General features: G+C 37.9%; 2 protein-coding genes across 2 annotated transcripts; one reads left to right on the top strand and one right to left on the bottom strand.

Moving 5' to 3' along the window:
• Window positions 1-27,814: 27,814 nt before the first annotated feature.
• Window positions 27,815-28,858, top strand: LOC147364862 (olfactory receptor 4F3/4F16/4F29-like). Its single transcript, XM_086318986.1, has one exon. It carries the CDS (start codon window positions 27,920-27,922, stop codon window positions 28,856-28,858), a length of 939 nt encoding a protein of 312 aa, XP_086175112.1. The 5' UTR covers window positions 27,815-27,919.
• Window positions 28,859-34,250: 5,392 nt separating this feature from the next.
• Window positions 34,251-35,198, bottom strand: LOC147364861 (olfactory receptor 4F3/4F16/4F29-like). The gene has a single exon (XM_086318987.1). It carries the CDS (start codon window positions 35,184-35,186, stop codon window positions 34,251-34,253), a length of 936 nt encoding a protein of 311 aa, XP_086175113.1. The 5' UTR covers window positions 35,187-35,198.
• Window positions 35,199-56,853: the final 21,655 nt, after the last annotated feature.

The following is a 56,853-nucleotide window of genomic DNA, read 5'->3' as shown; positions in this document are numbered from 1 at the left end:
TCATCTAACATCCTTTTATGATAAAAACCTCTCAACAAAGTTTGTATAGAGGAAATATACCTCAAGATAATAAAGGATATATACAACAAACACACCACTAACATAAATACTCAATGATGAAAAACTGAAAGCTTTTGCTCTAAAATTAGGAAGAAGATGATGACTGCCCACCAATGCCACATTAATTCAACATATTATTGGAAATCTAAGCCATAGAAATCAGACAAGATTAAAAAATAATAATAAAATAATAACAAAAGAATAAATAAAACTGCCACTGTTTGCAGGTGGCACGATACTATATACAGAAAACCCTATAGATTTCACACACAAAAAAAAAATAGAACTAATAAATAAATTCAGTAAGTTTTCAGGATATAGAAATCAATATACATAAATCTGTTGTATTTATATATAGGAAAAACAATCAGGGAGAGAAATTGAGAAAACAATCCCAATTATAATTACATCAAAAAGAACAAAATACCTAGAAATACACATAACCAGTGAAGTGAAAAACCTTTTTATTGAAAACTACATGACATTGATAAAAAATAATTGAAGAAGACACAAATAAATGAAAACATATACTATGCTCATGGATTGGACATATTATTAAAATATTGTTAAAATTGTGCATACTACCCAGCAATCTACAGATTCAATACAATCTTTATCAAAATACTAATAGTATTTTTCACAGACCTAGAACAAACAATTCTAAAATTTATATGGAAACACAAATGACCCCAAATAGCCAAAACATTCTTGTGCAAGAAGAATAAAGCAGGCTGTGTCATGCTCACTGATTTCAAAATATACTCAGTTCAGTTCAGCCACTCAGTCTTGTCCAACTCTTTGCAACCCCATGAACTGTGGCACCTCAGGCCTTCCTGTCTATCACCAACTCCTGGAGTTTACCCAAACTCAGGTCCATTGAGTCGGTGATGCCATCCAACCATCTCATTCTCTGTTGTCCCCTTCTCCTCCTGCCTTCAATTTTTCCCAACATCAGGGTCTTTTCAAATGAGTCAGCTCTTCACATCAGGTGGCCAAAGTACTGGAGTTTCATCTTTAACATCACTCCTTCCAAAAAACACCCAGGACTGATTTCCCTTAGGATGGACTGGTTGGATCTCCTGCAGTCCAAGGAATTCTCAAGAGTCTTCTCCAACATCACAGTTCAAAAGCATCAGTTTTTCTGCACTCAGCCCTCTTTATAGTCCAACTCTCACATCCATACATGACCACTGGAAAAACCATAGCCTTGACTAGATGGACCTTTGTTGACAAAGTAATGTCTCAGCTTTTTAATATGCTGTCTATGTTGGTCATAACTTTCCTTCCAAGGAGTAAGCATCTTTTAATTTCATGGCTGCAGTCACCATCTGCAGTGATTTTGGAGCCCCAAAAAATAAAGTCAGCCACTGTTTCCACTGTTTCCCCATCTATTTGCCATGAAGTGATGGGACCAGATACTATACTGCTACTGCTGCTGCTGCTGCTGCTGCTGCTCAGTCGCTCCAGTCGTGTCCAACTCTGTGCAACCCCACAGACGGCAGCCAACCAGGCTCCCCTATCCCTGGGATTCTCCAGGCAAGAACACTGGAGTGGGTTACCATTTCCTTCTCCAATGCATGAAAGTGAAAAGTGAAAGTCAAGCCGCTCAGTCGTGTCCAACTCTTCGCGACCCCATGGACTGAAGCCTACCAGCCTCTTCCACCCATGGGATTTTCCAGGCAAGAGTACTGGAGTGGGGTGCCATTGCCTTCTCCGATACTTTATTACAAAGCTATAAAAACAAAAAATCTATGGTACTGGCACAAAAAAACAGACACATGAATCTTTGAAACAGAATAGAAAGCCATCCCCCCCCCCCAAATAAAACTTACATGGTCAACTAATTTACAATGAAGGAGCCAAGACTATGTAGTGGGGAAAAGACACTCTCTTCAATAAATGGTCCTGGAAAACTGGACAGCTATATGCAAAAGAATAAAACTGGGCCACTTTCTAACACTATATACAAAAATAACCTCAAATGGATAAAATGCTTAATTTAATATCTGAAACCATAAAAACTCCCAGAAGAAAACAGGCAGCACATTCTAAGAATTTGTCTTAGCAATATTTTGGGGTTAGGGAGGTAGATCTGTCTCCTTAAGCAAAGAAAACAAAAGCAAAATAAAAAATTGGAAAAACATCAAACCAGAAAGTTTTTGCACATTGAAGGAAACTATCAGCAAAACAAAAAGGCTGGCTACTGCATGGGAGAAGATATTTGCAGATGATATACTCAATAAGGAGTCTATATCAAACATATACAAGGAATTCATTCAAGATCAAAGAAGGAAACTGATTTTAAAATGGACAGAAGACATGAATAAATATTTTTCTAAAGAATACATACAGATGGCTACAGACATATGAAAAGATGCTCAGCATCACTTAATCATCAGAGAAATACAAATCAAACCACATTATACCACCTCACAACTGCAGAATGCTGATTATCAACAAGACAACATATAACAAGTGTTCAAGAGGATGTGGAGAAAAAGAACCCTCATTGATGGTGGGAATGTAAATTGGTTCAGCAATTATGGAAAATAGTATGGAAGTTCCTTAAAAAATTAAAAATAAACATACATTGTCCCTCTCTCTTTTATGATCATTTTCAATTTCTTCTCTCCATATAATTTATCCTCATAGCGCAATGTTGGAGGGAAACTGCTTAATTGATGGATCATCACCTAGGAGTGAGAGTTTTCTGAAACCTGAGATGGAAATGAATTAAGAAGAAACAAACTATAGAATAGTGGGTTGACTGAGATTAACATAAATAAAGCTGAGGAATATCAAACATCAGATATGGGCAAGAATATTAAAAGAAAGAGTAAATGGGTCTTATTGAAGATATAACTTCATTCTTTTTATCCTGTCAGTCAGACTCACTGCTCTTATGAATCTTGCCATTTTTTTTATTGTGGTTAAGAAACACATAATATAAAATTTACCATATTAATCCTTTTTTTCCTTTTTTTAAATTAATTTCTTTATTTCAATTGGAGGCTAATTTATTTACAATATTGTAATGGTTTTTGCCATACATTGACATGAATCAGCCATGGGTGTACATGTGTCCCCATTCTGAAACCCCCTCCTTACCTCCCTCCCCATTCCATCCCTCAGGGTCATCCCAGTGCACCAGCCTTGAGGCCCTGTTTATCACTGAACCTGGACTGGTGATCTATTTCACATATGGTAATAAACATGTTTCAGTGCTATTCTCTCAAATCATCCCACCCTCGCCTTCTCCCACAGAGTCCAAAAGTCTGTTATTTACATCTGTGTCTCTTTTGCTGTCTCATATATAGGGTCATCATTATCATCTTTCTAAATTCCATATATATGTGTTAATATACTGTATTAGTGTTTTTCTTTCTGACTTACTTCCCTCTGTATAATAGGCTCCAGTTTCATCCACCTCATTAGAATGGATTCAAATCCCCATACACTAATGATGAGAAAACAGAAAGAGAAATTAAGGAAACAATTCCATTCACCATTGCAACGAAAAGAATAAAATACTTAGGAATAAATCCACCTAAAGAAACAAAAGACCTATATAAAGAAAACTATAAAACACTGATGAAAGAAATCAAAGATGACACAAATAGACGGAGAAATATACCATGTTCATGGATTGGAAGAATCAACATAGTGAAAATGAGTATACTACCCAAAGCGATCTATAGACTCAATGCAATCCCTATCAAGCTACCAACATTATTTTTCAGAGTACTAGAACAAATAATTTCACAATTTGTATGAAAATACAAAAACTTCGAATAGCCAAAGCAATCTTGAGAAAGAAGACTGGAACTGGAAGAATCAACCTGCCTGACTTCAGACTATACTACAAAGCTACAGTCATCAAGACAGTGTGGTACTGGCACAAAGACAGAAATATAGATTAATGGAAGAAAATAGATAGCCCAGAGATAAACCCATGCACCTATGGACACCTTATCTTGACAAAGGAGGCAAGAATATACAATGGAGAAAATCTCTTTAACAAGTGGTGCGGGAAAACTGGTCAACCACTTGTAAAAGAATGAAACTAGAACACTTTCTAACACCGTACATAGAAATAAACTCAAAATGGATTAAAGATCTAAACGTAAGACCAGAAACTATAAAACTCCTAGAGGAAAACATAGGCAAAACCCTCTCTGACATAAATCACAGCAGGATACTCTATGGCCCACCTCCCAGAGTAATGGAAATAAAAGCAAAAATAAATAAATGGGACCTAATTAAACTTAAAAGCTTTTGCACAACAAAGGAAACTATAAGCAAGGTGAAAAGACAGCCTTCAGAATGGGAGAAAATAATAGCAAACGAAGCAACCAACAAAGAATTGATCTCAAAAATATGCAAGCAGCTCCTGCAGCTCAATTCCAGAAAAATAAGTGACCCAATCAAAAAATGGGCCAAAGAACTAAACAGACATTTCTCCAAAGAAGACATACAGATGACTAACAAACACATGAAAAGATGCTCAGCATCACTCATTATCAGAGAAATGCAAATCAAAACAACAATGAGGTACCATTTCACGCCAGTCAGAATGCTTGCTATCCAAAAGTCTACAAGCAATAAATGCTGGAGAGGGTGTGGAGAAAAGGGAACCCTCTTACACTGTTGGTGGGAATGCAAACCAGTACAGCCACTTTGGAGAACAGTGTGGAGATTCCTTTAAAAACTGGAAATAGAAATGCCTTATGACCCAGCAATTCCACTGCTGGGCATACACACCAAGGAAACCAGAACTGAAAGAGACATATGTACCCCAATGTTCATCACAGCACTGTTTACAATAGCTAGGACATGGAAGCAACCTAGATGTCCATCAGCAGATGAATGGATAAGAAAGCTGTGGTACATATACACAATGGACTATTACTCAACTATTAAAAAGAATGAACATTAATCCTTTTTAAGAGAATAGCTCCCTGGTGGCTCAGAGGTTAAAGTGTCTGCCTGTAATGCAGGAGACCTGAGTTCAATCCCTGAGTTGGGAAGATCCCCTGGAGAAGGAAATGGCAACCCACTCCAGTATTTATGCCTGGAGAATCCCATAGACGGAGGAGCCTGGTGGGCTACAGTCCATGGGGTCGCAAAGAGTCAGACATGCCTGAGTGACTTCACTTTCACTTTCAGTAATATTAAGCATACTCACACTGTTGTGTAACTGGTCTTCAGAACTTTTTCATCTTGAAAATCTGAAACTCTAAACCAATGAAACAACAACTCCTTTTCCCCCTTCCTCCAGCCCCTCTGGTAACCACATTCTACTTTGTTTATATAAATTTGACTACTTTACATACCTCGTGCAAGAGGAACAATACAGTATTTATCTTTTTCTGACTGGTTTATCTCATTTAGCATAATATCTTCAAGGTAAATCTCCCCATCTTTTAAAAGTTTTATCAAAATCACACAGAGCTCTCTACTGGCCACACTACTCAATAAAGTTTCCTCTAGAGCCTACACCTGGCCCTGCAAGACTTTAATTCAGGCCTAAGACATGTACAAATATTTGGGATTTCACCCTCATTTCTGCTAAACCGTATGCCTATATCACGGCAGGTGATGTGAAATACTCCTGCACATAGTCTCTATTAGTCCACACATATTAAGGTGTTCATTGCCAGCAATTGGAAATATTGAAATATTACATTTTTCCTCATCAGTATCTCAGCTTCACCTACCCACTCTCTTTCCCTGCTCTGTGGTATCTCTATCCTCTTAAAGTATTCGATATTTTCCTTTATTGTACCTGCTTTGATATTTGATATCATCATGATTACTGTGTCTGAAATCCATGCAGGTGTGTTATATCTCCAAGATCATTTACACTTTTACATTTTTAGCTTATTTCTGAAATGAGAAGAATGTCAAAACCTTAGTAACATTATAGGAGGGCACCAGAGTCATCTCTTTGGCTTGAGCACATACACCCAAGTGTGATACTAAAGAGTTAGTGCTTTTTAAGCTTTAAGTATGTTTGTGTGTTTGGGGGAGAGGACATGGAGGGGGGAGAGAAGAGTCCATTGCTCTGTGTCCAAATACCCACCATAATGAATTTCTGGTAGAAGGTGAGCCTTGAAAACAGTTCGTGAGCTTTTGCTCCTTTAGAAGATGCTGGGATGCAGAAGAAAAGATTTAATAACATTCTTATTTTGTATACACAGCTCCAGAAATTTAAAGAATATTCTCAAAAAAAAAAAAATGTGCATGTCAAGTTGATGTTCTCATGATCTTAAAATATCCCTCTCCCCCAAAACTTGCAGAAGCTCTCACTGTGATATGACCCCAATTCTGACTCACCACTACAGAACTCAGTCTCTCTACAGTCAATTAAACCAAATGACTTTGCCATCACTTCCTGATCCTACAGTCTATAATCTCAAGGTACCCACTTTCTATAGTATCAATCTTTTCAGGCATCAGAAATCTGAGTCTGGGCCAGGGAACTGACAACAACATAGCCTGTTCATTATGGGAAAGAAATGGAATGAAAAGGGCCAGTGAGGTAAAAATTTGTGAAAGAATGACTGAAATACTGGGGAAAGAGCCAGAAATATTCAGCAACTGATGAAAAACCATGAAGACTTTTGTGTGGTGAGGCTTAAGAAAACCAGTGGATTCTTCCCAATATTTTGATCTAAGACATGGTCCAGTCAAGATTTACCATTATTCAGATGAAAAACCTAAGACTCAAAAATAAAAACTGTGTATATGTTTGGCAGAAACCAACACAGTACTGTAAAGCAACTATCCTTCAATAAAAATAAGTAAATTTTTTAAAATGAAAAATGAATTGTTCAGTTCACAGAACTGCAGACAAGAACCCAGGCATCTGGATTTCTGATCCAGAAATTATTGATCCTGTAGAAGACAGCCTAAGAAAAAAGGCAAAAAATCAAAATTAAAAATGTAATTTCTTTGACTTAAAACTGACAACACCAGTATTTACAAAACACCCTATGATAGGCAATAAATTATTTTGCATAACCATAATAACTAAATACCAAAAAGGTGACCCATTGAATGTTAGAAATAAACTGTATACAAAAATAGGATTATTCATTACTGCCAGACTGTGTGCTCACTCTTCTTATTTTGTGGCTTATTTGAAATGACACGACAATAACAAAATATTTAAAAGAATATTTACTATCACACTATCATATCTGCCTCTCTATGTTTATTCTCCTCAAAAGTTAATAAAAGTTTTAATTATTTCATAAAGTTTTTTTGACAGTTACAGGCCATAAATGGTCTGGGTGTTTTTTCCTAGCTTCTGTAAGTCACAAACTCTATAAATCCATTGGAAAGACATAAATTGCACACATAATAGCTACAATATAAGTAAATATACAATATGTGCCATACAAACAGTAGAGAAAAATGTTTTTTGAATGTGTGAAGGGAAAAGAAGAATAGAAATTCAAAGGAGGGACTAGTATCATCTACAGGGAAAGGATTTCAGGAAGAGGATGGATGTGATGTCTTTTTAAATATGAATGCTAACACCTTGGTGTGTAACCTGTGGATCTATTGCTATTAACCATAATTCTTTAAAATTTTCAATTGCATATCACCCAAAGTTTATAACTAGGTGTGAAAGTGAGTGTATTGTTTCAGAATGAGAGGTTGGTTAGTAACCCCTACACACTCCAGAAGCCATTACTCTGCTGTTCTCCTCTCTCCATCATCTTTTCAAATAAATTCCAAATGCAAAGAATGTTTCTCATCTCAAAATAGAGAGCACGTGTATACCTGTGGCGGATTCATTCTGGTGTATGGCAAAACCAATACAATATTGTAAAGTTAAAAAATAAAATAAAATTTTAAAAAATTAAAAAAAAAAATAGAGAGCAACCACAACTAACAGTCTCCATCTAGAGGCACCCACACTCTATAACATATCTTGCTTTGGAATAGGAGGAAACTTTTCTCTGAATTTACAACACTCAATTTCATGAAGTTTGGCAATAATCTGAGAGGTGGAGAGGAATAGAGAACAGAGAAAATAGAAAAAAATGAAAGAGAGAAAGACACAGAAAGGGAGAAATTAGGAGAGATATGCAATATGATGATAAAAGGAAGAGTTAAAAAACAGGAGAGTATAAAAGGAGAGAGTGAGTGAGTGAAAGTCACTCAGTCATGTCCAACTCTTTTGAGCCCATGGACTGTAGCCAATCAGGCTCTTCTGTCCACGGAATTCTTCAGGCAAGAATACTGGAGTGGATTGTCATTTCCCTCTCCAGGGGATCTTCACAACCCAGAAATCGAACCTGCATCTCTCATGTCTACTGCATTGGCAAGCAGGTTCTTCACCGCGAGTACCAGAGTTGAGATAAAAGTAAATATCTGTCTCCCACCACTAAGCAAGCGATTCAGTTTGAAAAGGCAAACTCCTTCAGTGCTTGCCTAGCCAGGCTCACACAATTTCTGTGAATATCACATGTGATAATGAATAGAAAGATCATGTTTTACAATGCAACACAAATGTGAATTACAACTGCTATCCTGATTTGAGATGACTACAGTACAGCTGTGAGTAGCTTGGGTTTCTATCAGGACTGTTTTTAAATCCAGATTACACTACTCACTTGCTATGTGAGCATGGAAAAGTTACTTAACCTCTCCGACCCTGTTTCCTCACAATATCTACCTTGTAGGGCATGGTGGGAACTAGTTGGTATGGTATGCATAAAATATATGTAATGCAGTACCTACCATAAGTGGGAGCACAATAAGGGGTAGTAAAACATGATGCTGTGAAACTGCTGCACTCAATATGCCAGCAAATCTGGAAACTCAGCAGTGGCCACAGGACTGGAAAAGGTCAGTTTCCAGTCCAATCCCAAAGAAAGGCAATGTCAAAGAATGTTCAAACTGCCACACAATTGCACTCATCTCACATGCTAGTGAAGTAATGCTCAAAATTCTCCAAGAGAGGCTTCAACAGTAGGTGAACCATGAACTTCCAGATGTTCAAGCTGGATTTAGAAAAGGCAGAGGAACCAGAGGTCAAATTACCAACATCCACTGGACCATCAAAAAAGCAAGAGAGTTCCAGAAAAACATCTATTTCTGCTTTATTGACTATATCAAAGCCTTTGACTGTGTGGATCACACTGAACTGTGGAAAATTCTTAAAGAGATGGTAAAACCAGACCACATGACCACCTCCTGAGAAATCTGTATGCAGGTCAGGAAGCAACAGTTAGAATTGAACATGGAACAATAGACTGGTTCCAAATAGGAAAAGGAGTAAGGCTATATATTGTCACCCTGCTTATTTAACTTATATGCCAAGTACATCATGAGAAATGCTGGACTGGATTAAGCACAAGCTGGAATCAAGATTGCTGGGAGAAATATCAATACCTTAGATATGCAGATGACACTACCCTTATGGCAGAAAGTGAAGAAAAACTAAAGAGTCTCTTGATGAAAGTGAAAGAGGAGAGTGAAAAACTTGGCTTAAAACTCAACATTCAGAAAACTAAGATCGTGGCATCTGGTCCCATCACTTCATGGGAAATAGATGGGGTAACAGTGGAAACAGTGGCTGACTTTATTTTTCTGGGCTCCAAAAGCACTGCAGATGGTGACTGAAGCCAAGAAATTAAAAGACACTTGCTCCTTGGAATAAAAGTTATGACCAACCTAGACAACATACTAAAAAGCAGAGACATTACTTTGCCAGCAAAGGTCCATGTAGTCAAAGCTATGGTTTTTCCAGCAGTCATGTATGGATGTGAGAGTTGGACTATGAAGAAAGCTGAGTGCCAAAGAATTAATGGTTTGAACTGTGGTGTTGGAGAAGACTCTTGAGAGTCCCTTGGACTGCAAGGAGATCCAACCAGTCCATCCTAAAGGAAATCAGTCCTGGGTGTTTATTGGAAGGACGGATGTTGAAGCTGAAACTCCAGTACTTTGGCCACCTGATGTGAAGAACTGACTCATTTGGAAAAAACCCTGATGCTGGGAAAGATTGAAGGTGGAAGGAAAAAGAGACGACAGAGGATGAGATGGTAGGATGGCATCACCGACTCAATGGACATGAGTATGAGTAAACTCTGGGAGTTGGTGATGGACAGGGAGGCCTGGGACACTTCAGTCCATGGGGTCACAAAGAGTTGGACACAACTGAGCGACTGAACTGAACTGAACCGAATACAATATAAGGACCATCTAGCTATATGTCCCAATTCTAAGTTCCAAGTATTCAAGTGAAAGTCACTCAGTCATGTCTGACTCTTTGGACCCCAGAGACTGTACAATCCATGGAATTCTCCAGGCCAGAATACTGGAGTGGGTAGCCATTCCCTTCTCCAGGGGATCTTCCCAACCCAGGGATTAAATTCAGGTCTCCCACATTGCAGGCAGATTCTTTACCAGCTAACTTTTCCAAATATTTAAAAAAAAAAAAAAAAAACCTTTACTTCTGAGTTTGTTAGTTTAAGATGATTAAGTGGAGCCAGTGTCAAGTCAGGTTTTCATGTCTATACTGGTCTCCTGTAGCTTTAAAGGTTCTATGAGGATTATTTCCCAAGAACTCCTAAGTGAAAACAAAGGGCTTGTTTTGTAGGAAGTTTATGCTCTGAGACATAATGTCAGACTGTACATTTCCCCAACACTCCTCTCCTTACAGCCAAAACTATTAATAAATTCTCATAAAAACTATTTTGAAGCCTTTTCTGACCACCTCAGATAACACTGGTTCATTTGCATCTATAGGGGGGAGGGGATGCTTCTTGGAATTTTTCAAAGGTTGTGCTCGATCATATAAAAATTCACATAGATTTGCTTAGAAGGAAGAAGCAAACCCACAAATAAGTGCCCCTCAGGAAATAAGAATTTTGCTGCTAAACTACCATCTTTTTCAACATTCACTTGACATCATTTAGCCATAGCTGTTGGCAACCCTGTACAAGTGGAAAATACAAAGACAGTTTATATGCATATCAAGCAATGTTATGGATCCAGATGGCAACTCAAACGAATGTAATCCTAGATCTCTTAATTCCTGTTCTACCATCCCTTCTTATTTATATGTTTACTGACCATCCTGTGTTATTTGTTTAGAAAGACAATGCCTATCTAACATTTTACATAAATCTATTAGGCCCAGTAAGAGACTGTTACAGACTTAGAAATACCTGAGTAAAGTGGAAGGAGAAAACCACAGTAATGGTGATCAGAGAAGACAAAGTGGGAAATAGGGCACTGAAGAGTTTTTATGACTAGTAAATATTATGATACATGAAGATAGAGTTTGAACAATCATTTCAAGCAGATACTACACTATGAGAAATGACAAGTTCAAGGTGCTCTGGGATACCGGTGAAGAATGCAAGTTGTTTGGTGAATGGAAATTAAGAGAACAGTGGAAAATAAGAAAGTTGAGACTAGTTTTACCTGACCTTGAGTTTGAACTTAAGATCGTGGAGTATAGTTAATGGAGATGAGCAAAGACTTAGAAGCAAGGAATTAATGATGAGACCAGAAATCAAAAAAAAATGATTGATTTGTCATATGACAGATAAACTGGAATGAAGGGACAAAAAGAGAAGAAGCCTAATCTAGAGGCTGCTGTAATAAAGCAGATCTGACTTGAGAACATTTTAATCACATCACCAAAATCATCTAAATTTAGAACATAGGAAACTTTGCTCTCTGACTTTCATACTATTTAAATAACCCTCACCTACCTGTTTTGCCAAAGGAACCAAGAGATCTGCTAAAGATTCAGATATCTCTATGCAAAAATCAACCAGATCATACTCAGGATAATTATAGACACAAATACTTCTGTGTATAAAATGATGTCACAGTAAGAGTGGAAGCTAATTACAGCCCCAGAGGGCAGTGACCAAGTGATGCTACTGAGACTGAAATCACTTGACCTGGGGAGTTATCACCTATGATGTTTTTCCTAGTATAGTTCAAGCAAAGAAGCTGTTAATGAGAGGAAATAAGAGGTTTATCATTTTCTTATGACAAAGAGAATTTCTGTCATACTCTAGAACTATTTTGAATCTTTATTTTATGGTGACTGAATATGCATTGCACAGCAAAATTTAAAGTGATCTTTCCATTTTTAATTATTTTATGATAATTTCAGTAGTACATATTCATCTTAAGAATTTGAAAAACACAGAAAAATATTCTTAAAGACTTGAGAACAAAATTTTTGAGCATTCTCTTAAAAAGTAACATTTTGATATATGGCAAAACCAATACAATATTGTAAAGTTAAATAAAATAAAATTTAACAAATAAATAAAATATGAAAATAAAGTGACTTTGGAAACCAGTCCTTTTGTATATTATTTTATTGAGTCCTCATAACAGCACAGCAGAGTAAGGTTTTCATAGCATAATTTCAATCTATGTATTAAGCCAAATTATACAGTCAATAAAGCTTAGCTTCATCTTTAAAATGATAACCAAAAACATTCTTTCTTATTCTTCTCTATAGCATACCTTCTCCAACAGAATAAAGGTACAATGATGCACGTTGTTTTATAAAGCAAAATCAAATTATCAGGCAAAAGCAACAACTATAACAAAGAAAATTAGCTGCCACACCACTTCTGAAAATAGATACAGGATTGCAGCTTAGGACGGCAAATGATAAGTTTCTTCTCTTCTTTCTAAGCCAAGGGAATTAGGATCTAACCAAACTCTACTTCACTCAATACAACCCTTCCCTCTTGTACATACAAGAACTACTCCAGCTTTTCCGTCTCTCTTCACCATCGCCCATGTTTCCCTCTTTACTGTATCCCCATGGCTTTTACCATGTGCTACAGCTGCTGTCTTACTAAAATTTTTGATATGACTTTCCTTTCTGCTACTTCCATTTCTCTAAAAACCTTTACAGTAAAATTCTTCAAAAGAGTTGTCTCTGCTGTCTTTGTCTAATTCTTCTTTTGCATTCTCTCAAATAATCCATTTCAATGAAAAATTTCCCCTAACACTTGTTTTTCTGCTATCTCATTATCTCCATATTTAAATCTAATGATTTACTCTTAGTCCCATTTTTAAACCTAGGTATTTATTCCAATCTTCATATTTTCTTTATTTGGTTTCCCAGGCACTGCACAATCCTGGTTTTTCTTCTATGAATCCAGTAGCTCAACAAAAACAAGACCAGGAGCTGACTATGGCTCAGATCATGAACTCCTTATTACCAAATTCAGACTTAAATTGAAGAAAGTAGGGGAAACCACTAGACCATTCAGGTATGACCTAAATCAAATCCCTTATGGATTATACAGTGGAAGTGTGAAATAGATTTAAGGGCCTAGATCTGATAGATAGAGTGCCTGATGAACTATGGAATGAGGTTCGTGACATTCTACAGGAGACAGGGATCAAGACCATCCCCATGGAAAAGAAATGCAAAAAAATCAAATGGCTGTCTGGGGAGGCCTTACAAATAGCTGTGAAAAGAAGAGAAGCGAAAAGCAAAGGAGAAAAGGAAAGATACAAACATCTGAATGCAGAGTTCCAAAGAATAGCAAGAAGAGATAAGAAAGCCTTCCTTAGCAATCAATGCAAAGATAGAGGAAAACAACAGAATGGGAATGACTAGAGATCTCTTCAAGAAAATCAGAGATACCAAGGGAACATTTCCTGCAAAGATGGGCTCGATAAAGGACAGAAATGGTATGGACCTAACAGAAGAAGAAGATATCAAGAAGAGGTGGCAAGAATACACAGAAGAACTGTACAAAAATGATCTTCATGTCCGAGATAATCACAATGGTGTGATCACTGACCTAGAGCCAGACATCCTGGAATGTGAAGTCAAGTGGGCCTTAGAAAGCACCACTATGAACAAAGCTAGTGGAGGTGATGGAATTCCAGTGGAGCTATTTCAAATCCTGAAAGATGATGCTGTGATAGTGCTGCACTCAATATGCCAGCAAATTTGGAAAACTCAGCAGTGGACACAGGACTGGAAAAGGTCCGTTTTCATTCCAATCCCAAAGAAAGGCAATGCCAAAGAATGCTCAAACTACCGCACAACTGCACTCATCTCACATGCTAGTAAAGTAATGCTCAAAATTCTCCAAGCCAGGCTTCAGCAATATGTGAACGGTGAACTTCCTGATGTGCAAGCTGGTTTTAGAAAAGGCAGAGGAACCAGAGATCAATTGCCAACATCTGCTGGATCATGGAAAAAGCAAGACAGTTCCAGAAAAACATCTATGTGCTTTATTGACTATGCCAAAGCCTTTGACTGTGTGGATCACAATAAACTGTGGAAAATTCTGAAAGACATGGGAATACCAGACCACCTGACCTGCCTCTTGAGAAATCTGTCTGCAGGTCAGGAAGCAAAAGTTAGAACTGGACATGGAACAACAGAATGCTTCCAATTAGGAAAAGGAGTATGTCAAGGCTGTATATTGTCACCCTGCTTATTTAACTTATATGCAGAGTACATCATGAGAAATGCTGGACTGGAAGAAGCTCAAGCTGGAATCAAGATTGCTGGGAGAAATATCAATAACCTCAGATATGCAGATGACACCATCCTTATGGCAGAAAGTGAAGAGAAACTAAAAAGTCTCTTGATGAAAGTGAAAGAGGAGAGTGAAAAAGTTGGCTTAAAGCTCAACATTCAGAAAATGAAGATCATGGCATCTGGTCCTATCACTTCATGGGAAATAGATGGGGAAACAGTGTCAGACTTTATTCTTTGGGGCTTCAAAATCACTGCAGATGGTGACTGCAGCCATGAAATTAAAAGACGCTTACTCCTTGGAAAGAAAGTTATGTCCAACCTAGATAGCATATTCAAAAGCAGAGACATTACTTTGCCAACAAAGGTCTGTCTAGTCAAGGCTATGGTTTTTCCTGTGGTCATGTATGGATGTGAGAGTTGGACTGTGAAGAAAGCTGAGCGCCAAAGAATTGATGCTTTTGAACTGTGGTGTTGGAGAAGACTCTTGAGAGTCCCTTGGACTGCAAGGAGATCCAACCGTTCCATTCTGAAGATCAGCCCTGGGATTTCTTTGGAAGGAATGATGCTAAAGCTGAAACTCCAGTACTTTGGCCACCTCATGCGAAGGGTTGACTCATTGGAAAAGACTCTGATGCTGGGAGGGATTGGGGGCAGGAGGAGAAGGGGACGACAGAGGATGAGATGGCTGGATGGCATCACTGACTCGATGGACGTGAGTGTCAGTGAACTGTGGGAGTTGGTGATGGCCAAGGAGGCCTGGTGTGCTGCGATTCATGGGGTCGCAAAGAGTCGGACATGACTGAGAGACTGAACTGAACTGAACTGAACCCAATAGCTCCTTCTTTGTCTTATTAATTATTACTCATGTTTTCTCTGAACTCTTAATGCTAGAGGATATCAGGGCTCATGTCTTTAACTTCATGTCTTTTCTAACTATATTCATGCTCTAGGTTATCTCACCTAGTATCACATCTTTTAATAACATTTGTGTGTTAGTCTCTTGCTCTCTACTAGGTAATTGAGATTTGTTTATTCAGATGCCTACTTTACATTTGCACTTGCACATACCATAAACATATTAGATGCAAAGAGTACTAAATTGAGCTTCTGCTCTTACCTACCCCTTCATCTTAAATGATGACAAATTCATCCTTGCAGTTGCTTAAGTCAAAAAACTTGGAATCATTTCTCTTACATCCACTATTCCTTCAGTTAAAAAATCCTATTTGTTAACTCTTCAAAGGGACTTACCTGGTGGCTCAGTAGCAAATAATCCACCTGCCAATGTAGCAGATCCTGGGGTTCAATCCTGGGGTGGGGAAGATCCCCTGGAGAAGGAAATGACAACCTTCTCCACTCTTCTTGCCTAAGAAATCCTTGGACAGATGACTATGGTGGGCTACAGCCCATGGGGTCACAAATGAGTTGGACACGACTTATTGACTAAACACCAATCCTTCAAAATATCACCACTAGCATCTTAGCATCTGTACTGCTACCCAAGCCACTATCTCTCTCGTCCCTTAAATTCTGCAATAGACTCCTAACATCACTGCTGACACCACTGCACCACCTTTCCCTAAGCTATTCTCAGCAGGACAACCAGACATAAAAATAATTGTAAATGTAAGTGATATCATATCACCTCTCTTCTCAAAACCCTCCAGAGGCCCCCCTCTTCCTTACAGTAAAAGCCAAATTCTTTACAGTGGTCTACAGAACCCCCCCTAAATTTGCTTCCCTTTGCCTCCTTGAATAGTTTACTATTCTCCTACTTTTTTATACTAACAAAGACACAGTAAACATCTTGATCTTTCCTAAGAACACCAGCCTTTTACTGGCTATATCTCTGATGGGGTGGGTGCCTTTTCCTGTATTACTAACTCACTCATCTGTATCAAGCCTTTGCTCAATGACACCTCCCAATGATCCCTACCTAATCCACCCTTCTAAGAAATGCAACTCTCTCCCCTCAGTCTGATGTCTCAGATTCATCTTAGCCTACACTATTATATTACTACTGTACTTATTTCTTCTCAACTTACTACAAAATTTGTTTTGCTTATTACTTATTGTCTGGATAGCTCCACTAGAATATAAGCTTCACAAGAAAACAAATTGTTAAATTATTTACTGATTCATCCCAAAAGCCTACATAACACCTAGCACTTAGTAGGCACAAGATGTTTGCTTTATGAGTAACAAATTAAGAGAAAAAGAGAGAAAGAATGGAAGAGGGAGAGGAAGAAGGTGAGAGTGAAAGAATCACTCCTGGGTTTCTTATTTTTAAGACTGAATAGATGATATTGGAGGACATGGTCTTCAGTGATGATAATGAATACTGTTTTGAGTTTGTTCAGTCAAAAGACATATGAAGCATCCAAGAGAAAATGTCCAAAGACATGTTACATGTGGGTCTGAGAGACAAAGACTATATTTTATGTAATAATGTAGTATAAATTGCTACAAACCAGAAAGGAAATGATTATTCACTGAATGGTGCTTAAAAAATTAATAAGCAAATCTGAAAAATTTAGATCCTCTCCTATTATATTTCAGGTGGATAAATATTTCAGAAATACATGTTCATAAATATTCATTATGTATTGGAATGGAAAAGGACTTCCTGAAAATAAAACTATGAAGTCACAATTTAAAAGCTCAATGGAGTTAGAATCATGAAAAGTACAACTTTAATGTTGCAAAATATAATAAGCAAAATTAAAAAGAAAATAACAAATTAGGGAAGCATTTTGAACACAAATATGATATAGGAGTTGATGTCTTTAATATGTGTGAGGGACTGGTAAATCAATATTTTAGAACTAGTAATTTACCTGTGAGGATGGGGAGGAAGAACACCACAGCAGTGGTTATTAACTTCTATTTCAAATAAAAAAAGTGATATGTGAAAACTTTTTGGCTGCCCTAAATCACTTCTCTCCTTCCACTGATAGCTTTACCCCACATTCCATGTTTGGGAAATGTTCCTCCTCAAATTCACATAGTTATCTGAAGGTTGTGAACAAGATAACCTTGGCCTTTGCAGCTAGGGTGGGCGTGTGCCCAGACTTAGCCCATGAGTGCCCTGGCATGGAGCCAAAACAATGACAATTAAGATTCTCTCACTGTGTTTCATTATAGATGCTAGGAAAGAATAATTTTCCCTTTTCTACAGGGTCACTCTGCTAGAATGACTTAAACTTTGAGTTATTTGCAGCCTCTCCTTTCTCTCCACACCATGCACAAAAAAGTCCATGTGCAGCAGAGGAAAATAAGATCAATGTAAAGAGATAAATGGGCTTCCCAGGTGGCGCTAATGGTAAAGAACCCACCTATCAATATAGGAGACATAGGACATGTGGGTTCAATTCCTAGGTCAGGAAGATCCCCTGGAGGAGGCAATGCAACCCACGGCAGTATTCTTGCCTGGAAAATTCATGGACAGAGGAGCCTGGCAGGTTACAGTCCACATAGCTGCAAAGAGTAGGACACAACTGAAGCGACTTAGCATCCTCGCAAAGAGATAGTCAATAGAGAAGGAAGAGAGAAAAAAAAAAGTGGGGGTGGGGGGAAAGGAACAAGAGAAATGGAGTAAATGACAGAGCAAAATCTAAAAGTGTGCAAGTTAGTGACTCCCTGGAGTCCCCGAGGCTGGCTCCACTACTGGACATCCCAATAAGCTGAGTCAATAAGTTCCTTTTTAAATATATGTTTAAAATTTAAATAAGTAAATAAATAAATATATGTTTAAATTTTTAATTGTGTTAAAAAAACATAAAATTTACCACCTCAGCCATTTTTAACAATGCAGTTCAATATATCAAGTATATTCATGTATATATATATACACACACACAAAAGATTTTTAAATCTTTTCCTCATAAATCTGAAACTCTACATTTCTTTTTTTCTAGGTTATTTAGGTTTGCTTTTATTGAATTCTGATGCATGTAATTCAAAGAGTTCAGATCACAACATTTGAAAAGGTACAAGTGTAAGAATTTTTAAAAATTTTAATAATATTTTATCTTTTTTAATTTATAAAGATTTTATTAAATGATTGAATTCAGTCTTTTTGTTTTAAAGTCTATTTTGTCTTATATAAGTATTGCTACTCCAGCTTTTTTTTAATTTCAATTCTCATGGAATATATTTTTCCACTCCCTCACTTTTTGTCTGTATTTGTCCCTAGGTCTGAAATGGGTCTCCAGTAGACAGCAGAGATACAGGTCTTGTTTTTGTACCCAATCAGTCAGCCTGTCTTGGTTGGAGCATTTAATCCATTTACATTTAAGGTGATTATCAATATGTATGTTTCTTTTACCATTTTCTTAATTATTTTGGATTTGTTTTTGGAGGTCTTTTTCTTCTCTTGCGTTTCCCACCTAGAGAAGTTCCTTTAGCATTTGTTGTAAAGCTGGTAAAACTTTTTCTGATCTCTTTTTCTTCCCTTTTGTGACTAACCTATACCTTCCTCTGCTGGTGTGTCAGGATTCTGGGTGACAATTCCCTTGATCAAATGAACTCGTATTGGCAGTCCAAAGTCTCTGCAGTATTATTTGGTCAGACTCTCCTGTGTGCTAATTAGTCACATCTTTCATAACAATAGCATTTTACAGCTATTTGAACACGAAGCAATGGTAGTTTTAACCAAGAAAAGTTGAAGGTGGTTAACTCTTTGGTAACAGAGTTGGGTCTTATTACGTCTTTATATGAGTAGGTTGGTGACAAATATAGAACTAGCTTGAGGATACTGGTGTACCATGTTGAAGTCCCCAGAGGCCAGTACTGAAAAGACATTTTTGGTGACAGGATCATTTTGTAAAGACGTTAATTGCTACCTTGTACAAGCAGCTTCAGTTGAGCTTAATGAGCAAGAATTAATACAAATGATAGGAAAGAGCATATGCAGTCAGAAACTGAAGTTACTTTTTTTTTCTTTTTATTCATTGTTATCCAAGATTGAGACTCAAGAAAGGGAATTAGAGAAGGCAGGAAGGCAGTTTTGTAAGTGGGAATAGAATTTGACTCAGTGTAATGCGGGGCTTTATTTCTTAATGTGGACACTGAGCAGCTTTGTTTTCTCTGTTAATGAGAGTGCACATATGAGCAGAGTCTCCTCTATGGGAAACTAAAAGAGTTCATGTGGATGAGAACTGAGTCTGGGAACTCAACCAGGAGCTCTGAGATGCAGGTATTACACAGATTTGCCTTTTTCTACAATGGTTATTTCAATAACCATGATGAATTTATGAATGTGTTTGAAACAGCTTAAGAAACTCAAATGCTTGTAAATACTTAAGGACAAAGCTTCCATTTCTCTCACTGGGGATCTGCCTAGGATGCTAAGAGTAAAATACAAGGTATCCAGAAAGGGAGTAAGGTATGTTAAATAATCAGAAAATCATGAGAATAGTATTGGTTGAGAGGAAGACTAGGGAATTAATACTAGTTCCACCACTTACTGTACTAACCTATGGCTTTCTCCTTTGTGGTCTCAATTTCCTTCACTGTGAAAAGGAGTTGATAGTAACTTTTATGGTTTTTATGAATATCAAACAAGATAGTGTCTGTAAAGATGTGATTGTTATATCTTACCCATGGTAGCTACTGTTTTTACTTTATTTCTGCTTGTTATCATTATTTTTGTAGCTAGCTTATTAAACAATGCCTCAGACTGGGAGATATTCTCTGATCACATCTCAGTAATTTTTTTAAGAGGCAGATATGAATTTATATATCAAAATAAATTATATCCAATCTTAAACTGCATCACAGATATTGATTTCTTTCTGAAGACAGCCCTGATCACTCCAATTCATAGGTATCATTTATGCCTCAAAAATTCTATGCTCATGCCACTTATTTGACATTTTTATGTAAGAATTTTTATTGTTTATATTTTTAGTATGTGAAAATATGTAAATGCCTTAAGGGTTCAGTTCGGTTCAGTTCAGTTCAGTTGTCAGTCATGTCCGACTCTTTGCAACCCCATGAATAGCAGCATGCCAGGCCTTCCTGGCCGGAGAAGGCAACGGCACCCCACTCCAGTACTCTTGCTTGGAAAATCCCATGGACGGAGGAGCCTGTTAGGCTGCAATCCATGGGGTCGCTAAGAGTCGGACACGACTGAGCAACTTCACTTTCACTTTTCACTTTCATGCATTGGAGAAGGAAATGGCAGCCCATTACAGTGTTCTTGCCTGGAGAATTCCAGGGATGGGGGAGCCTGGTGGGCTGCCATCTATGGGGTCCCACAGAGTCAGACACGACTGAAGTGACTTAGCATAGGCCTCCCTGGCATCACCAACTCCCGGAGTTCACTAAAACTCATGTCCATCCAGTCAGTGATGTCATCAGCCATCTCATCCTCTGTTGTCCCCTTCTCCGCCTGCCCTCAATCCCTCCCAGCATCAGAGTCTTTTCCAATGAGTCAACTCTTCACATGAGGTGGCCAAACTACTGGAGTTTCAGCTTTAGCATCAGTCCTTCTAAAGAAATCCCAGGGCTGATCTCCTTCAGAATGGACTGGTTGGATCTCCTTGCAGTCCAAGGGACTCTCAAGAGTCTTCTCCAACACCACAGTTCAAAAGCATCAATTCTTCGGCGTTCAGCTTTCTTCACAGTCCAACTCTCATATCCATACACAACCACTGGATAAACCGTAGCCTTGACTAGATGGACCTTGTTGGCAAGGTAATATATCTGCTTTTCAATATGCTATCTAGATTGGTCATAACTTTCCTTCCAAGGAGTAAGCATCTTTTAATTTCATGGCTGCAATCAACATCTGCAGTGATTTTGGAGCCCAAAAAATAAAGTCTGACACTGTTTCCACTGTTTCCCCCTCTATTTGCCATGAAGTGATGGGACCAGATGCCATGATCTTAGTTTTCTGAATGTTGAGCTTTAAGCCAACTTTTTCACTCTCCTCTTTCACTTTCATCAAGAGACTTTTTAGTTCCTCTTCACTTTCTGCCATAAGGGTGGTGTCATCTGCATATCTGAAGTTATTGATATTTCTCCCTGCAATCTTGATTCCATCTTGTGCTTCTTCCAGCCCAGCATTTCTCATGATGTACTCTGCGTATAAGTTAAATAAGTAGGGTGACAATATACAGCCTTGATGTACTCCTTTTCCTATTTGGAACCAGTCTGTTGTTCCACGTCTAGTTCTAACTATTGCTTGTTGACCTGCATATAGGTTTCTCAAGAGGCAGGTCAGGTGGTCTGCTATTCCCATCTCTTTCAGAATTTTCCACAGTTTATTGTGGTCCACACAGTCAAAGGCTTTGGCATAGTCAATAAAGCAGAAATAGATGTTTTTCTGGAACTGTCTTGCTTTTTCCATGATCCAGCGGATGTTGGCAATTTGATCTCTGGTTCCTCTGCCTTTTCTAAAACCAGCTTGAACATCTGGAAGTTCATTGTTCATGTATTGCTGAAGCCTGGCTTGGAGAATTTTGAGCATGACTTTACTAGCATGTGAGATGAGTGCAATTGTGTGGTAGTTTGAGCATTCTTTGGCATTGCCTTTCTTTGAGATTGGAATGAAAACTGACCTTTTCCAGTCCTGTGTCAAATGCTGAGTTTTCCAAATTTGCTGGCATATTGAGTGCAGCACTTTCACAACATCATCTTTCAGGATTTGAAATAGCTCCACTGGAATTCCATCACCTCCACTAGCTTTGTTCGTAGTGGTGCTTTCTAAGGCCCACTTGACTTCATATTCCAGGATGTCTGGCTCTAGGTGAGTGATCGCACCATCATGATTGTCTTGGTCATGATGCTCTTTTTTGTACAGTTTTTCTGTGTATACTTGCCACCTCTTCTTAATATCTTCTGCTTCTGTTAGGTCCATACAATTTCTGTCCTTTATTGAGCCCATCTTTGCATGAAATGTTTCCTTGGTATCTCTAATTTTCCGTAAGAGATCTCTAGCCTTTCCCATTCTATTGTTTTCCTCTATTTCTTTGCAGTGATCGCTGAGGAAGGCTTTCTTATCTCTCCTTGCTATTCTTTGGGACCCTACATTCAGATGCTTATATCTTTCCTTTTCTCCTTTGCTTTTCGCTTCTCTTCTTTTCACAGCTGTTTGGAAGGCCTCCTGAGACAGCCATTTCGCTTTTTTGCATTTTTTTCCCATGGGGATGATCTTGATCCCTGTCTCCTGTACAGTGTCACCAACCTCCGTCCATAGTTCATCAGGCACTCTGTCTATCAGATCTAGTCCCTTAATCTATTTCTCACTTCTACTGTACAATCATAAGGGATTTGATTTAGGTCATACCTGAATGGTCTAGTGGTTTTCCCTACTTTCTTCAATTTAAGTCTGAATTTGGCAATAAGGAGTTCATGATCTGAGCCCCAGTCAGCTCCTGATCTTGTTTTTGCTGACTTCTCCATCTTTGGCTGCAAAGAATATAATAATTGATGGAATCCTTAATGTCCTAGAACAATACCTTGTGCTTAGTATTTATCTAGAAAATGCTTATTGATTGATTACAGATAGTTATGATAAAGGGCAAAATAAATGACATAGAGGATTTACAATAATATGCTAAATAATACTGTAAGAGTGACGAAAGTAACTAGAGAAGAGGAAGACTAATATAATACAAAGGGATGGCTTTTTGTGGGATACGGGATTTATAATCAACTGAAGATGAGGGAAAAGAAGTGAATATGGTAGGACTCAGCACAGAGAATACCATCGTTACAGTCAGGTTCATTAGGTACTGGACTGGCATTGTGCTATAAGGTCATAGAAATGTTAGACTTGAAAGGATGCTTTAGTGTCACCTGCTCAGTTCCTTTATTTTCTAGATGGTGAAACTAAGTTCAAGGAGTTATTGTTGCTAAAACTTATAAAACTGAGTTCTTAAGATCTGTGCATTTTATTGTGTGTAAATTATGCCTCAATTTAGAAAAACAGATTGACAGGGAGGCCTGGCATGCTTCAGTCCACAGGGTCTCAAAGAATCGGACACAACTGACTGAACTGAACTGAACTGACAGTTATTCAATTTCCCCATGCAATATTGTTGCCCAATAATTATACTGGGTTTTTCAAGAGATGCTGATGAACAATGTTGCATTGTAATAACTGCCTTTTGTATTGCAACTATTTGCAATTTTATGAAATCTTCATAAATATGAGTAGCAACCATAAAGTTATGAAACTCTTTTTAAAAAGTGAGTTGAGTGTGGAAGGGATGAGAGAAAGGACTTACTCCAACTTCCCATAAACTTAGGGCTAAGAATTGATCACAAGTCTTCTGTTTTCAAATGCAGTGTTCTTTCTGACATCCCAAGAACCATTAAGTGAACATGGCATGGACAATGATTTACTAATATCACATAGAATTTTGTTTGCTACATTGCATTAGCTCATCCATGTTTAGAGTCTGCCTCACAGATCTCTTTCTGGCTTGTCCTAACTCTGCTATTTGCTCTCATAGCGCAAGCTTTGTGATCATTCACACTCCCTGAGCTGAGCTACAAAAGCTAGATAGTTTTATTAGGGCTTGAGGAAAAGGTGACTATGATTTGATAAAACTGCAACAGTCAGGCTAAACATAAGAGAGTATTAATGAAACATAGCATTGCATATAGGAGATAATCGGGGGTAAGGAAAATGAAGGTCTCAGAATTGTCAGGTTTGGGGAAATCCACGGGCCATCGTGGAGAGTTCTAACAAAACATGGTACACTGGAAAAGGGAGTGGCAAATCATTTCAGTATTATTGTCTTGAGAACCCCTATTTGCCTTTGAAAAGGCAAATAGATATGAAACTAGAAGATGAGCCCCCCAGGTCAGTAGGTGTCCAATATGCTACTGGGGAAGAGTGGGGATAAATATCCCCAGAAAGAATGAAGAGGCTGAACAAAAGTAGAGGCTGAATCAAAGTGAAAATGATGGCCAGCTGTGGATGTGTCTGGTAGTGAAAGTAAAATCCAATGTTGTAAAGGACAATACTGCATAGGAAACTGGAATGTTAGGTCCATGTATCAAGGTAAATTGGAAGTGGTCAAACAGGAGATGGCAAGAGTGAAAATTGACATTTTAGGAATTAGTGAATTAAAATGGATGAGAATGGGCAAATTTAATTCAGATGACCATTATATCTACTACTGTGGGCAAGAATCCCTTAGAAGAAATGGAGTAGCCCTCATAGTCAACAAAGATTCTGAAATGCAGTACTTTGGTGCAATCTCAAAAATGACAGAATGATCTCTATTCCTTTCCAAGGCAAACCATTCAATATCAGAGTAATACGAGTCTATGCCCCAACTGCTAATGCCAAAGAAGCTGAAGTTGAATGGTTCTAAGAAGACCTACAAGATCTGCTAGAACTAAAGCCAAAAAAGATGTTCTTTTCATCATAGAGGATTCAAATGCAATAGTAGGAAGTCAAGAGTTAACTGGAGTAACAGACAAGTTTGGCCTTGGAGTACAAAATGAAGCAGAGCAAAGGCTAACAGAGTTTTGATAAGAGAATACACCAGTCATAGCAAAAACCCTCTTCCAGCAACACAAGAGATGACTCTACACATGGACATCACCAGATGGTCAATATTGAAATCAGATTGATTATATACTTTGCATCCAAAGATGGAGAAGCTTGATGCAGTGAGTAAAACCAAGATCTGGAGCTGACTTGGGCTCAGATCATGAACTCCTTATTGCAAAATTCAGACTTCAATTGAAGGAAGTAGGGAAAACCACTAGATCATTCAGGTATGACCTAAATCAATTCCCTTATGACTATACAGTGGGAGAGACAAAGAGATTTAAGAAATTAGATCTGATAGAGTGCCTGAAGAACTATGGATGGAGGTTCACAACACTGCACAGGAGGTGGTGATCAAAACTATACAAAGAAGGCAAAATGGTTGTCTGAGGAATCCTTACAAAAAGCTGAGAAAAGGAGACAATCAAAAGGCAAAGGAAAAGGGAAAGATACGCAGAGTTCCAAATGAATGCAGAGTTCCAAAGAATAGCAAAGAGAGATAAGAAAGCCTTCTTAAGTGAACAAATGCAAAGAGAGGAAAACAACAGAATGAGAAAAGCTAAAAATCTTATCAAGAAAATTAAAGATTCTCAGGGAACAGTTCATGCAAAGATTGGCACATACAGTAGAAATGGTAAGGACTTAACATAAGCAGATGATATTAAGAGGTTGCAAGAGTACACAGAAGGACTGTATGAAAAAGGTCTTTATGATTCAGATAAGCACGATGGTGTGGTCACTCACCTAGAGCCAGAGTGTGAAGTGTGAAGTGTGAAGTGTGAAGTCAAGTGGGCATTAGGAAGCATTACTCTGAACAAAGCTAGCAGAAGTGATGGAATTTCAGCTAAGCTACTTCAAATCCTAAAAGATTATGTTATTAAAGTGCTGCATTTGATATACCATCAAATTTGGGAACTCGGCAATGGCCACAGGACTGGAAAGGCTGGTCTTCGTTCCAATCCCAAAGAAGGGCAATGCCACAGAATGTTCAAACCATTGCACAATTGCAGTCATTTCATATACTAGCAAAGTAATACTCAAAATCCTTCAAGCAAGGCTTCAACAATATGTGCACTGAGAACTTCCAGATGCACAAGCTGGATTTAGAAATGGTAGAGGAACAGAGCTCAAATTGCCAACGTCCACTGGATAATAGTAAAAGCAACAGAATTCTAGAAAAACATCTAATTCCACTTTATTGCCTATGCTAAAGCCTTTGATTGTGCGGTTCACAATAAACTGTGGAAAATTCTTAAACAGCTGGGAATACCAGATCACCTTACCTGCCTCCTGAAAAACCTGTATGCAGGTCAAAGAAGCAACAGTTAGAACTGGACATGGAGCAACAGACTGTTTCAAAATTGGGAAAGGAGTACATGAAGGCTGTATATTGTCACCCTGTTTATTTAACATATATGCAGAGTACATCATGTGAAATGCCAGGCAGGATGACTCATAAGCTGGATTCAAGACTGCCCAGAGAAATATCAATAACCTCAGATATGCAGATGATACTACCCTAATGGCAGAAAGTGAATAGGAACTGAAGGAAAGTGAAATAGGAGAGTGAAAAAGCTGGCTTAAACTCAACATTCAAAAAACTAAAATCATGGCGTCCGTTCCCATCAAATCATGCAAATAGATGGGGGAGGGGGAATGGAAACAATGGAAGAATTTATTTTCTTGGGCTCCAAAATCACTGCAGACTGTGACTGAAGCCATAAAATTAAAAGATGCTTGCTCTTTGGAAGAAGTAGGAGTGTTAGTCACTCAGTCATGTCCAACTCTTTGCGACCCCACATACTGTAGCCCACCAGGCTCCTCTGTCTATGGGATTCTCCAGGCAAGAATACTGGAGAGGACTGTCATGCCCTTCTCCAGAGGATTTTCCCAACCCAAGGATCGAACCCTGGTCTCCTGAATTGCAGGCAGATTCCTTAGAAAGTAAGTTCTTGGTAGAAAAGTTATGACAAACCTAGACAGTGCGTTAAAAACCAGAGACATCTCTTTGCCCACAAAGATCTGTAGAGTCAAAGCTATGGTTTTTTCAATAGTCATGTGTGGATGTGAGAATTGGATCATAAAGAAAGTTGAGCACCGAAGAATTGATGCTTTCAAATTTTGGTGTTGGAGAAGACTCTTGAGTCCCTTGGACAGCAAGAAGCTCTAACCAGTCAATCCTAAAGGAAATCAACCCTAAATATTCATTGAAAGGACTGATGCTAAAGCTGAAACTCCAATACTTTGGCCACCTGATGCAAAGAGTTGACTCATTGGAAAAGACCCTGATGCTGGGAAAGATTGAGGGCAGGAGGAAAAGTGGACGACAGAGGCTGAGATGGTTGGATGATATCATTGACTCAATGGGCATGAGTTTGAGCAAACTCCAAGAGATAGTGAAGGACAGGGAAGGTAGGCACTCTGCAGTCCATGAGGTCATGAGAAGTCAGACATGACTTAGCCATGAACAACAAACAACAACAATGGGCATGAGTAACAGACTGTGACAGCAAAATCAATAAGTTCATTTGTATTTCCTCTCTTTCCTCCCTTCATGGTATTCCAGGGCACTCCTATCCTTCCTCTCATAACCCTTTTGATTCGGCAGAATATTTTAATTCTTTTATCAAAACCTAGGGAGGCATGGGAGTAAGAAGCAGTGCTTTGTGGCAAATAATTACTGCATATTTTCTGCAACTACAGTTTAAGGGGTTATATTATAGGTGTTTTGGTTCTGTGAATTAAGGCAGTATTTTCATGTGATCACTGACTCTCAAATTTGATTTCTTTTCTACTCTTTTTTAAGTAAAATTGAGTCACCTCTGTTTGCAGAGACAATGGGTGGAGCCAACTGCTCTGTGGTGTCTGAGTTTGTGTTCCTGGGACTCTCCGATTCCTGGGAGATCCAGCTTCTTCTTTTCCTTTTCTTCTCTGTGTTCTACATGGCAAGCCTGATGGGAAACCTCCTTGTTGTGTTATCTGTGAGTGCTGACACTAGCTTGCACTCCCCCATGTATTTCCTGCTGGCCAACCTCTCCTTTCTTGACATGGGGTTTTGCTCTACTACTGCTCCCAAAATGATTTATGACCTTTTCAGAAAACGCAAAGCCATCTCTTTTGGGGGTTGCCTAACTCAGATCTTCTTTATTCATGACATTGGGGGCACAGAAATGGTGCTGCTCATTGCCATGGCCCTTGACAGATATGTGGCCATATACAAGCCTCTCCACTACCTGACCATTATGAGCCCACGAATGTGTGTTTTGATTTTGGCTGCTGCCTGGGTCCTTGGCCTCATCCACTCAGTGGCCCAACTGGCTTTTGTCATAGAGTTGCCGTTCTGTGGTCTTAATGTACTGGACAGCTTTTATTGTGACCTCCCCCGACTCATTAAACTTGCTTGCACAGAGACCTATAGACTAGAGTTCATGGTCACTGCCAACAGTGGACTCATCTCTGTGGGCTCCTTCTTCATATTGATTATTTCCTATATCTTCATTCTGGTCACTGTTTGGAAACACTCCTCAGGTAGTGTATCCAAGGCCCTCTCCACCTTGTCAGCTCACGTCACTGTGGTGGTCTTATTTTTTGGGCCATTAATCTTCTTCTACACCTGGCCCTTCCCTTCATCACACTTGGACAAGTTCCTTGCTATCTTTGATGCAGTGCTCACTCCTTTTCTGAATCCAGTCATCTATACATTCAGGAACAAGGAGATGAAAGCATCAATGAAGAAACTCTGCCATCAGCTTGTGAGTTACAGCAAGATGTCCTAAATACTCTAAAGATAAAAGATATTTAGCTCTACCCTTAATGACAACAGAAAAAATGTCATTTCAGGCCTCTATTAATTTTATGTACTAGGTAATATTTAGGCATTTTTCATGTTGCTATATATCAAATAAATAAGGAGAAAAAGAGCTAACATCGCAGTTTCTATTTTTCCAACTTCTGTTTGATTTTTATATAAATTATTTTATTTAATATTTATGATAACTCTGGGTGGTTTTTATTTTTTATTTTTTTTAATAATTAAGAAATGCTTGACTCGTTCTCTGTATAATTACTATGCAAAATACCTCAAACAAAAGTTGATTATCATCTTAATCCTCCACTTCCAATTTTCTTATCCATCAAAATGTGCCAAGCAGAGAATAACAATCAGTGTTGGAAAGTAATATATTATTCCTCAGAATGGAAGGAAATATTAATATTTGCAAATGATGAGACCAGCAAGGGATTTGTCTCCAAAATTTATGAATGGTTCATATGGCTCAATATCCAAAAAACAAACAATCTAATCAAAAAATGGGTGGAAGATCTAAATAGATGTGCAGATGCCAAGAGGCACACGAAAGATGCTCAACTTCACTAATTGTTGGAGAAATGTAGATCAAAACTACAATGAGGTATCACTTCACATAGGTCAGAATGACCATCATCAAAAAATCCACAAACAACAAATACTGGAGTGGATGTGCAGAAGGGGGAACTTTCTTGTGCTGTTGGTAGGAATATAAATTGATACAGCCACTATGGAGGTTCCTTAAAAAACTAAAAATAGAACTATCATATGACCCAGCAATCTACTACTGGGCATATACTAAAAAAACCATAATTCAAAAAGACACAAGCATCCCAATGTTCATGCAGCACCATTTACAACAGCCAGGACATGGAAACAACCTAAATAACCATTGATGAATGGATAAAGAAAATGTGGTACATACATACAATGGAGTATTACTCAGCACTAAAAAGGAATGAAGCTAGATTATTTGTAGAGACGTGGATGGATCTATAGTCTGTCATACAGTGTGAAGTAAGAAAGAAAGAGAAAAACAAATATTATATATTCATGTATATATGTGAAATTTAAAAAAATGGTACAGATGAACCTATTTGCTAGGCAGGAATAGATATAGAGACACAAAGAACAGACATATGGACACAGGGTCAGAGAGGAAGAGGGGTGGCATGATCTGGGAGATTGGGATTGACATATATACACTACCATGTGTAAAATAGATGGCTAGTGGGAACCTGTTGTATAGCACAGGGAGCTTATCTCGGTGCTCTGTGGTGACATAGATGATATAGTCCCTTCCTGACCCAGGGACTGAACACACATCTCCTGCACTGGCAAGTGGATTCTTTTCCACACAGTACAAATCTTTTATGAGAGATGATTATATGAATAAAGAGTTTAAATATTCTTAAATAATACTAATTCTGAATATATCAAGCTATAAAAGAAGTAATATTAAATACAGATGGGGTAGAGAAAAGAATTTTCAAAGCACAGCAAAAAATTTAACATAATCTTAATTGACCAACAGAAGAATAAAAAATATAATTATGATAGAGTTATATAATGCAATTCTATGTATGCATTTTAAATTATTTTGTATTACAATATTTAATAATGTAAAAGAATTCTCACAATATTCTGAAAAAGTCAGGTTAACAATGTAGAGACCATAAAATCACAATTGTGTAAATGTATATTTATGTAGGCATAGAAAAATACTAGAAATAAATACGCCAGTACATTACTCATAATTATATCCAGATGGTAATTTTTATGGGTAATTTCTATTTTAATCTCTAATATCCATATAAATCTAACAGAATGAGCATATTTCTATTTTATTAACAACTATAATATTTTCTTAAAGAAATAAGAAAACAGGTATTTCACATCATAAGTAATTGAAAGAATTACTTAGAATCAAAGATGTACTTATCAATACTTTTTTGACTGTAAATGACATAATCACAACTTAAGCTTATGCAAGAGGATGGATGTACTGGCTTATTTAACAGCTCAGCTAGTAATCAAACTGAGTGCAAAAGCTGAATGTCCAAGACAGCTAGAATCAAGAACTTGAATACCGCCAAACCTAAATACTACATCTTCTTCTCTACCATATCATTTTTAAAAAAAGTTATTCCAGGAATCTCCACACTGTTCTCCATAGTGGCTGTACTAGTTTGCATTCCCACCAACAGTGTAAGAGGGTTCCCTTTTCTCCACACCCTCTACAGCATTTATTGCTTGTAGACTTTTGGATCGCAGCCATTCTAATTGGTGTGAAATGGTACCTCATAGTGGTTTTGATTTGCATTTCTCTGATAATGAGTGATGTTGAGCATCTTTTCATGTGTTTGTTAGCCATCTGTATGTCTTCTTTGGAGAAATGTCTATTTAGTTCTTTGGCCCATTTTTTAATTGGGTCATTTATTTTTCTGGAGTTGAGCTGTAGGAGTTGCTTGTATATTTTTGAGATTAGTTGTTTGTCAGTTGCTTCATTTGCTCTTATTTTCTCCCATTCTGAAGGCTGTCTTTTCACCTTGCTAATAGTTATAATAGCCAGGACATGGAAGCAACCTAGATGTCCATCAGCAGATGAATGGATAAGAAAGCTGTGGTACATATACACAATGGAGTATTACTCAGCCATTAAAAAGAATACATTTGAATCAGTTCTAATGAGGTGGATGAAACTGGAGCCTATTATACAGAGTGAAGTAAGCCAGAAAGAAAAACACCAATACAGTATAGTAACGCATATATATGGAATTTAGAAAGATGGTAACAATAACCCTGTGTACGAGACAGCAAAAGAGACACTGATGTATAGAACAGTCTCATGGACTCTGTTGGAGAGGGAGAGGGTGGGAAGATTTGGGAGAATGGCATTGAAACATGTATAATATCATGTATGGAACGAGTTGCCAGTCCACGTTCAATGCACGATACTGGATGCTTGGGGCTAGTGCTCTGGGACGACCCAGAGGGATGGTATGGGGAGGGAGGAGGGAGGAGGGTTCAGGATTGGGAACACATGTATACCTGTGGCGGATTCATTTTGATATTTGGCAAAACTAATACAATTATGTAAAGTTTAAAAATAAAATGAAAAAAAAATTATTCCAGATTCAATTTCTAACAGGAGGAAATACGATTACCAGTAATTTGTACACATCACACTCCAAAAAGGACTTAGGCTTGGTTTCTCTACTCCCAAGTCTAACATCCGGGGGAGAAGCTCAGATTTGGACCTCTGTGGTCAGAGACATACTTGCACTATTCAACTGTGGCTTGGAGATATGTCATTATGACTTGTTCAGAAGCCCAACCTTTGAAAAAACAGTAGTGGTCAGAGAGGTAGGATCTACATGTCTTCTTCTAATCATACCACACAGTTACCACAAGAAAAAGATAACATTTACCAGAAGAAGAAGGTTGCTGATGTGGGCAAAGAACAGAGTAGATGTCCACTAAAAACAGGTATTATTTTAGAATAAGAAAGAATGACCTTGAAAAATTTTACATAAGATAGCAGAGAAACTCATTCACTATGTAGTTGGGGAATCTATCTATCATGGATATAGACCTGACACAAAGGCATAAAGAGAAAAGACTGAGAGGAGCAGGCATTTCTCTAAATCAACACACAAAAACAGCAAGGAATCGGAGAACCCCAGCCGGAACTACTGAATGTCGTTTAATCCATGGGAGAGAAAAAGCAGTGAAACTTCCATTTCAAAAATACCACTTCAGAAAAATTATAGGGAGACTGAGAATACTGTGAGCTAATAAACTGACACTGGTATATAGGTATCAGTTTTCTAAATGTTAAAAAATAGGACTCAAAAAATGAATAAATGATATAAGGCAAAGGACAAAAGAGAAAGCTAGGAAATTATAAAGTGAAATAAATTAGAAGGTAAATAAGGACCACTTATAAGACAATAGTAAGACTGATTAACTGGTTAAGAGGTATGGTGTCTATATAAGGATGTATATGGCTCAGTCATTTGCACTACAGGTTTGAGACTGGACCTTGGTTCCTCTTTGTTGAAATGAATATGAATTGAAATTTCTAAATCTATTGATGTAAATCCCTCATTCCTATAAAATAGGATATGATCATATATAAAACACTTCCCAAACTAAAGTTTAGCTTGCTGTGCTGTGCTGTGCTCAGTCGTGTCTGACTCTACAACTCCATGGACTGTGGTTCTACCAGGCTCCTCTGTCCATGGAATTCTTCAGGCAAGAATACTTGAGTGGGTTGCCATTTCCCACTCCAGGGGATCTTCCTGACCCAGGAATTGAACTTGCATCTCTTACATCTTCTGTACTGGCGGGTGAATTCTTTGGAATTCTTTATCACTAGCACTACCTGGAAATCTTGCAAGGACTCAAATCATCCAAATGCAACAGGAATAATCATGCCAACAGAAGGAAAAGGCAGAGCATGGCTAGTTACTTATGGAAATAATAATGCATGTGTAAGAGCATAGGGGTTACATAGCCTGGAACATACTATGAACAATAACCAAAGGTAAATCTTGTGATGACCAGCCAGCACAGTCAAGATAAAAGGCCTGACCTAAGGATCCTATTTTCTAATTGTAATGACAATCATATCCTGGTGTGAAGAAATAGGCATTAAGTATCAAATCTGATATAATTAATATTTTAATAATTATAGTAACTTTTCTTGCTCTGAATTCCTGTTCATTATTATTATCACTGCTTAACTTCTCTGAAATTTCCTTACAATGAAATAGTGAGTTACAGGTATGTGGAAGTTCAAACTACTTGACTGATTTTTTTGTGACAAATTAATAAATGGGCATCTTGGTGTATATATTTTGATCTAGTATTAATTTACCTAGTATCAATCAGAATTCCCTTATATAACCCATTCTGACACTGAAGATACTCAGTTTTGAAGTTTGCTGCTACTGCTGCTAAGTTGCTTCAGTCGTGTCCGACTCTGTGCGACCCCATGGACTGCAGCCTACCAGGCTCCTCCATCCATGGGATTTTCCAGGCAAGAGTACTAGAGTGGGTTGCCATTGCCTTCTCCTGTGTTTTGAAGTCTAGTCCATAGTAAATTCATCAGATTGAATTGCAATTTCTCTTGAGAGACAAACATTTGGCATTCCCCAGAAGAAACTTTTTACTACACCACATGCTTCCTCCAACCATAGGCAGCAACACAATTTCTCAGCTAAGATTTTTATAAGAATCATATTATTTTAATCTGGGAAACCTAAATGTGTATGTGATACCTGGAAACTCCTGATGTTAAAATAATAGAAATATAACATTACTTCAAGTTGGTAAGGAAACCTTATACTTTCTGTCATTTAAGAAATCATTCTGTAAATAATAAATTGACTGCACACTTTCCACATTGCCACTTTCATTTCTTTGTTCCTCAATGTATAGATGACTGAATTTAAGAAAGGAGTGAGAACTACATCAAAAACAGCAAGGAATTTGTCTAGGTGTGATGTGGAGTGAGGCCAGATGTAAACAAAGATGCAAGGACCGAAGAACAAAATCACCACCATGACATGAGTTGACAAAGTGGAGAGGGCCTTAGACGAGCTACCTGAAGAGTGTTTCCAAACAGTGATGAGGATAAAAATGTAGGAGACAATCAATATGAAGAATGATCCCAGGGATATGAATCCACTGTTGGCTGTGACCATGAACTCCAGCCTGTAGGTATCTGTGCAGGCAAGTTTGATGAACCAAGGAAAGTCACAGTAAAAGCTGTCTAATACATTAGGGCCACAGAATGGCAATTTTATAACAAAACCCAGTTGAACCACAGAGTGAATCAAGCCAATTATCCATGCAGCAACCAGGAGCAAAATACACATTTTTTGATTCATAATAGAGAAATAGTGGAGAGGCTTACATATGGCAATGTATCTGTCAAAGGCCATGGCGATAAGCAGCACCATCTCCACCCCAGCAATGACATGGATGAAGAAGATTTGAGTGATGCAGCCACTAAAGGAGATGACTTTACGTTTTTTGAAAAGATCATGAATCATCTTGGGAGAAATGACAGAAGAAAATCCCAGGTCAATGAAGGACAGGTTGGCCAACAGAAGGTACATGGGGGAGTGTAAGTGAGGGTTCATCATCACAGTGAGAATGATAAGGGAGTTTCCCATCATGCTTGCCACACAAAAAATGGAGGAGAACACAAAAAGGAGTTGGCTCTCCCAGAAATTGGTGAGTCCCAGGAACACGAACTCTGACACCATAGAGTGATTCGCTCCATCCATTGCTTTATCAGCTTGAATGTTTCCAGATAAAAGAAAAGGAAATATCAACGAAAATAAGAATGCTAATAAAGTTCAATATTATAATGATTATATAAGAAACTTCATGCTGTGAAGATTATATATCCCTTCAATTCTTTCTCAGGGCCATATCATCACTAAAAAAGCATTTTATCTGTGTTTACTTAAAGCAGTTGAGTCACTTTCATATGCAACATACCTTTCACCACCTCCCCCAGAACTAGTCATCTATAAACAAGAGAATGAAACAAATAAGATAATAGATGTGCATAGCAAGGACTGGGAGGGGCAGGAAAGGTGGTGCAGTGCACTACAAAGAGAAAAAGAAAGAGGAGGTGGAGATGGCATTTGCCAGAACACATTTGTTCTGTTTTTTAATTGTTCATAGAACAATTCTTCAACCATTCAAGTTGTCTCATTTCTTAACCTCACTTCATCTTAGGCACAAAATATCTGTTATAATCTATCTTACAATCACATTTGCGATCATACCTACAATCACATTTGCAATTCACACAAAGCCCACAGACAGAAGTGAACATAAGAGAGCCAAGCATGGGGCATAGAGGTGACTCTGGAGTCTGACATGAAAGTCTGTCCAATGAAAGAATAGAATGGATATTCACGGCACACGGTATTTGCATGGGCAACCAGATGTATAAGTGAAAGTATCTAGTTTGTGATTAGCAGCCAGCATATGGCCAAGATGTATACGGTTGGTGGGGAAGCAGGGTTGCTATGAGGAGTCAAAGAATTTAAGGAAGCCAGTTTGATCTATCTGACAAGATTCTTCACCATCTCTGAGGTTTGTGAACTTTGTTTAGAGCTATAGGAGTCTTAATCTTTTAGAATTTGTTGGAGATGAAGAAATGCACACTCATGTCATAGTTGTCCATTGTCCCTCTCCTGTCGCCCCCTCTGCCTTAGCCCCATTTCGCTCCTTATCTCATCTCTCACTGCTTCAAATCACCCAACTGTCTGGGATCTGATATCAAATCTCTTTCGTAACCCCAACTCTGGACTATTACATGAATCTGTCTAGTTCTTACCCATGTTTGCATTTACCAAATAGAAAATATATTCTCTTTCCTGTGGGTCAAACACTTCTGTGTCTCAGCCCTTCTGCTTCCTTAATATTTATATACAGCTAGAAGATGAGATGTATAGAAAAAAGAGGGAGATTGCAGCATAAATAGTGAAGAGCTGGTAAAGGTACATGGATGCACAAAAAGCCTCAGACCTGGAATCTCAGCAAGAGAAACCCACCAACAGAGAGAAAGAAAAAAAAAAATCCCAAAGCTCTGCCTTTTAATGTGTGTTTATATACCTCAGTTATGCATGATTAGTGAAATTGATCATAAAACTATTATTCCACAAACTTCATTAGTGCCCACCTAGTCCAGGAAGGAACCTAGGTTTTCTAGTACACATATGTCTTTGGATTCTGATTAAAGTAAGAAAATTTAAGCCAAACCTATATCTAGTTAGTCCAAAACAGTAACCACTAGTCACATGTAGCTAACAGTAGCAACTAATTACTAGCTCATTATTAAATAAAACTAAAAATATATTTCCTCAGTTGCCCTGGGCACATTTAATAGTCACATATAGCTAGCAATCATGCATTGGCTTGTGCAATACCGGACATTTCCAATCACAGCTCATCATTTAAAGGTACATCAAAATCCCATTTCCTCCATCAAAATACCATTTCCCCAGTAATTCTATATTATATTAATCTTTTCCTTTTCATATTCCTAGAAGTCAGGAAACAAATTTTAATTGAAAAACAATAATTCCCTATATAAAAATAAGCCACAATATGTAGCCTCATAGGAGAAGCTCTGGATGTTTTTTTTTTATTTTGTTTTGTTAATGTTGGCCAGGAAGGATAAACAAGAGTCCACTGGGAAATTTACAGACAACTTTACAAAGGAGAAAGGATCTGATGTGAGTTTTTAAAAATTAGTAAGAGTTTAATAAGCTGAGAGGAGGCCGGAGGGCATTCTAAGAAAATATAATAATCAATGCCTTATTTAGGGGGCAAATCCTTTGCAACTTATCATAATTCTTCAATGGTTTCAATTTTATAGATTATGTTTCCCCAAATGTACTTCAAGTTTGAGGAGGATAAATACCATTTCTTCTGGCTCTTTTGTTTCCTAAAACAGATAATGAAATAAATAGCAAAGATGTCTTGATTGTCTAGACAATAAAACCCTGAAATAAAGCTCATCTTTTCAGGACCATAATTTTCCACAGTCCCTGTTTTTCTGATCTACCATCTTTTTCCATTAAGTCCAGCAGGCATAAGGGAAGTTTCCAAAATCAAACTGAGCACTAATGTTTTTCCCAACCACTTTCAAGAGAATACCGGATATGCTTGCTATAAATTTCCAGCTATATAATAGGGCAGCCTCATCTCAAGAGAGGTTTATAGTGGTCCACAGTTTAACTTCTGAAGGTTTATAGTGGTCCACGGTTTAACTTCTGAAGTTTCTAAAAATAACAAGCATGTAAAAGGAAAGAGAGAGAGACAGAAAGAGAGAAGCAAAGAGTTTCTGATAGCAGGGAATTTATAGTTTCTATCTGCCAGTCTTCATATATAATTAGTCACCTTACATGCCATTCTTAAAGTCAGAAAAGAAAATACAGATATTTTTCACCATACTTTAAAAACTTCTGAAATATTTAATGATAGAATTTTAGAGCTGGAGACACATAGATACACTATTTATGTGGCACATATTTCCTTATATTTGATCCACCTATTGGTGGATATTTCTGATAATAGGACTGTTTTCATTCACAGATGAGTAATCCCAAATTCAGAGAAGTTAGCAAATTACTGAAAAACCAAAAAAATAAAAAGAAAGAATCAACCATTTTGATTCCAAATACATGGCTACTTGGCTGCTGCTGCTGCTAAGTCACTTCAGTCATGTCCGACTCTGTGCGACCCCATAGATGGCAACCCACCAGGCTCCCCGTCCCTGGGATTCTCCAGGCAAGAACACTGGAGTGGGTTGCCATGTCCTTCTCCAATGAATCCAAATATCGTTATTTGTTCATGATTTAAAAACTACTATTATAAATTTTAAATAAGAATTCAGAAAAATGTATACCTGAATCTTATACAATGCATTAATTATATCTCAATAAAAATGTGAATAAAAGAATCCTAATTTACTCAGAAAAATTTTCTATCCTAAACACATAAGCATTTACACATACATAAATTAACTTACCTAAAATTTCACACCTACCAGAGGCAGAATCTAGACTTAAATCCCCATGTTATTGCTACAGGTTGAGGGGAAGGGAGAAAGATGATTGCTGATTAGAATGGGAAAGAATCAAAATACACCAAGGTTTTGATATCAGTAAAAGATTTACCAAAATCTCAGGGGACCACTTATTCATTAAAAGCCATAATCGTTGATAGGCAAGAAAGATTCCCGCTAGAAACAAAAATTTGAAAGTCCTAATATTTGAAGTCACAGGGGAAATTTTCTGTTTAAAGAATAATATCTAAAGAGATAAAGTTAATGGAGAAACCATACATGGTCCCAAAAGATCACATACCTTGTATTTGTCATCATCATTATATTATGATTACCACTATTTTATATATGTTATTTGTCCTTTAAATCCTGTTCAGGGCAGTCCTAAGATGGCAGAGGACAGAATGGGGAGGCCACTTTCTCCCCTACAAATTCATCAAAAGAACATTTGAACGCTAAGTAAATTCCACAAAACAACTTCTGAATGCTGGTAGAGGACATCAGGCACCCAGAACAGCAGCTCATTGTCTTTGAAAGGAGGTAGGAAAAAATATAAAAGATAAAAAGAGAGACAAAAGAGGTAGGGACAGAGATCCGTCCCAGGAAGGGAGTCTTAAAAAAGAGAGGTTTCAAAACACCAGGAAACACTCTCACTGGCAAGTCTGTGGTGAGCCTTGGAACCTCAGAGGGCAGCATAACCGAGAGGAAAAATAAATAAATAATTAAAACCCACAGATTACTGTGCCCAATGGTAACTCCCAGCGGAGAAGCAGTGCAAACGCCCGCATCCACCACTAGCAAGCGGGGGCTGGGCAGGAAGGCAAGGGCTGCATTGCTTAAAGACCAGGACTGAATGCCCCGAGGCCAATCTGAGGGAACTAACTTGAGATAGCAAACCAAACTGCTGCTGCTGCTGCTAAGTCGCTTCAGTCATGTCCGACTCTCTGCGACCCCATAGACTGCAGCCCACCAGGCTCCCCTGTCCCTGGGATTCTCCAGGCAAGAACACCGGAGCGGGTTGCCATTTCCTTCTCGAATGCATGAAAGTGAAAAGTGAAAGTGAAGTCGCTCAGTCGTGTTCAACTCTTAGCGACCCCATGGACTGCAGCCTACCAGGCTCCTCTGTCCATGGGATTTTCCAGGCAAGAGTACTGGAGTGGGGTGCCATTGCCTTCTCCCAGCAAACCAAACTGTGGGACAGCAATTCCGTGAAAAGCCCTAACCTAAGACACAGCCAGGCCCGCTCACAGAACAAAGCACTGAGCACAGCTAGCCGGCTGTGGACTGACCCATCCCCCGCTGGAGACAAGGAGACAAGGGCAGCCAGAGCCGGAAGGGGGCAATCGCAGCCCCAGAGAGGCATCATCTACCAAACTGCAAGCAGGCTTCATTGCTAACCAAGACTTCCTGGGATTCTGGACGGTCGACATCCGCCAGGAGGGTTGCCGCCAGAGATCAGCTCCCCAGAAGAGACACACGGCACACCTGAGAAGGTGCGCCAGTTGTACACTCAGAAAACTGAGCGGCAGGGACGGGGGAGGAGATAAGTCACAGCAACCGCGCTAGCCAAGCACCTGGTCACCTGAGCTGCTCGGACCTGGGAAGGGCAGAAAACACAGGCTCAGCCGAGTCTGCGCCTTTGTGGAGTACCTGAGTACCTGAACCTGAGCGGCTTAGACCTGGGAAGTGCATACAACCCAGGGCTGACCTCAGACAGTTCCCGGCAGAGCAGCCTAGAGCCTAAGCAGTGTAACAGGGAAATCACACATGCTGTGAGCAGGGGCAAACCCAGTGTGGACAAGACACTGAGCAGAGCACACACCAGTGTTATTTGTTTGCAGTGTTCCTCCCTCCCCACAGCACTACTGAACAAGTGAGCCTAAAAAAGTGACCACCTTTCCCCCCTTGTGTCAGGGTGGAAGTTAGACACTGAAGAGACCAGCAAACAGCAGAAGCCAAAACAAACAGAGGGAACAGCCTTGGAAGTGACGGGTGCAATAGATTAAAACCCTGTAGTTAGCACCGACTACATAGGAAGGGGCCTATAGATCTTGAGAAATATAAGCCAGATCAAGGAACTATCTGAAAATGAACTGACCCCACACTGTTCACAACACCAGAGAAAGTCCTAGATATATTTTTACTATTATCATTTTTTAATTAAAATTTTCTTTTCATTTTTAAGTCCTCTATTACTCCTTTAATTTTCATTTTTATATCCTACTATTACTTGGCAAAAAAAAAAAAAACAAAAAAAAAAACCTTTTTTTAAAGCAAACTTCATATATATATATATTAATAATTTTTGTGACTTTGTTTTTCTAATTAATATTGTATTTTTGAGAATTCAACCTCTACTCTAGATTTTTAATCTTTGCTTTTTGGTATTTGTTATCAATTTTGTACCTTTAAGAATCCAATCTTCAGTACCCATTTTTACTTGGGAGAGAGATTACTGGCTTGACTGCTCTCTACCCATTTGGACTCTCCTTTTTCTTCACCAGGTCACCTCTATCTCCTCCCTCCCTCTTCTCTTCTCTACCCAACTCTGTAAATCTCTTTGTGTGTTCTGGACTGTGAAGAACACTTAGGGAACTGATTACTGGCTAGATCTGTCTCTCTCCTTTTGATTCCCCCCTTTATCCTCCTGGTCACCTCTGTCTCCTTCCTCCCTCTTCTCTTCTCTGTATAACTCCGTGAACATCTCTGAGCGGTCCAGACTGTGGAGAGCACATAAGGAACTGATTACTGGCTAGCTTGCTCTCCCCTCTTTTGATTCCCCCTCTTCTCCTCCTGGTCACCTTTATCTCCCTCCTCTCTCTTCTTCTCTCCATGTAACTCTGTGAACCTCTCTGGGTGTCCCTCACTGTGGAGAAACTTTTCATCTTTAATCTATATGTTTTATCATCAGTGCTGTATAGATGGAGAAGTCTTTAGGCTACTGTAAGAATAAGACTGAAAACCAGAGGCAGGAGGCTTCAGTCCAAATCCTGAGAACACCAGAGAACTCCTGACTCCAGGGAATATTAATCAATAGGAGCTCATCAAATGCTTCCATACCTACACTGAAACCAAGCACTACCCAAGGGCCAACAAGTTCAGAGCAAGACATACCAAGCAAATTCTCCAGCAACACAGGCACATAGCCTTGAGCTTCAATATACAGGCTGCCCAAAGTCACACCAAACCCACTGACATCTCATAACTCATTACTGGACACTTCATTGGACTCCAGAGAGAATAAATCCAGCTCCACCCACCAGAACACCGACATAAGCTTCCCTAACCAGGAAACCTTGACAAGCCACCCGTACAATCCCACCCACAGTGAGGAAACTCCACAATAAAGAGAACTCCTCAAACTGTCAGAATACAGAAAGGCCACCCCAAACACCACAATATAAACAAGATGAAGAGGCAGAGAAATACCCAGCAGGTAAAGGAACAGGATAAATACCCACCAAACCAAACAAAAGAGGAAGAGATAGGGAATCTACCTGATTCAGAATTCTGAATAATGATAGTGAAAATGATCGAAAATCTTGAAAACAAAATGGAGTTACAGATAAATAGCCTGGCGACAAGGATTGAGAAGATGCAAGAAAAGTTTAACAAGGACCCAGAGGAAATAAAAAAGTCAATATGTTGAATAATGCAATAAATTTGAGATAAAAAAACACTCTGGAGGGAACCAACAGTAGAATAATGGAGGCAGAAGATAGGATAAGTGAGGTAGAAGATAGAATGGTATAGGAATAAATGAAAGAGAGGAAAAAAGAAAAATGAATTGAAAGAAATGATGACAATTTCAGAGACCTCTTGGACAAAGTTAAACACCCCAACATTCGAATCATAGGAGTCTCAGAAGAAGAAGACAAAAAGAAAGACCATGAGAAAATACTTGAGGAGATAATAGTTGAAAAGTTCCCTAAAATGGGGAAGGAAATCACCACCCAAGTCCAAGAAACCCAAGAGTCCCAAACAGGATAAACCCAAAGCAAAACACCCCAAGACACATATTAATCAAATTAACAAAGATGAAACACAGAGAACAAATATTAAAAGCAGCAAGGGAAAAACAACAAATAACACACAAGGGGATTCCCTTAAGGATAACAGCTTATTTTTCAATAGAAACTCTTCAGGCCAGGAAGGAATGGAAGGACATACTTAAAGTGATGAAAGAAAATAACCTACAGCCCAGATTACTGTACCCAGCAAGGATCTCATTCCAATATGAAGGAGAAATCAAAAGCTTTACAGATAAGCAAAAGCTGAGAGAATTCAGCACCACCAAACCAGCTCTCCAACAAATGCTAAAGGATCTTCTCTAGACAGGAAACACAGAAAAGGTGTATAAACTCGAACCCAAAACAATAAAGTAAATGGCAATGGGATCATACTTATCAATAATTACCTTAAATGTAAATGGGTTGAATGCCCCAACCAAAAGACAAAGACTGGCTGAATGGATACAAAAACAAGACTCCTATATATATTGTCTACAAGAGACCCACCTCGAAACAAGGGACACATACAGACTGAAAGTGAAGGGCTGGAAAAAGATATTCCACACAAATAGAGACCAAAAGAAAGCAGGGCTAGCAATACTCATATCAGATAAAATAGACTTTAAAACAAAGGCTATGAAAAGAGACAAAGAAGGACACTACATAATGATCAAAGGATCAACCCAAGAAGAAGATATAACAATTATAAATATACACACACCCAACATAGGAGCACCGCAATATATAAGACAAATGCTAAGTATGAAAGGGGAAATTAATAATAACACAATAATAGTGGGAGACTTTAATACCACACTCATATCTATGGATAGATCAACTAAACAGAAAATTAACAAGGAAACACAAACTTTAAATGATACAATATGCCAGTTAGTACTAATTGATATCTATAAGACATTTCACCCCAAAACAATGAATTTCACCTTTTTCTCAAGTGCACATGGAGACTTCTCCAGAATAGATCACACCCTGGGCCATAAATCTAGCCTTGGTAAAGTCAAAAAATTGAAATCATTCCAAGCATCTTTTCTGACCACAATGCAGTAAGATTAGATGTCAATTACAGGAGAAAAACTATTAAAAATTCCAACACATGGAGGCTGAACAACACGTGGCTGAATAACCAACAAATCAGAGAAGAAATCAAAAAAAATCAAAATATGCATAGAAACAAATGAAAATGAAAACACAACAACCCAAAACCTGTGGGACACTGTAAAAGCAGTGCTAAGGGGAAGGTTCATAGCAAGACAAGCTTACCTCAAGAAACAAGAAAAAAGTCAAATAAATAAATCCATACCTAAAGCAACTAGAAAAGAAAGAAATGAAGAGCCCCAGGGTTAGGAGAAGGAAAGAAATCTTAAAAATTAGGGCAGATATAAATGCAAAAGAAACAAAAGAGACCATAGCAAAAATCAACTAAGCCAAAGTGATTCTTTGAGAAGTGAAATAAAATTGACAAACCATTAGCCAGACTCATCAAGAAACAAGGGAGAAAAATCAAATCAACAAAATTAGAAATGAAAATGGAGAGACCACAACAGACAACACAGAAATGCAAAGGATCATAAGAGACTACTATCAGCAACTATATGCCAATAAAATGGACAAATTGGAAGAAATGGACAAATTCTTAGAAAAGTACAACTTTCCAAAACTGAACCAGGAAGAAATGGAAAATCTTAACAGACCCATCACAAGCACAGAAATTGAAAATGTAATCAGAAATCTTCCAGCAAACAAAAGCCTGGGACCAGACAGCTCCACAGCTGAATTCTACCAAAAATTTAGAGAAAAGCTAACACCTATCCTACTCAAACTCTCCATAAAATTTCAGAGGAAGGTAAACTTCCAAATTCATTCTATGAGGCCACCATCACCCTAATATCAAAACCTGACAAAGATGCCACAAAAAAAGAAAACCACAGGCCAATATCACTGATGAATATAGATGTAAAAATCTTTAAGAAAATTCTAGCATTAAAAAGATCATACACCATGACCAAATGGGCTTTATCCCAGGGATGGAAGGATTCTTCAATATCTGCAAATCAATCAATGTAATACACCACATTAACAAATTGAAAAATAAAAACCATATGATTATCTCAGTAGATGCAGAGAAAGCCTTTGACAAAATTCAACATCCATTTATGATAAAAAAAAAAAAAAAAAACCCTCCAGAAGGCAGGAATAGAAGGAACATACCTCAATATAATAAAAGCTATATATGACAAACCCACAGCAAACATTATCCTCAATGGTGAAAAATTGAAAGCATTTCCCCTAAAGTCAGGAACAAGAGAAGGGTACCCACTCTCACCACTACTATTCAACGTAGTTTTGGAAATTTTGGCCACAGCAATCAGAGCAGAAAAAGAAATAAAAGGAATCCAGATTGGAAAAGAAGAAGTAAAACTCTCACTGTTTGCAGATGACATGATCCTCTACATAAAAAACCCTAAAGACTCCACCAGAAAATTACTAGAGCTAATCAGTGAATATAGTAAAGTTGCAGGATATAAAATCAACACAGATTAATCCCTTGCATTCCTATACACTAACAATGAGAAAACAGAAAGAGAAATTAAGGAAACAATCCCATTAACCATTGCAATGAAAAGAATAAAATACTTAGAAATATATCTACCTAAAGAAACAAAATACTTATATATAGAAAACTATAAAACACTGGTGAAAGAAATCAAAGAGGACACTAATAGATGGATAAATATACCATGTTCGTGGATCAGAAGGATTAATATAGTGAAAACAAATATATTACCCAAAGCAATCTATAGATTCAATGCAATCCATCTACCAATGGTATTTTTCACAGAACTAGAACAAATCATTTCACATTTTGTATAGAAATACAAAAAAACGAATAGCCAAAGCAATCTTGAGAAAGAAGAATGGAACTGGAAGAATCAAGCTGCCTGACTTCAGACTATAATACAAAGCTACAGTCATCAAGACAGTATGGTACTGGCACAAAGACAGAAATATAGATCAATGGAACAAAATAGAAAGCACAGAGATAAATCTACACACCTATGGACAAAGGAGGCAAGAATATGCAATGGAGAAAAGATAATCTCTTTAACAAGTGGTGCTGGGAAAACTGGTCAACCACTTGTAAAGAATGAAACTAGAACACTTTCTAACACCATACACAAAAATAAACTCAAAATGGATTAAAGATCTAAACGTAAGACCAGAAACTATAAAACTCCTAGAGAACATAGGCAAAACACTCTCTGACATAAATCATAGTAGGATCCTCTATGACCCCCCTCCCAGAATATTGGAAATAAAAGCAAAAATAAACAAATGGGACCTAATTAAACTTAAAAGCTTCTGCACAAAAAAGGGAACTATAAGCTAGGTGAAAAGACAGCCTTCAGAATGGGAGAAAATAATAGCAAATGAAGCAACTGACAAAGAATTAATCTCAAAAATATATAAGCAACTCCCGCAGCTCAATTCCAGAAAAATAAACAACCCAATCAAAAAACGGGCCAAAGAACTAAACAGACATTTCTCCAAAGAAGACATACAGATGGCTAACAAACACATGAAAAGATGCTCAACATCACTCATTATCAGAGAAATGCAAATCAAAACCACAATGAGGTACCATTTCACGCCAGTCAGAATGCTTGCTATCCAAAAGTCTACAAGCAATAAATGCTGGAGAGGGTGTGGAGAAAGGGGAACCCTCTTACACTGCTGGTGGGAATGCAAACTAGTACAGCCACTATGGAGAACAGTGTGGAGATTCCTTAAAAAACTGGAAAGAGAACTGCCATACAACCCAGCAATCCCACTGCTGGGCATACACACCAAGGAAACCAGAACTGAAAGACACATATGTACCCCAATGTTCATCGCTGCACTGTTTATAATAGCCAGGACATGGAGGGAACCTAGATGTCCACCAGATGTCCATCCAGATGAATGGATAAGAAAGCTGTGGTACATATACACAATGGAGTATTATTCAGCCATTAAAAAGAATACATTTGAATCAGTTCTAATGAGGTGGGTGAAACTGGAGCCTATTATACAGAGTGAAGTAAGCCAGAAAGAAAAACACCAATACAGTATACTAACACATATATATATGGAATTTAGAAAGATGGTAATGATAACCCTGTATGCGAGACAGCAAAAGAGACACAGATTTATAGAACAGTCTTTTGGACTCTGTGGGAGAGGGTGAGGGTGGGATGGTTTTGGAGAATGGCATTGAAACATGTATAATATCATATGTGAAACGAATCACCAGTCCAGGTCTGATGCATGATACAGGATGCTTGGGGCTGGTGCACTGGGATGACCCAGAGGGATGGGATGGGGAGGGAGGTGGGAGACGGTTCAGGATGGGGAACATATGTACACCCATGGCAGATTCATGTCAATGTATGGCAAAATCAATACAATATTGTAAAGTAATTAGCCTCCAATTAAAATAAATAAATTTATATTAAAAAAAAAAACCCTGTTCATGTGCATAACAACAAAAAACAAGGGAGAAAGGAATATCTAAGAAGTAAGGATGGCTGTCACTTTCACATATTACAAAGAGATCAAAAAGAAAAAGACTAAGAAAAAGGCATGGATTTACAGCTGGAATATATTTTCTGCCATTAAAGGTTCAGGTGAAATAAAAAACTAAAGAGAAAATATAGGTTTTAGGGAGGTAACAGTGAGCAAGTGGAGCAAGGAAGACCAGAAATGACAAAATCTCAGTAACAATGTTCATCGCAGCACTGTTTATAATAGCCAGGACATGGAAGCAACCTAGATGTCCATCAGCAGATGAATGGATAAGAAAGCTATGGTACATATACACAATGGAGTATTACTCAGCCATTAAAAAGAAAACATTTGAATCAGTTCTAATGAGGTGGATGAAACTGGAGCCTATTATACACAGTGAAGTAAGCCAGAAGGAAAAACACCAATACAGTATACTAACGCATATATATGGAATTTAGAAAGATGGTAACAATAACCCTGTGTACGAGACAGCAAAAGAGACACTGATGTATAGAACAGTCTTATGGACTCTATGGGAGAGGGAGAGGGTTGGAAGATTTAGGAGAATGGTATTGAAACATGTAAAATATCAGGTATGAAACGAGATGCCAGTCCAGGTTCGATGCACAATACTGGATGCTTGGGGCTGGTGCACTGGGATGACCCAGAGGGATGGTATGGGGAGGGAGGAGGGAGGAGGGAGGAGGGTTCAGGATGGGGAACACATGTATACCTGTGGCAGATTCATTTTGATATTTGGCAAAACTAATACAATTATGTAAAGTTTAAAAATAAAATAAAATTAAAAAAAAAAGGTTTTGAGAAGTAAATGTGAAAAATAAGGCAGTATGCTATCTCAGTTGGTAAGGAATCTGCCTGCAATGCAGGAGACCCAGGTTGGATTCTTGGGTCAGGAATATCCCCTGGAGAAGGAAATGGTATCCCACTCTAGTATTCTTGCCTGGAGAATCCCATGGACAGAGGAGCCTGGAAGACTACAGTCTGTGGGGTCACAAGAGTTGGACATGACTTAGTGACTTAACTACTAATTAACTACTATGCTATGTGCACAAAATTTGTAAAGGCAAAAATCTATACATAGTTAAAAAGTAAATAAAATTTCCAAACAGCTATCAGAATCTTGTTGAAGATGGGAATCGTGAACTTGGACAAAAGCTAGAAGGAATATTTCTGTGGCAGCATTCAGAAATACTCAGGAACCTGATACTTAGAATCTTCAAGTAGCACATTTGTTTGGCATAGTATGCAGAATGGAGTATCAAATGAGATAGAGATCCTTAGGGGCTAGAAATAATTTAACTAAATTATACTCTAGGCAATACAGCAAGTGAATCCAAAATGACCTGACATATGGAAAAAACAGAATACAGATCAGAGATCTTAAAGGCAGGGACAGAAATTGTAAGCTTATGGTACTCCTCTATCACTCCTATCTTGATTCTCAAATCTAAATTCATATTAAAAATCAACCTCGCAACAATATGATCACTATAGTTAACACTGCTGTATGATATATACCAAAGTTGTTAAGAGTATAGATCCATGTAAGTGGTATATGTCAATTATATCTCAATAAAATTAGAAAAAAAAAAAACCCTCATTTTCTTTCATGTGGATTTCTCCATATAATTTCACTGACCCTTCCTGTACGATTTCTGCTCCTGCTCATTCTGCTACAGTCTCCATCTCTGGAAGCCTGGGAACCTGAGAAGGACATTCTTGTGGAAGAATACAATCCACCAACCCCTCTACCCCACCTACCTAATCTATCAAAAGTTCTCAGATGGCAGCATGGTCAGGGAATCAGAGAAGCTCTACAAAATAAATTTTTCCCTGTGCATAAGCATAGCACACATCCTTCCACCCAACCTCCCTAGAACAAGAAGTTATTATTAATATATGAAATACTACCATTTTGAGAGATGTGACTAATTAGCTTTAGAAGAAAGTGGTGACCAAGCAATGCATTAGAGTTCTGGGATGCTCAGACTGAGGTCACCAGGCCAAGGGAATTGTCCCACAGGACTGTGAGGGAGAAGAAAAGGGTGTATACTTTTCTATACTACCCAAAGCAATTTATAGATTCAATGCAATCTCTATCAAGCTACCAACAGTATTCTTCACAGAGCTAGAACAAATAATTTCACAATTTGTATGGAAATACAAAAAACCTCGAATAGCCAAAGCGATCTTGAGAAAGAAAAATGGAACTGGAGGAATCAACCTACCTGACTTCAGGCTCTACTACAAAGCCACAGTTATCAAGACAGTATGGTACTGGCACAAAGACAGAAATATAGATCAATGGAACAAAATAGAAAGCCCAGAGATAAATCCATGCACATATGGACACCTTATCTTTGACAAAGGAGGCAAGAATATACAATGGATTAAAGACAATCTCTTTAACAAGTGGTGCTGGGAAATCTGGTCAACCACTTGTAAAAGAATGAAACTGGACCACTTTCTAACACCATATACAAAAATAAACTCAAAATGGATTAAAGATCTCAACGTAAGACCAGAAACTATAAAACTCCTAGAGGAGAACATAGGCAAAACACTCTCTGACATACATCACAGCAGGATCCTCTATGACCCACCTCCCAGAATATTGGAAATAAAAGCAAAAATAAACAAATGGGACCTAATTAACCTTAAAAGCTTCTGCACATCAAAGGAAACTATTAGCAAGGTGAAAAGACAGCCTTCAGAATGGGAGAAAATAATAGCAAATGAAGCAACTGACAAACAACTAATCTCAAAAATATACAAGCAACTCCTACAGCTCAACTCCAGAAAAATAAACAACCCAATCAAAAAATGGGCCAAAGATCTAAATAGACATTTCTCCAAAGAAGACATACAGATGGCTAACAAACACATGAAAAGATGCTCAACATCACTCATTATCAGAGAAATGCAAATCAAAAGCACTATGAGATACCATTTCACACCAGTCAGAATGGCTGCGATCCAAAAGTCTACAAATAATAAATGCTGGAGAGGGTGTGGAGAAAAGGAAACCCTCTTACACTGTTGGTGAGAATTCAAACTAGTACAGCCACTATGGAGAACAGTGTGGAGATTCCTTAAAAAACTGGAAATAGAACTGCCTTATGATCCAGCAATCCCACTGCTGGGCATACACACTGAGGAAACCAGAAGGGAAAGAGACACGTGTACCCCAATGTTCATCGCAGCACTGTTTTTAATAGCCAGGACATGGAAGCAACCTAGATGTCCATCAGCAGATGAATGGATAAGAAAGCTGTGGTACATATACACAATGGAGTATTACTCAGCCATTAAAAAGAATACATTTGAATCAGTTCTAATGAGGTGGATGAAACTGGAACCTATTATACAGAGTGAAGTAAGCCAGAAGGAAAAACACCAATACAGTATACTAACGCATATATATGGAATTTAGAAAGATGGTAACGATAACCCTGTATACGAGACAGCAAAAGAGACACTGATGTATAGAACAGTCTCATGGACTCTGTGGGAGAGGGAGAGGATGGGAAGATTTGGGAGAATGGCATTGAAACATGTGAAATGTCATGTATGAAACGAGACGCCAGTCCAGGTTCAATGCACGATGCTGGATGCTTGGGGCTGGTGCACTGGGACGACCCAGAGGGATGGTATGGGGAGGGAGGAGGGTTCAGGATGGGGAACACATGAGAAATAAAGGAATAAAAAATTTAAAAAAAAAAAGAAGAAAAGAAAAGGGTGTATACTTTTCTTATAAAAAAAAATTAAAGATTAACCATTTTGATTTTTACATTATTTTTACCTTTAATTAATTTTTTTTTTTTTTTTTTTGCCATCTAAAGTTTATTTTCTTTCCAGATTACAAAACAGAAGAACTACTAGCCAGGTTGTAACCTAACTAAATTGGCCAGTAAAACCAATCACAGCATTATAGAGTCTACAGTAAAGTCGAGAGAGATAAACTACAACTCAGCAGAAAATTTACCAATGTGCCAGAGTTAAATAAGAAAAAAATTGTTGCATGATACTTAGTTGTAACAGCTAACTAATAAAATTGGACACAGCCCCTGAGGTATCCAGGCTACTAGGCCAGCTTTTATGAGGAGCTCTTGGACAGTTTCTGCATGAGTCTAGAGTGGGGAGCAGCTGTAGGACTGGGCCCATCCCTCTGGCCCTTGGCCTTTTCTGGGCACTTAACAGCATTACCCAGAAACTGGGGTACTTGAATCCAATGGATTCAACTCAAGGTCTTGGACATCACAGATATGCTGATTCTTTATTAATAATTTTCTCTTAGTATTTTGCCTCCAAGTTTCTCTGGAACTTTCTCTCCCTGAACTCTTATCTGTACCCCAGATCTTCCTTTCTATCTTTTCCACCTTGTCTCTTGTACTCCAGCCTCTTCTCACAACATTCCTTCTACCCCTGACCCTAACCATGAGCTACTTCTCATCAGGAGACATCATTTGTCTCATGTCCCTCTAGATGAGTCTGCACTTCTCACCCTGCAGGGTATTTCTCACTTCTCACTCCCAACAGCCTCTTTGATGCCATTTCTGAAATACTTTCCTATAAGGAAGCTCACACTGAGTTTGCATATACCTCTCTGATCTGTTGCTGTAACTGTCTGCCCTTTGGGTTCTTCCTTTATGAGTGACATGTAGATTTTTCTTCTCTCCAGCTCCTGACATCACCGGAGTGAATTCTTTATGTCTTGTAGGCAATGCATTTAGCATCATTTTTCCAGTTCCTTGATCTCTTCAATGCCAATGGATTTTACTTCTTGAAGTAAAGATCTCTTCATCTTTACTTCACAACAACAATTCTCATCAACAGCAACACCTTGCCATCAAGCAGACTGTTTAATACCTCAGTGAATTTTCTCTATGATAGTAATTTCCCAAATTCCCTGCTCCCTCTCTGTCATTCCAACAGTATCTACTCCTCAAGCATCTTGGCTTATTAGTCTTCTGAGTTCTCTTTATTCTGCACAGCCTTAAATTGATGCTGTTCATTGTAATTACTCTTACCTATACCTTTATATCCCTCTTCTGCTTTTTAAAAAATTTATTTGCTAATTACTTTACAATTGTAACTGGCTAATTACTTTACAATATTGTAGTGGTTTTTGCCATACATTGACATGAATCAGCCATGGGTGTACATGTGTTTCCCATCCTGAGCCCCACTCCCACCTCCTTCCCCATCCCATCCCTCAGGGTCATCCCAGTGCACCGGCCCTGAGCACCCTGTCTCATGCATCGAACCTGGACTGGTGATCTGTTTCACATGATAATGTATATGTTTCAATGCTATTCTCTTTTGTTTTTGACACATGTACATACTGCTAGCTGCAGAGCGGTCTGATGCATTCTGTTAGGAAATGTCAAAAATTGTGCATGTTTGTGTCAGTACAAATTCATGGTTTCTAGTATCATTTGGCAGAGAAGGCAATGGCACCCCACTCCAGTACTCTTGCCTGGAAAATCCCATGGACACAGGAGCCTGGTAGGCTGCAGTCCATGGGGTCACTAAGAGTCGGACATGACTGAGTGACTTCACTTTCACTCTTCACTTTCATGCATTGGAGAAGGAAATGGCAGCCACTCCAGTGTTCTTGCCTGGAGAATCCCAGGGACCAGGGAGCCCGGTGGGCTGCTGTCTATGGGGTCACACAGAGTCGGACACGACTGAAGTGACTTAGCAGCAGCAGTAGCAGCAGCAGTATCATTTGGGCCTCAAGATTCTCTACCAGTTACCTTTTTTTTTTTTTTTTTTCCTGGTCAGTGCTTCCATTTCTTTCAACAGCTCTGTCTGGTCTCCTATGTTTGTCCTAAACTTCTGAGAGAATTTATCTTTATTTTATTATATGATTCAAGGGAGTCTCTAAAGAAAAGGAAAAATGTATTTTCTAGTTTTTAATTGGGAAAAAGTTCAATACTTTCCTGTAAAAAGTGTTGCAGAGCTTAGAGATCTTGACACAATTCATCAACTAAGGCTGTGTGTGTTCAAAGGTCCAACAATAATTAGGAGCAGCTAGTATGAGGAAATGGCAACCTACTCCAGTATTCTTGCTTGGAAAACCCCATGGATGGAGGAGCTTGGAGGGCTACAGTCCTCAAGGTCATAAAGGAGTCAGACATGACTTAGTAAGTAAACCACACCAAAAGCATGAATAAATATGAAGATAGGATATTAGAAAAGGATGGGAATGCCTGGAGTGAAACAGAGTAAAAGAGAGATAGGGTGGAAACAGAGACAGTGATGCAGAGATGTGTGCACAAACCCTTTACTTCCTGGAGAAACAACAGGCAGCCAACTACAAGAATTGTTAGAGCTCAGCAAATTTGAAAAATATAGGATAATTCACCACAAAACTGTTAATACAAGAACACACAATAAAGTACGTTAAGATTATTTAATTCAAAATAAGACCCAGAATGCAGTTTTATTGGATTTAAAATATGTTAAACATTAAAAACATTAAAATACATTTTAAATAATAGAGTAGAAATTAGTAATTACAGACATAGACCCTTTTCTGCTTTAGTAATTCAAATATAATAGAACCAGTAGAAAGAAAAAAATAGATTGATAACTCATAAAGAAATAAATTTAAAGGTTAATAAATATATGTAAAAAACAAATTTTGGAAGTAAGTGTTGGGTTATATCCTTTCAACACCATGTGAGGGTGAAGGCCATGTAAGAATTACCCAGGAGAATGTATTTAATTAATCCTGCTATTATATATTGATTGAAAAGTATAGACTAAGTGAAGTTCCCTTTTTGACTTGAACTTTCTGTTCAGTATAAATGTACATAATTTCAGTCTACTGAAACAGATAACCCCAGATACTGATGGCCTGTTGAACATTAATCAGTTTTATGTCTAATATAGCAACCATACTAAAATTTCTTTGCAAAAATGCCTATAAATATAATGGCTTTTCCCCCTAGCTTTATTGAGATATTATTGACATACAATATTGTGCACGTTAAAGTGTAAAACATCATGAATAGATACACTCATACATTGTGAAGTGATTACCACAGTAAGGTTAATTAACACCTTCATCACTTCAATAGTTACTATTTTTAGTATGTGATAATAACATTTAAAATTTACTCTCTAAACAACTTACTGTATATAATACAGTATAGCTGACTATTGTTACCATGCTGTACATTAGATCCTCAGGATTTACTCATCTTCTTGCTAGAAGTTTGTATCCTTTGAATAACATCACCCTACTTTCCCCGCTCCTCACTCCCCAATTTCCTGCTGCTGCTGCTGCTGCTAAGTCGCTTCAGTCATGTCCGACTCTCTGCGACCCCATACACTGCAGCCCACCAGGCTCCCCCTGTCCCTGGGATTCCCCAGGCAAGAATACTGGAGTGGGCTGCCATTTCCTTCTCCAATGCATGAAAGTGAAAAGTGAAAGTGAAGTTGCTCAGTCGTGTCCGACTCTTAGCGACCCCATGGACTGGAGCCTACCAGGCTCCTCCGTCCATGGGATTTTCCAGGCAAGAGTACTGGAGTGGGGTGCCACTGCCTAGCAACCATTATTTCACCCTCTCTTGCAGATTTGGCTTTTTTAGATTCTATATATAAAGGAAAATAGGTTTTTCTCTTTGTCTGATGTATTTCATTAAGCATAGTGTCCTCATGATCCATCTATATTGTTGTAAAAGGCCAAATTTTCTTCTTTTTATGTCCAAATAATATTCTATTAGATAAATGATAGATAACAGATAGATAATCTGATAGCTTCTTTATCCATTAATCCATTAATGGGCACTAAAGTTATTTCCATGGTGTGGCTATTGGGAGTAGTGCTGCAATGAACATAGGGGTGGAGATATCTTTTCAACATAGTGATCTCATTTCCTTCAGGTATATGCCCAAAGTGGAACTGTTGGATCATGTGGTAATTCTATTTTTAATCCTCTGAGGAACTTCCAGACTTGTTTCCACTATGGCTGCACTAACTTATATTCCCACCAACAGGACCCAGTTCCCTTTTTTCCCACATCCTTGCTAACACATGTTATCAGTTGTCTTTTTGATTACAGCCATTCTAACAGGTGTGAGCTGATATCTGATTGCAGTTTTGATTTGCTTTTCCTTGATTTAATGGTGTTGAGTATCTTTTCATGCACTTGTTGGTCATTTGTATGTTTTCTATGTAGAAATGTCTATTCAAATCCCTTGTCCACTTTTTAATTGGGTTGTTTATTTTGCTATTAAGTTGTATGAATTCTTTATATATTTTGGATATTATTTCTTTATCAGACAGGTAGTTTGCAAATATTTTGTCCCATTTGGTAAGTTCTCTCTTTTCATTTTTGTTGATTTCTTCTGTGCATAAGTTTTAGATGTAATCTCATTTGTTTATTTTTTCTTTGGTTGTTATAGATTTAGTGTCATATCAAAATATCATTGTTAGGATATTAGGAAAGTTTTTACCAATATTTTTCTAGTAGTTATTTAGTTTTTGTGATGGTACAATTTTGGGGTACAGTTTTACTCTTTTGCCTGTGAATATCCAGTTTTCCCAACACCATTTATTAAAGAGACTATCTTTCCCGATTAACTATTCTTGGTTCAATTGTTAAATATTATTTGACCATAGATGCATGGTTTATTTCTGGGCTCTTGATTCTGTTCCATCAGTCTCTATTTCTGTTTTTATGCCAGAACCATACTATTTTGATTACTATAGGTTTGTAATAAAATTTTAAATCAGGAAGTGTGATGTCTCCAGCTTTGTTTTCTTTCTTAAGACTGCTTTGACCAATTAGGGTCTTTTGTGGTTCCATACAAATTTTAGGATTGCACTTTCTATTTCTGTGAAGAAAGTGCCATCAGAGTTTTGACAGTGATTATATTGAGTCTACAGATGAATTCAATATATAGATGAACTTTTTTTAGATGGACATTTTAAAATATTAATTCTTCAAATCCATGAACAGAGGATATCTTTCCATTTATTTGTGTCTTCTTCAATTTCTTCATCAAAGTCTTGTAATTTTCAGTATACACATCTTTACGTCTTTGGTTAAATTTATTCTTAAATATGTTATTCTTTTTTGATGGTACTGAAATTGTTTTCTTTATTTCTTTTTCAGATAGTTCATTGTTAGTGTCTAGAAACACAAGTGATGTTCATATGTCGATTTTGTATCCTACAACTTTGCTAAATTTGTTTATCAGTTCTAACAGTTTTTGGTGGACTATTTGGGATTTTCCTGTATGTAAGATTATATCATTCACAACAGAGAAAATGTATTTCTTTCTTTCTAATATGAGTGTCTTTTAGTTATTTTTCTTGCCCAGTTGCTGTGGCTAGAACTTCCAATATTATATTTAATAGAAGTGACAAGAATGGGCACCCTTGTCTTATTCCTCATCTTAGAGGAAAAGCTCTCAAACTTTCATCACTGTATGTTCTTTACTGTGTGTTTGTCATTTATGGTCTTTACTATGTTTATGTACATTCTTTATATAACCAATTTGTTGAGAGTTTCTATCTGAGAGGATGGTAAGCTTTATCAAATGCTTTTCTGTATCTATTGAGATGATCATATAATTTTTTCTCTTTCATTCTATTAATGTGTATATTACATTCATTGATTTGTGTGTATATCAATCATCACATTGTACACCTTAAATTTACATATGTAAATTTACATAAGTGTCAGTAATATATTAATAAAGCTGAAACATATGTACATATAATCTATTTTCTTAATTTTCAGATTTTCT

Source organism: Bos grunniens, chromosome 10, assembly GCF_055505025.1.
Source record: "Bos grunniens cultivar Pamir isolate PY7600 chromosome 10, Bosgru_T2T1.0, whole genome shotgun sequence".
NCBI lineage: Eukaryota > Metazoa > Chordata > Mammalia > Artiodactyla > Bovidae > Bos > Bos grunniens.
The sequence above is the reverse complement of the archived record's forward strand: the minus strand, read 5'-3'. Positions and strand labels throughout refer to the sequence as shown.

Bases quoted from the DNA above. Each gene is read 5' to 3' on its own strand.
- LOC147364862 (XM_086318986.1), top strand. From the start codon at position 27,920: ATGGGTGGAGCCAACTGCTCTGTGGTGTCTGAGTTTGTGTTCCTGGGA.
- LOC147364861 (XM_086318987.1), bottom strand. From the start codon at position 35,186: ATGGATGGAGCGAATCACTCTATGGTGTCAGAGTTCGTGTTCCTGGGA.